We start from the raw sequence: 71723 nt of genomic DNA, 5'->3' as shown, positions 1-71723 counted from the left end.
TGAAGGAGCCCTGGCCAAGCTCTGGCCCTGGGGGCACAGGGATGCTGCTAGGGGGTCCCTGTCTCCCTGTTCCAACTGTGACGGCCCTGAGCCCCTGTCCCCGTGTCAGGCTCTGGGCTTGATCTCCTCGAACATCCTCAGCGGGAGGCTGCAGCGCCAGGGGCAGGGGGACCCAGAGGGACACGGGATGCCACCGGGCACGAGCAGCTTTGGACTTCTCTGGGAGGAACTGTGAGTGGGAGCTGGCTTGAAGTGACCTCCCCAGTAAGGTCACAGAGCCCCTGAGATGTCACACTGCCTCCTGGGATGTCACAGCCCACCCTGAGATCTCACAAATCCCCATTGTGATGTCACAGAGCCAGTGCTGCTCTATCACTCTGGGATGTCATACAGTTACGCTGTGATGGCACAGAAGACTCTGGCATCACAAAGTCAGCCCGTGTCACAATCCTTTAGTGCAAGCGGGAATCATGACAGTTCATTTTCCCCATCTCAGAATTAGCAGAAGTAGATAGGTTTATCATGAGAAACCGAATGTGATAAACATCTTAGAAATGCAAGGCTCCAAGTTATTAATTTTTAATTTAATAAAAGTTATTAAGTGTACCAAATATAAACTTTGAGAAAAATGAAAAAAAGCCACTATAAAAAAAGTTCAATGTGGAGCCCGGGATTGCCACCGGGTGAGACACAGGTTGGACAGCTGCAGCAGAGGGTCCTCTATGCTTCACACCGACCATCCTGTCTGACCCATTTTTATACGATTTTCCTTGCCTGAGCCAGAGTCCCCTTTCTTCCTTTTCAAAGTGCATGTATTCATGTGGAGTTCTTTTCTCTGTGGCAAGTTGAACAATACGTGTCCGGAGAGTGATGAACACCTGTGTTTGCAGTCCCGGAATTCGGATTTGAGATGTACCTCCCTGATGGCTCTGACTATCTCGGTCTCGGATATTTATCGTGTATTTATCGTCCGGGTGTTTCTCGGACAACCTTGATGCATGATCCCTCTCTGGGCTGGCCACTTTCGTTCGCTTGTAAATAAAGTCCTCCCTCTCTTGTCCAGGTGGCTTTCACATGGTGTTGCAGTCGCTGTTGCTGGCTTGTGCGATTTAAAAACTTCTTATAAGAGTATAATTTAACAGCACATAACTATAAAATAGACGACAATTTTATTTGCACGAATTATCCTATAGACATATAACAGTCCTAATGATTCCTTGAGGCCTTGCAGTGTCACAATGTTCTCCATGGTTCCACAGGCCCCACAGTGTCATGTGACTCCTCTGTTCCATGAGTCCTACAATGTCACAATGGACCTTTGGACCAATGGACCATGGGGCTTTGCAGTGTCACAACGCTCTCCTTTGGCTCCACAGGGTCACAATGGAGCACTGATTACAGGCAGCCTCTCTGTGTTACCCTGGAGCTTTGTTTCCGTGGGGTCTCGCAGTGTCCCAATGGAGCCTTGGCTGGATGGGGCCTCACAGTGTCACAATGATGCCTACATTCCACTGAGGCACACGGCGTCACTAGGGTCCCCTTGCTTCCATGAGGCCCAGCAATGTCACAGTGGTGTCCATGAATCCATGAGGACTCACAGTATCCCAATGGTCTCTTGATCTCACATGGTCCCACAGTGTCCCAATGGTCCCTTGGTCTCACAAGGCCCCACAGTGTCCCAATGGTCACTTCTTCTCACATGGCCCCACAGTGTAACAATGGTCCCTTGGTTCCATGGTTCCTGGTCTGGTGCATTCCCCTTTCCCCTTCTCAGGCCGCCCTGCCAGCTGAGAAATGCTCACTGGGCCAGGGCCTTGGCCAGCAGCCCCTGGGCTCAGCTCCTCTGGAGCTCATCACAGACACTGTCTGCTCCAGGCTCAACCCTTCATCCCCTGGGGAGATGCCAAAGTCTCCTCAGGGAACATTTCCCTTTGCTCAGGGGAATTTCTCACAGGTGCCTTGTAGTGACTCTTTGTGTCTGTGTGCACACAGGAGTGCCTGTGCTCAGGGAAATGTGGCAGAAATGCTGCTCTCTGAGGGCTTTGATTGCCTTGGATAGCTGAGCCAGTCAGGCCTGGAAGTAAGGTTAAGTCATGTCACCCTGATTCTTAAGATTTTCTAAAGCCTTCTGAGTTTCCATTCTGTTGGAGAACCTTCCCACACAATTTCTGTCAACAACATATTGTTTACAATCTTTTATGGGGCTGGACAAACTTGATGTACTAGTGCTTTGTCCAATGTCTTTGGACAGGTGGCCCATTCACTCTCCAATCCAATGTCACCTTTGGGAAAGTATAAAAGTTGGAGTCAGAGAATAAACTTTTCTCTTTACCTTGAAAATAGCAGGTGGCTCGCGTCGTGCTTTCACGTGTCTTATAGCGACAAAGTCACAAGCTGTAAGCAAAGTTAAATGCTGCTAAGAGTTGTTCTTTTGCTAATTTGTGAAGCTTAATAGAAGTTATAAGCGAAGTTGAATATTGTTAAGTGTTATTCCACAGCTCTGTTTAGCTTTTAGACTGTATTCCTTTTATCCTTGCCCTCACTGTCCTTTCGTCAAACACACACACACACACACACACACACACACACACACACACACACACACAAACACACAGAGACACACAGACACCGGGACAGTTCTTGACTCCTTTTTGGTTTCATTGCCTGGATTTTGTTTGGTTTTGTTGTTGCTTTGTTTCCTTGGTGTGCCTGAAGTGTCCAGTCAGGAGCAGAGTGACTCTTGCCAAGGAACTCTGTGGTGCTGTCACTTAATCTTAAAGCTGTTTTATGCTACTCCCCTGCTGGGGATTTTTAAAGTGCTCTCAAGCCCTCCTTCATAAGAGGGTGAAGGAGCCCTGGCCAAGCTCTGGCCCTGGGGGCACAGGGATGCTGCTAGGGGGTCCCTGTCTCCCTGTTCCAACTGTGACGGCCCTGAGCCCCTGTCCCCATGTCAGGCTCTGGGCTTGATCTCCTCGAACATCCTCAGCGGGAGGCTGCAGCGCCAGGGGCAGGGGGACCCAGAGGGACACGGGATGCCACCGGGCACGAGCAGCTTTGGACTTCTCTGGGAGGAACTGTGAGTGGGAGCTGGCTTGAAGTGACCTCCCCAGTAAGGTCACAGAGCCCCTGAGATGTCACACTGCCTCCTGGGATGTCACAGCCCACCCTGAGATCTCACAAATCCCCCTTGTGATGTCACAGAGCCAGTGCTGCTCTATCACTCTGGGATGTCATACAGTTGCGCTGTGATGGCACAGAAGACTCTGGCATCACAAAGTCAGCCCGTGTCACAATCCTTTAGTGCAAGCGGGAATCATGACAGTTCATTTTCCCCATCTCAGAATTAGCAGAAGTAGATAGGCTTATCATGAGAAACCGAATGTGATAAACATCTTAGAAATGCAAGGCTCCAAGTTATTAATTTTTAATTTAATAAAAGTTATTAAGTGTACCAAATATAAACTTTGAGAAAAATGAAAAAAAGCCACTATAAAAAAAAGTCAATGTGGAGCCCGGGATTGCCACCGGGTGAGACACAGGTTGGACAGCTGCAGCAGAGGGTCCTCTATGCTTCACACCGACCATCCTGTCTGACCCATTTTTATACGATTTTCCTTGCCTGAGCCAGAGTCCCCTTTCTTCCTTTTCAAAGTGCATGTATTCATGTGGAGTTCTTTTCTCTGTGGCAAGTTGAACAATACGTGTCCGGAGAGTGATGAACACCTGTGTTTGCAGTCCCGGAATTCGGATTTGAGATGTACCTCCCTGATGGCTCTGACTATCTCGGTCTCGGATATTTATCGTGTATTTATCGTCCGGGTGTTTCTCGGACAACCTTGATGCATGATCCCTCTCTGGCCTGGCCACTTTCGTTCGCTTGTAAATAAAGTCCTCCCTCTCTTGTCCAGGTGGCTTTCACATGGTGTTGCAGTCGCTGTTGCTGGCTTGTGCGATTTAAAAACTTCTTATAAGAGTATAATTTAACAGCACATAACTATAAAATAGACGACAATTTTATTTGCACGAATTATCCTATAGACATATAACAGTCCTAATGATTCCTTGAGGCCTTGCAGTGTCACAATGTTCTCCATGGTTCCACAGGCCCCACAGTGTCATGTGACTCCTCTGTTCCATGAGTCCTGCAATGTCACAATGGACCTTTGGACCAATGGACCATGGGGCTTTGCAGTGTCACAACGCTCTCCTTTGGCTCCACAGGGTCACAATGGAGCACTGATTACAGGCAGCCTCTCTGTGTTACCCTGGAGCTTTGTTTCCGTGGGGTCTCCCAGTGTCCCAATGGAGCCTTGGCTGGATGGGGCCTCACAGTGTCACAATGATGCCTACATTCCACTAAGGCACACGGCGTCACTAGGGTCCCCTTGCTTCCATGAGGCCCAGCAATGTCACAGTGGTGTCCATGAATCCATGAGGACTCACAGTATCCCAATGGTCTCTTGATCTCATATGGTCCCACAGTGTCCCAATGGTCCCTTGGTCTCACAAGGCCCCACAGTGTCCCAGTGGTCACTTCTTCTCACATGGCCCCACAGTGTAACAATGGTCCCTTGGTTCCATGGTTCCTGGTCTGGTGCATTCCCCTTTCCCCTTCTCAGGCCGCCCTGCCAGCTGAGAAATGCTCACTGGGCCAGGGCCTTGGCCAGCAGCCCCTGGGCTCAGCTCCTCTGGAGCTCATCACAGACACTGTCTGCTCCAGGCTCAACCCTTCATCCCCTGGGGAGATGCCAAAGTCTCCTCAGGGAACATTTCCCTTTGCTCAGGGGAATTTCTCACAGGTGCCTTGTAGTGACTCTTTGTGTCTGTGTGCACACAGGAGTGCCTGTGCTCAGGGAAAGGTGGCAGAAATGCTGCTCTCTGAGGGCTTTGATTGCCTTGGATAGCTGAGCCAGTCAGGCCTGGAAGTAAGGTTATGTCATGTCACCCTGATTCTTAAGATTTTCTAAAGCCTTCTGAGTTTCCATTCTGTTGGAGAACCTTCCCACACAATTTCTGTCAACAACATATTGTTTACAATCTTTTATGGGGCTGGACAAACTTGATGTACTAGTGCTTTGTCCAATGTCTTTGGACAGGTGGCCCATTCACTCTCCAATCCAATGTCACCTTTGGGAAAGTATAAAAGTTGGAGTCAGAGAATAAACTTTTCTCTTTACCTTGAAAATAGCAGGTGGCTCGCGTCGTGCTTTCACGTGTCTTATAGCGACAAAGTCACAAGCTGTAAGCAAAGTTAAATGCTGCTAAGAGTTGTTCTTTTGCTAATTTGTGAAGCTTAATAGAAGTTATAAGCGAAGTTGAATATTGTTAAGTGTTATTCCACAGCTCTGTTTAGCTTTTAGGCTGTATTCCTTTTATCCTTGCCCTCACTGTCTTTTCGTCACACACACACACACACACACACACACACACACACACACACACAAACACACAGAGACACACAGACACCGGGACAGTTCTTGACTCCTTTTTGGTTTGATTGCCTGGATTTTGTTTGGTTTTGTTGTTGCTTTGTTTCCTTGGTGTGCCTGAAGTGTCCAGTCAGGAGCAGAGTGACTCTTGCCAAGGAACTCTGTGGTGCTGTCACTTAATATTAAAGCTGTTTTATGCTACTCCCCTGCTGGGGATTTTTAAAGTGCTCTCAAGCCCTCCTTCATAAGAGGGTGAAGGAGCCCTGGCCAAGCTCTGGCCCTGGGGGCACAGGGATGCTGCTAGGGGGTCCCTGTCTCCCTGTTCCAACTGTGACGGCCCTGAGCCCCTGTCCCCGTGTCAGGCTCTGGGCTTGATCTCCTCGAACATCCTCAGCGGGAGGCTGCAGCGCCAGGGGCAGGGGGACCCAGAGGGACACGGGATGCCACCGGGCACGAGCAGCTTTGGACTTCTCTGGGAGGAACTGTGAGTGGGAGCTGGCTTGAAGTGACCTCCCCAGTAAGGTCACAGAGCCCCTGAGATGTCACACTGCCTCCTGGGATGTCACAGCCCACCCTGAGATCTCACAAATCCCCATTGTGATGTCACAGAGCCAGTGCTGCTCTATCACTCTGGGATGTCATACAGTTACGCTGTGATGGCACAGAAGACTCTGGCATCACAAAGTCAGCCCGTGTCACAATCCTTTAGTGCAAGCGGGAATCATGACAGTTCATTTTCCCCATCTCAGAATTAGCAGAAGTAGATAGGTTTATCATGAGAAACCGAATGTGATAAACATCTTAGAAATGCAAGGCTCCAAGTTATTAATTTTTAATTTAATAAAAGTTATTAAGTGTACCAAATATAAACTTTGAGAAAAATGAAAAAAAGCCACTATAAAAAAAGTTCAATGTGGAGCCCGGGATTGCCACCGGGTGAGACACAGGTTGGACAGCTGCAGCAGAGGGTCCTCTATGCTTCACACCGACCATCCTGTCTGACCCATTTTTATACGATTTTCCTTGCCTGAGCCAGAGTCCCCTTTCTTCCTTTTCAAAGTGCATGTATTCATGTGGAGTTCTTTTCTCTGTGGCAAGTTGAACAATACGTGTCCGGAGAGTGATGAACACCTGTGTTTGCAGTCCCGGAATTCGGATTTGAGATGTACCTCCCTGATGGCTCTGACTATCTCGGTCTCGGATATTTATCGTGTATTTATCGTCCGGGTGTTTCTCGGACAACCTTGATGCATGATCCCTCTCTGGGCTGGCCACTTTCGTTCGCTTGTAAATAAAGTCCTCCCTCTCTTGTCCAGGTGGCTTTCACATGGTGTTGCAGTCGCTGTTGCTGGCTTGTGCGATTTAAAAACTTCTTATAAGAGTATAATTTAACAGCACATAACTATAAAATAGACGACAATTTTATTTGCACGAATTATCCTATAGACATATAACAGTCCTAATGATTCCTTGAGGCCTTGCAGTGTCACAATGTTCTCCATGGTTCCACAGGCCCCACAGTGTCATGTGACTCCTCTGTTCCATGAGTCCTGCAATGTCACAATGGACCTTTGGACCAATGGACCATGGGGCTTTGCAGTGTCACAACGCTCTCCTTTGGCTCCACAGGGTCACAATGGAGCACTGATTACAGGCAGCCTCTCTGTGTTACCCTGGAGCTTTGTTTCCGTGGGGTCTCGCAGTGTCCCAATGGAGCCTTGGCTGGATGGGGCCTCACAGTGTCACAATGATGCCTACATTCCACTAAGGCACACGGCGTCACTAGGGTCCCCTTGCTTCCATGAGGCCCAGCAATGTCACAGTGGTGTCCATGAATCCATGAGGACTCACAGTATCCCAATGGTCTCTTGATCTCATATGGTCCCACAGTGTCCCAATGGTCCCTTGGTCTCACAAGGCCCCACAGTGTCCCAATGGTCCCTTGGTCTCACAAGGCCCCACAGTGTCCCAGTGGTCACTTCTTCTCACATGGCCCCACAGTGTAACAATGGTCCCTTGGTTCCATGGTTCCTGGTCTGGTGCATTCCCCTTTCCCCTTCTCAGGCCGCCCTGCCAGCTGAGAAATGCTCACTGGGCCAGGGCCTTGGCCAGCAGCCCCTGGGCTCAGCTCCTCTGGAGCTCATCACAGACACTGTCTGCTCCAGGCTCAACCCTTCATCCCCTGGGGAGATGCCAAAGTCTCCTCAGGGAACATTTCCCTTTGCTCAGGGGAATTTCTCACAGGTGCCTTGTAGTGACTCTTTGTGTCTGTGTGCACACAGGAGTGCCTGTGCTCAGGGAAAGGTGGCAGAAATGCTGCTCTCTGAGGGCTTTGATTGCCTTGGATAGCTGAGCCAGTCAGGCCTGGAAGTAAGGTTATGTCATGTCACCCTGATTCTTAAGATTTTCTAAAGCCTTCTGAGTTTCCATTCTGTTGGAGAACCTTCCCACACAATTTCTGTCAACAACATATTGTTTACAATCTTTTATGGGGCTGGACAAACTTGATGTACTAGTGCTTTGTCCAATGTCTTTGGACAGGTGGCCCATTCACTCTCCAATCCAATGTCACCTTTGGGAAAGTATAAAAGTTGGAGTCAGAGAATAAACTTTTCTCTTTACCTTGAAAATAGCAGGTGGCTCGCGTCGTGCTTTGACGTGTCTTATAGCGACATATTCACAAGCTGTAAGCAAAGTTAAATGCTGCTAAGAGTTGTTCTTTTGCTAATTTGTGAAGCTTAATAGAAGTTATAAGCGAAGTTGAATATTGTTAAGTGTTATTCCACAGCTCTGTTTAGCTTTTAGGCTGTATTCCTTTTATCCTTGCCCTCACTGTCCTTTCGTCACACACACACACACACACACACACACACACACACACACACACAAACACACAGAGACACACAGACACCGGGACAGTTCTTGACTCCTTTTTGGTTTGATTGCCTGGATTTTGTTTGGTTTTGTTGTTGCTTTGTTTCCTTGGTGTGCCTGAAGTGTCCAGTCAGGAGCAGAGTGACTCTTGCCAAGGAACTCTGTGGTGCTGTCACTTAATCTTAAAGCTGTTTTATGCTACTCCCCTGCTGGGGATTTTTAAAGTGCTCTCAAGCCCTCCTTCATAAGAGGGTGAAGGAGCCCTGGCCAAGCTCTGGCCCTGGGGGCACAGGGATGCTGCTAGGGGGTCCCTGTCTCCCTGTTCCAACTGTGACGGCCCTGAGCCCCTGTCCCCGTGTCAGGCTCTGGGCTTGATCTCCTTGAACATCCTCAGCGGGAGGCTGCAGCGCCAGGGGCAGGGGGACCCAGAGGGACACGGGATGCCACCGGGCACGAGCAGCTTTGGACTTCTCTGGGAGGAACTGTGAGTGGGAGCTGGCTTGAAGTGACCTCCCCAGTAAGGTCACAGAGCCCCTGAGATGTCACACTGCCTCCTGGGATGTCACAGCCCACCCTGAGATCTCACAAATCCCCCTTGTGATGTCACAGAGCCAGTGCTGCTCCATCACTCTGGGATGTCATACAGTTGCGCTGTGATGGCACAGAAGACTCTGGCATCACAAAGTCAGCCCGTGTCACAATCCTTTAGTGCAAGCGGGAATCATGACAGTTCATTTTCCCCATCTCAGAATTAGCAGAAGTAGATAGGCTTATCATGAGAAACCGAATGTGATAAACATCTTAGAAATGCAAGGCTCCAAGTTATTAATTTTTAATTTAATAAAAGTTATTAAGTGTACCAAATATAAACTTTGAGAAAAATGAAAAAAAGCCACTATAAAAAAAGTTCAATGTGGAGCCCGGGATTGCCACCGGGTGAGACACAGGTTTGACAGCTGCAGCAGAGGGTCCTCTATGCTTCACACCGACCATCCTGTCTGACCCATTTTTATACGATTTTCCTTGCCTGAGCCAGAGTCCCCTTTCTTCCTTTTCAAAGTGCATGTATTCATGTGGAGTTCTTTTCTCTGTGGCAAGTTGAACAATACGTGTCCGGAGAGTGATGAACACCTGTGTTTGCAGTCCCGGAATTCGGATTTGAGATGTACCTCCCTGATGGCTCTGACTATCTCGGTCTCGGATATTTATCGTGTATTTATCGTCCGGGTGTTTCTCGGACAACCTTGATGCATGATCCCTCTCTGGGCTGGCCACTTTCGTTCGCTTGTAAATAAAGTCCTCCCTCTCTTGTCCAGGTGGCTTTCACATGGTGTTGCAGTCGCTGTTGCTGGCTTGTGCGATTTAAAAACTTCTTATAAGAGTATAATTTAACAGCACATAACTATAAAATAGACGACAATTTTATTTGCACGAATTATCCTATAGACATATAACAGTCCTAATGATTCCTTGAGGCCTTGCAGTGTCACAATGTTCTCCATGGTTCCACAGGCCCCACAGTGTCATGTGACTCCTCTGTTCCATGAGTCCTGCAATGTCACAATGGACCTTTGGACCAATGGACCATGGGGCTTTGCAGTGTCACAACGCTCTCCTTTGGCTCCACAGGGTCACAATGGAGCACTGATTACAGGCAGCCTCTCTGTGTTACCCTGGAGCTTTGTTTCCGTGGGGTCTCCCAGTGTCCCAATGGAGCCTTGGCTGGATGGGGCCTCACAGTGTCACAATGATGCCTACATTCCACTAAGGCACACGGCGTCACTAGGGTCCCCTTGCTTCCATGAGGCCCAGCAATGTCACAGTGGTGTCCATGAATCCATGAGGACTCACAGTATCCCAATGGTCTCTTGATCTCATATGGTCCCACAGTGTCCCAATGGTCCCTTGGTCTCACAAGGCCCCACAGTGTCCCAGTGGTCACTTCTTCTCACATGGCCCCACAGTGTAACAATGGTCCCTTGGTTCCATGGTTCCTGGTCTGGTGCATTCCCCTTTCCCCTTCTCAGGCCGCCCTGCCAGCTGAGAAATGCTCACTGGGCCAGGGCCTTGGCCAGCAGCCCCTGGGCTCAGCTCCTCTGGAGCTCATCACAGACACTGTCTGCTCCAGGCTCAACCCTTCATCCCCTGGGGAGATGCCAAAGTCTCCTCAGGGAACATTTCCCTTTGCTCAGGGGAATTTCTCACAGGTGCCTTGTAGTGACTCTTTGTGTCTGTGTGCACACAGGAGTGCCTGTGCTCAGGGAAAGGTGGCAGAAATGCTGCTCTCTGAGGGCTTTGATTGCCTTGGATAGCTGAGCCAGTCAGGCCTGGAAGTAAGGTTATGTCATGTCACCCTGATTCTTAAGATTTTCTAAAGCCTTCTGAGTTTCCATTCTGTTGGAGAACCTTCCCACACAATTTCTGTCAACAACATATTGTTTACAATCTTTTATGGGGCTGGACAAACTTGATGTACTAGTGCTTTGTCCAATGTCTTTGGACAGGTGGCCCATTCACTCTCCAATCCAATGTCACCTTTGGGAAAGTATAAAAGTTGGAGTCAGAGAATAAACTTTTCTCTTTACCTTGAAAATAGCAGGTGGCTCGCGTCGTGCTTTCACGTGTCTTATAGCGACAAAGTCACAAGCTGTAAGCAAAGTTAAATGCTGCTAAGAGTTGTTCTTTTGCTAATTTGTGAAGCTTAATAGAAGTTATAAGCGAAGTTGAATATTGTTAAGTGTTATTCCACAGCTCTGTTTAGCTTTTAGGCTGTATTCCTTTTATCCTTGCCCTCACTGTCTTTTCGTCACACACACACACACACACACACACACACACACACACACACACAAACACACAGAGACACACAGACACCGGGACAGTTCTTGACTCCTTTTTGGTTTGATTGCCTGGATTTTGTTTGGTTTTGTTGTTGCTTTGTTTCCTTGGTGTGCCTGAAGTGTCCAGTCAGGAGCAGAGTGACTCTTGCCAAGGAACTCTGTGGTGCTGTCACTTAATATTAAAGCTGTTTTATGCTACTCCCCTGCTGGGGATTTTTAAAGTGCTCTCAAGCCCTCCTTCATAAGAGGGTGAAGGAGCCCTGGCCAAGCTCTGGCCCTGGGGGCACAGGGATGCTGCTAGGGGGTCCCTGTCTCCCTGTTCCAACTGTGACGGCCCTGAGCCCCTGTCCCCGTGTCAGGCTCTGGGCTTGATCTCCTCGAACATCCTCAGCGGGAGGCTGCAGCGCCAGGGGCAGGGGGACCCAGAGGGACACGGGATGCCACCGGGCACGAGCAGCTTTGGACTTCTCTGGGAGGAACTGTGAGTGGGAGCTGGCTTGAAGTGACCTCCCCAGTAAGGTCACAGAGCCCCTGAGATGTCACACTGCCTCCTGGGATGTCACAGCCCACCCTGAGATCTCACAAATCCCCATTGTGATGTCACAGAGCCAGTGCTGCTCTATCACTCTGGGATGTCATACAGTTACGCTGTGATGGCACAGAAGACTCTGGCATCACAAAGTCAGCCCGTGTCACAATCCTTTAGTGCAAGCGGGAATCATGACAGTTCATTTTCCCCATCTCAGAATTAGCAGAAGTAGATAGGTTTATCATGAGAAACCGAATGTGATAAACATCTTAGAAATGCAAGGCTCCAAGTTATTAATTTTTAATTTAATAAAAGTTATTAAGTGTACCAAATATAAACTTTGAGAAAAATGAAAAAAAGCCACTATAAAAAAAGTTCAATGTGGAGCCCGGGATTGCCACCGGGTGAGACACAGGTTGGACAGCTGCAGCAGAGGGTCCTCTATGCTTCACACCGACCATCCTGTCTGACCCATTTTTATACGATTTTCCTTGCCTGAGCCAGAGTCCCCTTTCTTCCTTTTCAAAGTGCATGTATTCATGTGGAGTTCTTTTCTCTGTGGCAAGTTGAACAATACGTGTCCGGAGAGTGATGAACACCTGTGTTTGCAGTCCCGGAATTCGGATTTGAGATGTACCTCCCTGATGGCTCTGACTATCTCGGTCTCGGATATTTATCGTGTATTTATCGTCCGGGTGTTTCTCGGACAACCTTGATGCATGATCCCTCTCTGGGCTGGCCACTTTCGTTCGCTTGTAAATAAAGTCCTCCCTCTCTTGTCCAGGTGGCTTTCACATGGTGTTGCAGTCGCTGTTGCTGGCTTGTGCGATTTAAAAACTTCTTATAAGAGTATAATTTAACAGCACATAACTATAAAATAGACGACAATTTTATTTGCACGAATTATCCTATAGACATATAACAGTCCTAATGATTCCTTGAGGCCTTGCAGTGTCACAATGTTCTCCATGGTTCCACAGGCCCCACAGTGTCATGTGACTCCTCTGTTCCATGAGTCCTGCAATGTCACAATGGACCTTTGGACCAATGGACCATGGGGCTTTGCAGTGTCACAACGCTCTCCTTTGGCTCCACAGGGTCACAATGGAGCACTGATTACAGGCAGCCTCTCTGTGTTACCCTGGAGCTTTGTTTCCGTGGGGTCTCGCAGTGTCCCAATGGAGCCTTGGCTGGATGGGGCCTCACAGTGTCACAATGATGCCTACATTCCACTAAGGCACACGGCGTCACTAGGGTCCCCTTGCTTCCATGAGGCCCAGCAATGTCACAGTGGTGTCCATGAATCCATGAGGACTCACAGTATCCCAATGGTCTCTTGATCTCATATGGTCCCACAGTGTCCCAATGGTCCCTTGGTCTCACAAGGCCCCACAGTGTCCCAATGGTCCCTTGGTCTCACAAGGCCCCACAGTGTCCCAGTGGTCACTTCTTCTCACATGGCCCCACAGTGTAACAATGGTCCCTTGGTTCCATGGTTCCTGGTCTGGTGCATTCCCCTTTCCCCTTCTCAGGCCGCCCTGCCAGCTGAGAAATGCTCACTGGGCCAGGGCCTTGGCCAGCAGCCCCTGGGCTCAGCTCCTCTGGAGCTCATCACAGACACTGTCTGCTCCAGGCTCAACCCTTCATCCCCTGGGGAGATGCCAAAGTCTCCTCAGGGAACATTTCCCTTTGCTCAGGGGAATTTCTCACAGGTGCCTTGTAGTGACTCTTTGTGTCTGTGTGCACACAGGAGTGCCTGTGCTCAGGGAAAGGTGGCAGAAATGCTGCTCTCTGAGGGCTTTGATTGCCTTGGATAGCTGAGCCAGTCAGGCCTGGAAGTAAGGTTATGTCATGTCACCCTGATTCTTAAGATTTTCTAAAGCCTTCTGAGTTTCCATTCTGTTGGAGAACCTTCCCACACAATTTCTGTCAACAACATATTGTTTACAATCTTTTATGGGGCTGGACAAACTTGATGTACTAGTGCTTTGTCCAATGTCTTTGGACAGGTGGCCCATTCACTCTCCAATCCAATGTCACCTTTGGGAAAGTATAAAAGTTGGAGTCAGAGAATAAACTTTTCTCTTTACCTTGAAAATAGCAGGTGGCTCGCGTCGTGCTTTGACGTGTCTTATAGCGACATATTCACAAGCTGTAAGCAAAGTTAAATGCTGCTAAGAGTTGTTCTTTTGCTAATTTGTGAAGCTTAATAGAAGTTATAAGCGAAGTTGAATATTGTTAAGTGTTATTCCACAGCTCTGTTTAGCTTTTAGGCTGTATTCCTTTTATCCTTGCCCTCACTGTCCTTTCGTCACACACACACACACACACACACACACACACACACACACACACAAACACACAGAGACACACAGACACCGGGACAGTTCTTGACTCCTTTTTGGTTTGATTGCCTGGATTTTGTTTGGTTTTGTTGTTGCTTTGTTTCCTTGGTGTGCCTGAAGTGTCCAGTCAGGAGCAGAGTGACTCTTGCCAAGGAACTCTGTGGTGCTGTCACTTAATCTTAAAGCTGTTTTATGCTACTCCCCTGCTGGGGATTTTTAAAGTGCTCTCAAGCCCTCCTTCATAAGAGGGTGAAGGAGCCCTGGCCAAGCTCTGGCCCTGGGGGCACAGGGATGCTGCTAGGGGGTCCCTGTCTCCCTGTTCCAACTGTGACGGCCCTGAGCCCCTGTCCCCGTGTCAGGCTCTGGGCTTGATCTCCTTGAACATCCTCAGCGGGAGGCTGCAGCGCCAGGGGCAGGGGGACCCAGAGGGACACGGGATGCCACCGGGCACGAGCAGCTTTGGACTTCTCTGGGAGGAACTGTGAGTGGGAGCTGGCTTGAAGTGACCTCCCCAGTAAGGTCACAGAGCCCCTGAGATGTCACACTGCCTCCTGGGATGTCACAGCCCACCCTGAGATCTCACAAATCCCCCTTGTGATGTCACAGAGCCAGTGCTGCTCCATCACTCTGGGATGTCATACAGTTGCGCTGTGATGGCACAGAAGACTCTGGCATCACAAAGTCAGCCCGTGTCACAATCCTTTAGTGCAAGCGGGAATCATGACAGTTCATTTTCCCCATCTCAGAATTAGCAGAAGTAGATAGGCTTATCATGAGAAACCGAATGTGATAAACATCTTAGAAATGCAAGGCTCCAAGTTATTAATTTTTAATTTAATAAAAGTTATTAAGTGTACCAAATATAAACTTTGAGAAAAATGAAAAAAAGCCACTATAAAAAAAGTTCAATGTGGAGCCCGGGATTGCCACCGGGTGAGACACAGGTTTGACAGCTGCAGCAGAGGGTCCTCTATGCTTCACACCGACCATCCTGTCTGACCCATTTTTATACGATTTTCCTTGCCTGAGCCAGAGTCCCCTTTCTTCCTTTTCAAAGTGCATGTATTCATGTGGAGTTCTTTTCTCTGTGGCAAGTTGAACAATACGTGTCCGGAGAGTGATGAACACCTGTGTTTGCAGTCCCGGAATTCGGATTTGAGATGTACCTCCCTGATGGCTCTGACTATCTCGGTCTCAGATATTTATCGTGTATTTATCGTCCGGGTGTTTCTCGGACAACCTTGATGCATGATCCCTCTCTGGGCTGGCCACTTTCGTTCGCTTGTAAATAAAGTCCTCCCTCTCTTGTCCAGGTGGCTTTCACATGGTGTTGCAGTCGCTGTTGCTGGCTTGTGCGATTTAAAAACTTCTTATAAGAGTATAATTTAACAGCACATAACTATAAAATAGACGACAATTTTATTTGCACGAATTATCCTATAGACATATAACAGTCCTAATGATTCCTTGAGGCCTTGCAGTGTCACAATGTTCTCCATGGTTCCACAGGCCCCACAGTGTCATGTGACTCCTCTGTTCCATGAGTCCTGCAATGTCACAATGGACCTTTGGACCAATGGACCATGGGGCTTTGCAGTGTCACAACGCTCTCCTTTGGCTCCACAGGGTCACAATGGAGCACTGATTACAGGCAGCCTCTCTGTGTTACCCTGGAGCTTTGTTTCCGTGGGGTCTCGCAGTGTCCCAATGGAGCCTTGGCTGGATGGGGCCTCACAGTGTCACAATGATGCCTACATTCCACTGAGGCACACGGCGTCACTAGGGTCCCCTTGCTTCCATGAGGCCCAGCAATGTCACAGTGGTGTCCATGAATCCATGAGGACTCACAGTGTCCCAATGGTCTCTTGATCTCACATGGTCCCACAGTGTCCCAATGGTCCCTTGGTCTCACAAGGCCCCACAGTGTCCCAATGGTCACTTCTTCTCACATGGCCCCACAGTGTAACAATGGTCCCTTGGTTCCATGGTTCCTGGTCTGGTGCATTCCCCTCTCCCCTTCTCAGGCCGCCCTGCCAGCTGAGAAATGCTCACTGGGCCAGGGCCTTGGCCAGCAGCCCCTGGGCTCAGCTCCTCTGGAGCTCATCACAGACACTGTCTGCTCCAGGCTCAACCCTTCATCCCCTGGGGAGATGCCAAAGTCTCCTCAGGGAACATTTCCCTTTGCTCAGGGGAATTTCTCACAGGTGCCTTGTAGTGACTCTTTGTGTCTGTGTGCACACAGGAGTGCCTGTGCTCAGGGAAATGTGGCAGAAATGCTGCTCTCTGAGGGCTTTGATTGCCTTGGATAGCTGAGCCAGTCAGGCCTGGAAGTAAGGTTAAGTCATGTCACCCTGATTCTTAAGATTTTCTAAAGCCTTCTGCGTTTCCATTCTGTTGGAGAACCTTCCCACACAATTTCTGTCAACAACATATTGTTTACAATCTTTTATGGGGCTGGACAAACTTGATGTACTAGTGCTTTGTCCAATGTCTTTGGACAGGTGGCCCATTCACTCTCCAATCCAATGTCACCTTTGGGAAAGTATAAAAGTTGGAGTCAGAGAATAAACTTTTCTCTTTACCTTGAAAATAGCAGGTGGCTCGCGTCGTGCTTTCACGTGTCTTATAGCGACAAAGTCACAAGCTGTAAGCAAAGTTAAATGCTGCTAAGAGTTGTTCTTTTGCTAATTTGTGAAGCTTAATAGAAGTTATAAGCGAAGTTGAATATTGTTAAGTGTTATTCCACAGCTCTGTTTAGCTTTTAGGTTGTATTCCTTTTATCCTTGCCCTCACTGTCCTTTCGTCACACACACACACACACACACACACACACAAACACACAGAACACACAGAGACACACAGACACCGGGACAGTTCTTGACTCCTTTTTGGTTTGATTGCCTGGATTTTGTTTGGTTTTGTTGTTGCTTTGTTTCCTTGGTGTGCCTGAAGTGTCCAGTCAGGAGCAGAGTGACTCTTGCCAAGGAACTCTGTGGTGCTGTCACTTAATATTAAAGCTGTTTTATGCTACTCCCCTGCTGGGGATTTTTAAAGTGCTCTCAAGCCCTCCTTCATAAGAGGGTGAAGGAGCCCTGGCCAAGCTCTGGCCCTGGGGGCACAGGGATGCTGCTAGGGGGTCCCTGTCTCCCTGTTCCAACTGTGACGGCCCTGAGCCCCTGTCCCCGTGTCAGGCTCTGGGCTTGATCTCCTCGAACATCCTCAGCGGGAGGCTGCAGCGCCAGGGGCAGGGGGACCCAGAGGGACACGGGATGCCACCGGGCACGAGCAGCTTTGGACTTCTCTGGGAGGAACTGTGAGTGGGAGCTGGCTTGAAGTGACCTCCCCAGTAAGGTCACAGAGCCCCTGAGATGTCACACTGCCTCCTGGGATGTCACAGCCCACCCTGAGATCTCACAAATCCCCCTTGTGATGTCACAGAGCCAGTGCTGCTCTAGCACTCTGGGATGTCATACAGTTGCGCTGTGATGGCACAGAAGACTCTGGCATCACAAAGTCAGCCCGTGTCACAATCCTTTAGTGCAAGCGGGAATCATGACAGTTCATTTTCCCCATCTCAGAATTAGCAGAAGTTGATAGGCTTATCATGAGAAACCGAATGTGATAAACATCTTAGAAATGCAAGGCTCCAAGTTATTAATTTTTAATTTAATAAAAGTTATTAAGTGTACCAAATATAAACTTTGAGAAAAATGAAAAAAAGCCACTATAAAAAAAAGTCAATGTGGAGCCCGGGATTGCCACCGGGTGAGACACAGGTTTGACAGCTGCAGCAGAGGGTCCTCTATGCTTCACACCGACCGTCCTGTCTGACCCATTTTTATACGATTTTCCTTGCCTGAGCCAGAGTCCCCTTTCTTCCTTTTCAAAGTGCATGTATTCATGTGGAGTTCTTTTCTCTGTGGCAAGTTGAACAATACGTGTCCGGAGAGTGATGAACACCTGTGTTTGCAGTCCCGGAATTCGGATTTGAGATGTACCTCCCTGATGGCTCTGACTATCTCGGTCTCGGATATTTATCGTGTATTTATCGTCCGGGTGTTTCTCGGACAACCTTGATGCATGATCCCTCTCTGGGCTGGCCACTTTCGTTCGCTTGTAAATAAAGTCCTCCCTCTCTTGTCCAGGTGGCTTTCACATGGTGTTGCAGTCGCTGTTGCTGGCTTGTGCGATTTAAAAACTTCTTATAAGAGTATAATTTAACAGCACATAACTATAAAATAGATGACAATTTTATTTGCACGAATTATCCTATAGACATATAACAGTCCTAATGATTCCTTGAGGCCTTGCAGTGTCACAATGTTCTCCATGGTTCCACAGGCCCCACAGTGTCATGTGACTCCTCTGTTCCATGAGTCCTGCAATGTCACAATGGACCTTTGGACCAATGGAGCATGGGGCTTTGCAGTGTCACAACGCTCTCCTTTGGCTCCACAGGGTCACAATGGAGCACTGATTACAGGCAGCCTCTCTGTGTTACCCTGGAGCTTTGTTTCCGTGGGGTCTCGCAGTGTCCCAATGGAGCCTTGGCTGGATGGGGCCTCACAGTGTCACAATGATGCCTACATTCCACTGAGGCACACGGCGTCACTAGGGTCCCCTTGCTTCCATGAGGCCCAGCAATGTCACAGTGGTGTCCATGAATCCATGAGGACTCACAGTATCCCAATGGTCTCTTGATCTCACATGGTCCCACAGTGTCCCAATGGTCCCTTGGTCTCACAAGGCCCCACAGTGTCCCAGTGGTCACTTCTTCTCACATGGCCCCACAGTGTAACAATGGTCCCTTGGTTCCATGGTTCCTGGTCTGGTGCATTCCCCTCTCCCCTTCTCAGGCCGCCCTGCCAGCTGAGAAATGCTCACTGGGCCAGGGCCTTGGCCAGCAGCCCCTGGGCTCAGCTCCTCTGGAGCTCATCACAGACACTGTCTGCTCCAGGCTCAACCCTTCATCCCCTGGGGAGATGCCAAAGTCTCCTCAGGGAACATTTCCCTTTGCTCAGGGGAATTTCTCACAGGTGCCTTGTAGTGACTCTTTGTGTCTGTGTGCACACAGGAGTGCCTGTGCTCAGGGAAATGTGGCAGAAATGCTGCTCTCTGAGGGCTTTGATTGCCTTGGATAGCTGAGCCAGTCAGGCCTGGAAGTAAGGTTATGTCATGTCACCCTGATTCTTAAGATTTTCTAAAGCCTTCTGAGTTTCCATTCTGTTGGAGAACCTTCCCACACAATTTCTGTCAACAACATATTGTTTACAATCTTTTATGGGGCTGGACAAACTTGATGTACTAGTGCTTTGTCCAATGTCTTTGGACAGGTGGCCCATTCACTCTCCAATCCAATGTCACCTTTGGGAAAGTATAAAAGTTGGAGTCAGAGAATAAACTTTTCTCTTTACCTTGAAAATAGCAGGTGGCTCGCGTCGTGCTTTGACGTGTCTTATAGCGACATATTCACAAGCTGTAAGCAAAGTTAAATGCTGCTAAGAGTTGTTCTTTTGCTAATTTGTGAAGCTTAATAGAAGTTATAAGCGAAGTTGAATATTGTTAAGTGTTATTCCACAGCTCTGTTTAGCTTTTAGGCTGTATTCCTTTTATCCTTGCCCTCACTGTCCTTTCGTCACACACACACACACACACACACACACACACACACACACAAACACACAGAGACACACAGACACCGGGACAGTTCTTGACTCCTTTTTGGTTTGATTGCCTGGATTTTGTTTGGTTTTGTTGTTGCTTTGTTTCCTTGGTGTGCCTGAAGTGTCCAGTCAGGAGCAGAGTGACTCTTGCCAAGGAACTCTGTGGTGCTGTCACTTAATCTTAAAGCTGTTTTATGCTACTCCCCTGCTGGGGATTTTTAAAGTGCTCTCAAGCCCTCCTTCATAAGAGGGTGAAGGAGCCCTGGCCAAGCTCTGGCCCTGGGGGCACAGGGATGCTGCTAGGGGGTCCCTGTCTCCCTGTTCCAACTGTGACGGCCCTGAGCCCCTGTCCCCGTGTCAGGCTCTGGGCTTGATCTCCTCGAACATCCTCAGCGGGAGGCTGCAGCGCCAGGGGCAGGGGGACCCAGAGGGACACGGGATGCCACCGGGCACGAGCAGCTTTGGACTTCTCTGGGAGGAACTGTGAGTGGGAGCTGGCTTGAAGTGACCTCCCCAGTAAGGTCACAGAGCCCCTGAGATGTCACACTGCCTCCTGGGATGTCACAGCCCACCCTGAGATCTCACAAATCCCCCTTGTGATGTCACAGAGCCAGTGCTGCTCCATCACTCTGGGATGTCATACAGTTGCGCTGTGATGGCACAGAAGACTCTGGCATCACAAAGTCAGCCCGTGTCACAATCCTTTAGTGCAAGCGGGAATCATGACAGTTCATTTTCCCCATCTCAGAATTAGCAGAAGTAGATAGGCTTATCATGAGAAACCGAATGTGATAAACATCTTAGAAATGCAAGGCTCCAAGTTATTAATTTTTAATTTAATAAAACTTATTAAGTGTACCAAATATAAACTTTGAGAAAAATGAAAAAAAGCCACTATAAAAAAAGTTCAATGTGGAGCCCGGGATTGCCACCGGGTGAGACACAGGTTTGACAGCTGCAGCAGAGGGTCCTCTATGCTTCACACCGACCATCCTGTCTGACCCATTTTTATACGATTTTCCTTGCTTGAGCCAGAGTCCCCTTTCTTCCTTTTCAAAGTGCATGTATTCATGTGGAGTTCTTTTCTCTGTGGCAAGTTGAACAATACGTGTCCGGAGAGTGATGAACACCTGTGTTTGCAGTCCCGGAATTCGGATTTGAGATGTACCTCCCTGATGGCTCTGACTATCTCGGTCTTGGATATTTATCGTGTATTTATCGTCCGGGTGTTTCTCGGACAACCTTGATGCATGATCCCTCTCTGGGCTGGCCACTTTCGTTCGCTTGTAAATAAAGTCCTCCCTCTCTTGTCCAGGTGGCTTTCACATGGTGTTGCAGTCGCTGTTGCTGGCTTGTGCGATTTAAAAACTTCTTATAAGAGTATAATTTAACAGCACATAACTATAAAATAGACGACAATTTTATTTGCACGAATTATCCTATAGACATATAACAGTCCTAATGATTCCTTGAGGCCTTGCAGTGTCACAATGTTCTCCATGGTTCCACAGGCCCCACAGTGTCATGTGACTCCTCTGTTCCATGAGTCCTGCAATGTCACAATGGACCTTTGGACCAATGGAGCATGGGGCTTTGCAGTGTCACAACGCTCTCCTTTGGCTCCACAGGGTCACAATGGAGCACTGATTACAGGCAGCCTCTCTGTGTTACCCTGGAGCTTTGTTTCCGTGGGGTCTCGCAGTGTCCCAATGGAGCCTTGGCTGGATGGGGCCTCACAGTGTCACAATGATGCCTACATTCCACTGAGGCACACGGCGTCACTAGGGTCCCCTTGCTTCCATGAGGCCCAGCAATGTCACAGTGGTGTCCATGAATCCATGAGGACTCACAGTATCCCAATGGTCCCTTGATCTCACATGGTCCCACAGTGTCCCAATGGTCCCTTGGTCTCACAAGGCCCCACAGTGTCCCAATGGTCACTTCTTCTCACATGGCCCCACAGTGTAACAATGGTCCCTTGGTTCCATGGTTCCTGGTCTGGTGCATTCCCCTCTCCCCTTCTCAGGCCGCCCTGCCAGCTGAGAAATGCTCACTGGGCCAGGGCCTTGGCCAGCAGCCCCTGGGCTCAGCTCCTCTGGAGCTCATCACAGACACTGTCTGCTCCAGGCTCAACCCTTCATCCCCTGGGGAGATGCCAAAGTCTCCTCAGGGAACATTTCCCTTTGCTCAGGGGAATTTCTCACAGGTGCCTTGTAGTGACTCTTTGTGTCTGTGTGCACACAGGAGTGCCTGTGCTCAGGGAAAGGTGGCAGAAATGCTGCTCTCTGAGGGCTTTGATTGCCTTGGATAGCTGAGCCAGTCAGGCCTGGAAGTAAGGTTATGTCATGTCACCCTGATTCTTAAGATTTTCTAAAGCCTTCTGAGTTTCCATTCTGTTGGAGAACCTTCCCACACAATTTCTGTCAACAACATATTGTTTACAATCTTTTATGGGGCTGGACAAACTTGATGTACTAGTGCTTTGTCCAATGTCTTTGGACAGGTGGCCCATTCACTCTCCAATCCAATGTCACCTTTGGGAAAGTATAAAAGTTGGAGTCAGAGAATAAACTTTTCTCTTTACCTTGAAAATAGCAGGTGGCTCGCGTCGTGCTTTGACGTGTCTTATAGCGACATATTCACAAGCTGTAAGCAAAGTTAAATGCTGCTAAGAGTTGTTCTTTTGCTAATTTGTGAAGCTTAATAGAAGTTATAAGCGAAGTTGAATATTGTTAAGTGTTATTCCACAGCTCTGTTTAGCTTTTAGGCTGTATTCCTTTTATCCTTGCCCTCACTGTCCTTTCGTCACACACACACACACACACACACACACACACACACACACACACAAACACACAGAGACACACAGACACCGGGACAGTTCTTGACTCCTTTTTGGTTTGATTGCCTGGATTTTGTTTGGTTTTGTTGTTGCTTTGTTTCCTTGGTGTGCCTGAAGTGTCCAGTCAGGAGCAGAGTGACTCTTGCCAAGGAACTCTGTGGTGCTGTCACTTAATCTTAAAGCTGTTTTATGCTACTCCCCTGCTGGGGATTTTTAAAGTGCTCTCAAGCCCTCCTTCATAAGAGGGTGAAGGAGCCCTGGCCAAGCTCTGGCCCTGGGGGCACAGGGATGCTGCTAGGGGGTCCCTGTCTCCCTGTTCCAACTGTGACGGCCCTGAGCCCCTGTCCCCGTGTCAGGCTCTGGGCTTGATCTCCTTGAACATCCTCAGCGGGAGGCTGCAGCGCCAGGGGCAGGGGGACCCAGAGGGACACGGGATGCCACCGGGCACGAGCAGCTTTGGACTTCTCTGGGAGGAACTGTGAGTGGGAGCTGGCTTGAAGTGACCTCCCCAGTAAGGTCACAGAGCCCCTGAGATGTCACACTGCCTCCTGGGATGTCACAGCCCACCCTGAGATCTCACAAATCCCCCTTGTGATGTCACAGAGCCAGTGCTGCTCCATCACTCTGGGATGTCATACAGTTGCGCTGTGATGGCACAGAAGACTCTGGCATCACAAAGTCAGCCCGTGTCACAATCCTTTAGTGCAAGCGGGAATCATGACAGTTCATTTTCCCCATCTCAGAATTAGCAGAAGTAGATAGGCTTATCATGAGAAACCGAATGTGATAAACATCTTAGAAATGCAAGGCTCCAAGTTATTAATTTTTAATTTAATAAAAGTTATTAAGTGTACCAAATATAAACTTTGAGAAAAATGAAAAAAAGCCACTATAAAAAAAGTTCAATGTGGAGCCCGGGATTGCCACCGGGTGAGACACAGGTTGGACAGCTGCAGCAGAGGGTCCTCTATGCTTCACACCGACCATCCTGTCTGACCCATTTTTATACGATTTTCCTTGCCTGAGCCAGAGTCCCCTTTCTTCCTTTTCAAAGTGCATGTATTCATGTGGAGTTCTTTTCTCTGTGGCAAGTTGAACAATACGTGTCCGGAGAGTGATGAACACCTGTGTTTGCAGTCCCGGAATTCGGATTTGAGATGTACCTCCCTGATGGCTCTGACTATCTCGGTCTCGGATATTTATCGTGTATTTATCGTCCGGGTGTTTCTCGGACAACCTTGATGCATGATCCCTCTCTGGGCTGGCCACTTTCGTTCGCTTGTAAATAAAGTCCTCCCTCTCTTGTCCAGGTGGCTTTCACATGGTGTTGCAGTCGCTGTTGCTGGCTTGTGCGATTTAAAAACTTCTTATAAGAGTATAATTTAACAGCACATAACTATAAAATAGACGACAATTTTATTTGCACGAATTATCCTATAGACATATCACAGTCCTAATGATTCCTTGAGGCCTTGCAGTGTCACAATGTTCTCCATGGTTCCACAGGCCCCACAGTGTCATGTGACTCCTCTGTTCCATGAGTCCTGCAATGTCACAATGGACCTTTGGACCAATGGAGCATGGGGCTTTGCAGAGTCACAACGCTCTCCTTTGGCTCCACAGGGTCACAATGGAGCACTGATTACAGGCAGCCTCTCTGTGTTACCCTGGAGCTTTGTTTCCGTGGGGTCTCGCAGTGTCCCAATGGAGCCTTGGCTGGATGGGGCCTCACAGTGTCACAATGATGCCTACATTCCACTGAGGCACACGGCGTCACTAGGGTCCCCTTGCTTCCATGAGGCCCAGCAATGTCACAGTGGTGTCCATGAATCCATGAGGACTCACAGTATCCCAATGGTCTCTTGATCTCACATGGTCCCACAGTGTCCCAATGGTCCCTTGGTCTCACAAGGCCCCACAGTGTCCCAGTGGTCACTTCTTCTCACATGGCCCCACAGTGTAACAATGGTCCCTTGGTTCCATGGTTCCTGGTCTGGTGCATTCCCCTCTCCCCTTCTCAGGCCGCCCTGCCAGCTGAGAAATGCTCACTGGGCCAGGGCCTTGGCCAGCAGCCCCTGGGCTCAGCTCCTCTGGAGCTCATCACAGACACTGTCTGCTCCAGGCTCAACCCTTCATCCCCTGGGGAGATGCCAAAGTCTCCTCAGGGAACATTTCCCTTTGCTCAGGGGAATTTCTCACAGGTGCCTTGTAGTGACTCTTTGTGTCTGTGTGCACACAGGAGTGCCTGTGCTCAGGGAAATGTGGCAGAAATGCTGCTCTCTGAGGGCTTTGATTGCCTTGGATAGCTGAGCCAGTCAGGCCTGGAAGTAAGGTTAAGTCATGTCACCCTGATTCTTAAGATTTTCTAAAGCCTTCTGCGTTTCCATTCTGTTGGAGAACCTTCCCACACAATTTCTGTCAACAACATATTGTTTACAATCTTTTATGGGGCTGGACAAACTTGATGTACTAGTGCTTTGTCCAATGTCTTTGGACAGGTGGCCCATTCACTCTCCAATCCAATGTCACCTTTGGGAAAGTATAAAAGTTGGAGTCAGAGAATAAACTTTTCTCTTTACCTTGAAAATAGCAGGTGGCTCGCGTCGTGCTTTCACGTGTCTTATAGCGACAAAGTCACAAGCTGTAAGCAAAGTTAAATGCTGCTAAGAGTTGTTCTTTTGCTAATTTGTGAAGCTTAATAGAAGTTATAAGCGAAGTTGAATATTGTTAAGTGTTATTCCACAGCTCTGTTTAGCTTTTAGGTTGTATTCCTTTTATCCTTGCCCTCACTGTCCTTTCGTCACACACACACACACACACACACACACACAAACACACAGAACACACAGAGACACACAGACACCGGGACAGTTCTTGACTCCTTTTTGGTTTGATTGCCTGGATTTTGTTTGGTTTTGTTGTTGCTTTGTTTCCTTGGTGTGCCTGAAGTGTCCAGTCAGGAGCAGAGTGACTCTTGCCAAGGAACTCTGTGGTGCTGTCACTTAATATTAAAGCTGTTTTATGCTACTCCCCTGCTGGGGATTTTTAAAGTGCTCTCAAGCCCTCCTTCATAAGAGGGTGAAGGAGCCCTGGCCAAGCTCTGGCCCTGGGGGCACAGGGATGCTGCTAGGGGGTCCCTGTCTCCCTGTTCCAACTGTGACGGCCCTGAGCCCCTGTCCCCGTGTCAGGCTCTGGGCTTGATCTCCTCGAACATCCTCAGCGGGAGGCTGCAGCGCCAGGGGCAGGGGGACCCAGAGGGACACGGGATGCCACCGGGCACGAGCAGCTTTGGACTTCTCTGGGAGGAACTGTGAGTGGGAGCTGGCTTGAAGTGACCTCCCCAGTAAGGTCACAGAGCCCCTGAGATGTCACACTGCCTCCTGGGATGTCACAGCCCACCCTGAGATCTCACAAATCCCCCTTGTGATGTCACAGAGCCAGTGCTGCTCTATCACTCTGGGATGTCATACAGTTGCGCTGTGATGGCACAGAAGACTCTGGCATCACAAAGTCAGCCCGTGTCACAATCCTTTAGTGCAAGCGGGAATCATGACAGTTCATTTTCCCCATCTCAGAATTAGCAGAAGTTGATAGGCTTATCATGAGAAACCGAATGTGATAAACATCTTAGAAATGCAAGGCTCCAAGTTATTAATTTTTAATTTAATAAAAGTTATTAAGTGTACCAAATATAAACTTTGAGAAAAATGAAAAAAAGCCACTATAAAAAAAAGTCAATGTGGAGCCCGGGATTGCCACCGGGTGAGACACAGGTTTGACAGCTGCAGCAGAGGGTCCTCTATGCTTCACACCGACCGTCCTGTCTGACCCATTTTTATACGATTTTCCTTGCCTGAGCCAGAGTCCCCTTTCTTCCTTTTCAAAGTGCATGTATTCATGTGGAGTTCTTTTCTCTGTGGCAAGTTGAACAATACGTGTCCGGAGAGTGATGAACACCTGTGTTTGCAGTCCCGGAATTCGGATTTGAGATGTACCTCCCTGATGGCTCTGACTATCTCGGTCTCGGATATTTATCGTGTATTTATCGTCCGGGTGTTTCTCGGACAACCTTGATGCATGATCCCTCTCTGGGCTGGCCACTTTCGTTCGCTTGTAAATAAAGTCCTCCCTCTCTTGTCCAGGTGGCTTTCACATGGTGTTGCAGTCGCTGTTGCTGGCTTGTGCGATTTAAAAACTTCTTATAAGAGTATAATTTAACAGCACATAACTATAAAATAGACGACAATTTTATTTGCACGAATTATCCTATAGACATATAACAGTCCTAATGATTCCTTGAGGCCTTGCAGTGTCACAATGTTCTCCATGGTTCCACAGGCCCCACAGTGTCATGTGACTCCTCTGTTCCATGAGTCCTGCAATGTCACAATGGACCTTTGGACCAATGGAGCATGGGGCTTTGCAGTGTCACAACGCTCTCCTTTGGCTCCACAGGGTCACAATGGAGCACTGATTACAGGCAGCCTCTCTGTGTTACCCTGGAGCTTTGTTTCCGTGGGGTCTCGCAGTGTCCCAATGGAGCCTTGGCTGGATGGGGCCTCACAGTGTCACAATGATGCCTACATTCCACTGAGGCACACGGCGTCACTAGGGTCCCCTTGCTTCCATGAGGCCCAGCAATGTCACAGTGGTGTCCATGAATCCATGAGGACTCACAGTATCCCAATGGTCTCTTGATCTCACATGGTCCCACAGTGTCCCAATGGTCCCTTGGTCTCACAAGGCCCCACAGTGTCCCAGTGGTCACTTCTTCTCACATGGCCCCACAGTGTAACAATGGTCCCTTGGTTCCATGGTTCCTGGTCTGGTGCATTCCCCTTTCCCCTTCTCAGGCCGCCCTGCCAGCTGAGAAATGCTCACTGGGCCAGGGCCTTGGCCAGCAGCCCCTGGGCTCAGCTCCTCTGGAGCTCATCACAGACACTGTCTGCTCCAGGCTCAACCCTTCATCCCCTGGGGAGATGCCAAAGTCTCCTCAGGGAACATTTCCCTTTGCTCAGGGGAATTTCTCACAGGTGCCTTGTAGTGACTCTTTGTGTCTGTGTGCACACAGGAGTGCCTGTGCTCAGGGAAATGTGGCAGAAATGCTGCTCTCTGAGGGCTTTGATTGCCTTGGATAGCTGAGCCAGTCAGGCCTGGAAGTAAGGTTATGTCATGTCACCCTGATTCTTAAGATTTTCTAAAGCCTTCTGAGTTTCCATTCTGTTGGAGAACCTTCCCACACAATTTCTGTCAACAACATATTGTTTACAATCTTTTATGGGGCTGGACAAACTTGATGTACTAGTGCTTTGTCCAATGTCTTTGGACAGGTGGCCCATTCACTCTCCAATCCAATGTCACCTTTGGGAAAGTATAAAAGTTGGAGTCAGAGAATAAACTTTTCTCTTTACCTTGAAAATAGCAGGTGGCTCGCGTCGTGCTTTCACGTGTCTTATAGCGACAAAGTCACAAGCTGTAAGCAAAGTTAAATGCTGCTAAGAGTTGTTCTTTTGCTAATTTGTGAAGCTTAATAGAAGTTATAAGCGAAGTTGAATATTGTTAAGTGTTATTCCACAGCTCTGTTTAGCTTTTAGGCTGTATTCCTTTTATCCTTGCCCTCACTGTCCTTTCGTCACACACACACACACACACACACACACACACACACACACAAACACACAGAGACACACAGACACCGGGACAGTTCTTGACTCCTTTTTGGTTTGATTGCCTGGATTTTGTTTGGTTTTGTTGTTGCTTTGTTTCCTTGGTGTGCCTGAAGTGTCCAGTCAGGAGCAGAGTGACTCTTGCCAAGGAACTCTGTGGTGCTGTCACTTAATCTTAAAGCTGTTTTATGCTACTCCCCTGCTGGGGATTTTTAAAGTGCTCTCAAGCCCTCCTTCATAAGAGGGTGAAGGAGCCCTGGCCAAGCTCTGGCCCTGGGGGCACAGGGATGCTGCTAGGGGGTCCCTGTCTCCCTGTTCCAACTGTGACGGCCCTGAGCCCCTGTCCCCGTGTCAGGCTCTGGGCTTGATCTCCTCGAACATCCTCAGCGGGAGGCTGCAGCGCCAGGGGCAGGGGGACCCAGAGGGACACGGGATGCCACCGGGCACGAGCAGCTTTGGACTTCTCTGGGAGGAACTGTGAGTGGGAGCTGGCTTGAAGTGACCTCCCCAGTAAGGTCACAGAGCCCCTGAGATGTCACACTGCCTCCTGGGATGTCACAGCCCACCCTGAGATCTCACAAATCCCCCTTGTGATGTCACAGAGCCAGTGCTGCTCCATCACTCTGGGATGTCATACAGTTGCGCTGTGATGGCACAGAAGACTCTGGCATCACAAAGTCAGCCCGTGTCACAATCCTTTAGTGCAAGCGGGAATCATGACAGTTCATTTTCCCCATCTCAGAATTAGCAGAAGTAGATAGGCTTATCATGAGAAACCGAATGTGATAAACATCTTAGAAATGCAAGGCTCCAAGTTATTAATTTTTAATTTAATAAAAGTTATTAAGTGTACCAAATATAAACTTTGAGAAAAATGAAAAAAAGCCACTATAAAAAAAGTTCAATGTGGAGCCCGGGATTGCCACCGGGTGAGACACAGGTTTGACAGCTGCAGCAGAGGGTCCTCTATGCTTCACACCGACCATCCTGTCTGACCCATTTTTATACGATTTTCCTTGCTTGAGCCAGAGTCCCCTTTCTTCCTTTTCAAAGTGCATGTATTCATGTGGAGTTCTTTTCTCTGTGGCAAGTTGAACAATACGTGTCCGGAGAGTGATGAACACCTGTGTTTGCAGTCCCGGAATTCGGATTTGAGATGTACCTCCCTGATGGCTCTGACTATCTCGGTCTCGGATATTTATCGTGTATTTATCGTCCGGGTGTTTCTCGGACAACCTTGATGCATGATCCCTCTCTGGGCTGGCCACTTTCGTTCGCTTGTAAATAAAGTCCTCCCTCTCTTGTCCAGGTGGCTTTCACATGGTGTTGCAGTCGCTGTTGCTGGCTTGTGCGATTTAAAAACTTCTTATAAGAGTATAATTTAACAGCACATAACTATAAAATAGACGACAATTTTATTTGCACGAATTATCCTATAGACATATAACAGTCCTAATGATTCCTTGAGGCCTTGCAGTGTCACAATGTTCTCCATGGTTCCACAGGCCCCACAGTGTCATGTGACTCCTCTGTTCCATGAGTCCTGCAATGTCACAATGGACCTTTGGACCAATGGAGCATGGGGCTTTGCAGTGTCACAACGCTCTCCTTTGGCTCCACAGGGTCACAATGGAGCACTGATTACAGGCAGCCTCTCTGTGTTACCCTGGAGCTTTGTTTCCGTGGGGTCTCGCAGTGTCCCAATGGAGCCTTGGCTGGATGGGGCCTCACAGTGTCACAATGATGCCTACATTCCACTGAGGCACACGGCGTCACTAGGGTCCCCTTGCTTCCATGAGGCCCAGCAATGTCACAGTGGTGTCCATGAATCCATGAGGACTCACAGTATCCCAATGGTCTCTTGATCTCACATGGTCCCACAGTGTCCCAATGGTCCCTTGGTCTCACAAGGCCCCACAGTGTCCCAGTGGTCACTTCTTCTCACATGGCCCCACAGTGTAACAATGGTCCCTTGGTTCCATGGTTCCTGGTCTGGTGCATTCCCCTTTCCCCTTCTCAGGCCGCCCTGCCAGCTGAGAAATGCTCACTGGGCCAGGGCCTTGGCCAGCAGCCCCTGGGCTCAGCTCCTCTGGAGCTCATCACAGACACTGTCTGCTCCAGGCTCAACCCTTCATCCCCTGGGGAGATGCCAAAGTCTCCTCAGGGAACATTTCCCTTTGCTCAGGGGAATTTCTCACAGGTGCCTTGTAGTGACTCTTTGTGTCTGTGTGCACACAGGAGTGCCTGTGCTCAGGGAAAGGTGGCAGAAATGCTGCTCTCTGAGGGCTTTGATTGCCTTGGATAGCTGAGCCAGTCAGGCCTGGAAGTAAGGTTATGTCATGTCACCCTGATTCTTAAGATTTTCTAAAGCCTTCTGAGTTTCCATTCTGTTGGAGAACCTTCCCACACAATTTCTGTCAACAACATATTGTTTACAATCTTTTATGGGGCTGGACAAACTTGATGTACTAGTGCTTTGTCCAATGTCTTTGGACAGGTGGCCCATTCACTCTCCAATCCAATGTCACCTTTGGGAAAGTATAAAAGTTGGAGTCAGAGAATAAACTTTTCTCTTTACCTTGAAAATAGCAGGTGGCTCGCGTCGTGCTTTCACGTGTCTTATAGCGACAAAGTCACAAGCTGTAAGCAAAGTTAAATGCTGCTAAGAGTTGTTCTTTTGCTAATTTGTGAAGCTTAATAGAAGTTATAAGCGAAGTTGAATATTGTTAAGTGTTATTCCACAGCTCTGTTTAGCTTTTAGGCTGTATTCCTTTTATCCTTGCCCTCACTGTCCTTTCGTCACACACACACACACACACACACACACACACACACACACAAACACACAGAGACACACAGACACCGGGACAGTTCTTGACTCCTTTTTGGTTTGATTGCCTGGATTTTGTTTGGTTTTGTTGTTGCTTTGTTTCCTTGGTGTGCCTGAAGTGTCCAGTCAGGAGCAGAGTGACTCTTGCCAAGGAACTCTGTGGTGCTGTCACTTAATCTTAAAGCTGTTTTATGCTACTCCCCTGCTGGGGATTTTTAAAGTGCTCTCAAGCCCTCCTTCATAAGAGGGTGAAGGAGCCCTGGCCAAGCTCTGGCCCTGGGGGCACAGGGATGCTGCTAGGGGGTCCCTGTCTCCCTGTTCCAACTGTGACGGCCCTGAGCCCCTGTCCCCGTGTCAGGCTCTGGGCTTGATCTCCTCGAACATCCTCAGCGGGAGGCTGCAGCGCCAGGGGCAGGGGGACCCAGAGGGACACGGGATGCCACCGGGCACGAGCAGCTTTGGACTTCTCTGGGAGGAACTGTGAGTGGGAGCTGGCTTGAAGTGACCTCCCCAGTAAGGTCACAGAGCCCCTGAGATGTCACACTGCCTCCTGGGATGTCACAGCCCACCCTGAGATCTCACAAATCCCCCTTGTGATGTCACAGAGCCAGTGCTGCTCCATCACTCTGGGATGTCATACAGTTGCGCTGTGATGGCACAGAAGACTCTGGCATCACAAAGTCAGCCCGTGTCACAATCCTTTAGTGCAAGCGGGAATCATGACAGTTCATTTTCCCCATCTCAGAATTAGCAGAAGTAGATAGGCTTATCATGAGAAACCGAATGTGATAAACATCTTAGAAATGCAAGGCTCCAAGTTATTAATTTTTAATTTAATAAAAGTTATTAAGTGTACCAAATATAAACTTTGAGAAAAATGAAAAAAAGCCACTATAAAAAAAGTTCAATGTGGAGCCCGGGATTGCCACCGGGTGAGACACAGGTTTGACAGCTGCAGCAGAGGGTCCTCTATGCTTCACACCGACCATCCTGTCTGACCCATTTTTATACGATTTTCCTTGCTTGAGCCAGAGTCCCCTTTCTTCCTTTTCAAAGTGCATGTATTCATGTGGAGTTCTTTTCTCTGTGGCAAGTTGAACAATACGTGTCCGGAGAGTGATGAACACCTGTGTTTGCAGTCCCGGAATTCGGATTTGAGATGTACCTCCCTGATGGCTCTGACTATCTCGGTCTTGGATATTTATCGTGTATTTATCGTCCGGGTGTTTCTCGGACAACCTTGATGCATGATCCCTCTCTGGGCTGGCCACTTTCGTTCGCTTGTAAATAAAGTCCTCCCTCTCTTGTCCAGGTGGCTTTCACATGGTGTTGCAGTCGCTGTTGCTGGCTTGTGCGATTTAAAAACTTCTTATAAGAGTATAATTTAACAGCACATAACTATAAAATAGACGACAATTTTATTTGCACGAATTATCCTATAGACATATAACAGTCCTAATGATTCCTTGAGGCCTTGCAGTGTCACAATGTTCTCCATGGTTCCACAGGCCCCACAGTGTCATGTGACTCCTCTGTTCCATGAGTCCTGCAATGTCACAATGGACCTTTGGACCAATGGAGCATGGGGCTTTGCAGTGTCACAACGCTCTCCTTTGGCTCCACAGGGTCACAATGGAGCACTGATTACAGGCAGCCTCTCTGTGTTACCCTGGAGCTTTGTTTCCGTGGGGTCTCGCAGTGTCCCAATGGAGCCTTGGCTGGATGGGGCCTCACAGTGTCACAATGATGCCTACATTCCACTGAGGCACACGGCGTCACTAGGGTCCCCTTGCTTCCATGAGGCCCAGCAATGTCACAGTGGTGTCCATGAATCCATGAGGACTCACAGTATCCCAATGGTCTCTTGATCTCACATGGTCCCACAGTGTCCCAATGGTCCCTTGGTCTCACAAGGCCCCACAGTGTCCCAGTGGTCACTTCTTCTCACATGGCCCCACAGTGTAACAATGGTCCCTTGGTTCCATGGTTCCTGGTCTGGTGCATTCCCCTCTCCCCTTCTCAGGCCGCCCTGCCAGCTGAGAAATGCTCACTGGGCCAGGGCCTTGGCCAGCAGCCCCTGGGCTCAGCTCCTCTGGAGCTCATCACAGACACTGTCTGCTCCAGGCTCAACCCTTCATCCCCTGGGGAGATGCCAAAGTCTCCTCAGGGAACATTTCCCTTTGCTCAGGGGAATTTCTCACAGGTGCCTTGTAGTGACTCTTTGTGTCTGTGTGCACACAGGAGTGCCTGTGCTCAGGGAAATGTGGCAGAAATGCTGCTCTCTGAGGGCTTTGATTGCCTTGGATAGCTGAGCCAGTCAGGCCTGGAAGTAAGGTTAAGTCATGTCACCCTGATTCTTAAGATTTTCTAAAGCCTTCTGCGTTTCCATTCTGTTGGAGAACCTTCCCACACAATTTCTGTCAACAACATATTGTTTACAATCTTTTATGGGGCTGGACAAACTTGATGTACTAGTGCTTTGTCCAATGTCTTTGGACAGGTGGCCCATTCACTCTCCAATCCAATGTCACCTTTGGGAAAGTATAAAAGTTGGAGTCAGAGAATAAACTTTTCTCTTTACCTTGAAAATAGCAGGTGGCTCGCGTCGTGCTTTCACGTGTCTTATAGCGACAAAGTCACAAGCTGTAAGCAAAGTTAAATGCTGCTAAGAGTTGTTCTTTTGCTAATTTGTGAAGCTTAATAGAAGTTATAAGCGAAGTTGAATATTGTTAAGTGTTATTCCACAGCTCTGTTTAGCTTTTAGGTTGTATTCCTTTTATCCTTGCCCTCACTGTCCTTTCGTCACACACACACACACACACACACACACACAAACACACAGAACACACAGAGACACACAGACACCGGGACAGTTCTTGACTCCTTTTTGGTTTGATTGCCTGGATTTTGTTTGGTTTTGTTGTTGCTTTGTTTCCTTGGTGTGCCTGAAGTGTCCAGTCAGGAGCAGAGTGACTCTTGCCAAGGAACTCTGTGGTGCTGTCACTTAATATTAAAGCTGTTTTATGCTACTCCCCTGCTGGGGATTTTTAAAGTGCTCTCAAGCCCTCCTTCATAAGAGGGTGAAGGAGCCCTGGCCAAGCTCTGGCCCTGGGGGCACAGGGATGCTGCTAGGGGGTCCCTGTCTCCCTGTTCCAACTGTGACGGCCCTGAGCCCCTGTCCCCGTGTCAGGCTCTGGCCTTGATCTCCTCGAACATCCTCAGCAGGAGGCTGCAGCGCCAGGGGCAGGGGGACCCAGAGGGACACGGGATGCCACCGGGCACGAGCAGCTTTGGACTTCTCTGGGAGGAACTGTGAGTGGGAGCTGGCTTGAAGTGACCTCCCCAGTAAGGTCACAGAGCCCCTGAGATGTCACACTGCCTCCTGGGATGTCACAGCCCACCCTGAGATCTCACAAATCCCCCTTGTGATGTCACAGAGCCAGTGCTGCTCTAGCACTCTGGGATGTCATACAGTTGCGCTGTGATGGCACAGAAGACTCTGGCATCACAAAGTCAGCCCGTGTCACAATCCTTTAGTGCAAGCGGGAATCATGACAGTTCATTTTCCCCATCTCAGAATTAGCAGAAGTAGATAGGCTTATCATGAGAAACCGAATGTGATAAACATCTTAGAAATGCAAGGCTCCAAGTTATTAATTTTTAATTTAATAAAAGTTATTAAGTGTACCAAATATAAACTTTGAGAAAAATGAAAAAAAGCCACTATAAAAAAAAGTCAATGTGGAGCCCGGGATTGCCACCGGGTGAGACACAGGTTGGACAGCTGCAGCAGAGGGTCCTCTATGCTTCACACCGACCGTCCTGTCTGACCCATTTTTATACGATTTTCCTTGCCTGAGCCAGAGTCCCCTTTCTTCCTTTTCAAAGTGCATGTATTCATGTGGAGTTCTTTTCTCTGTGGCAAGTTGAACAATACGTGTCCGGAGAGTGATGAACACCTGTGTTTGCAGTCCCGGAATTCGGATTTGAGATGTACCTCCCTGATGGCTCTGACTATCTCGGTCTCGGATATTTATCGTGTATTTATCGTCCGGGTGTTTCTCGGACAACCTTGATGCATGATCCCTCTCTGGGCTGGCCACTTTCGTTCGCTTGTAAATAAAGTCCTCCCTCTCTTGTCCAGGTGGCTTTGACATGGTGTTCCAGTCGCTGTTGCTGGCTTGTGCGATTTAAAAACTTCTTATAAGAGTATAATTTAACAGCACATGACTATAAAATAGACGACAATTTTATTTGCACGAATTATCCTATAGACATATAACAGTCCTAATGATTCCTTGAGGCCTTGCAGTGTCACAATGTTCTCCATGGTTCCACAGGCCCCACAGTGTCATGTGACTCCTCTGTTCCATGAGTCCTGCAATGTCACAATGGACCTTTGGACCAATGGACCATGGGGCTTTGCAGTGTCACAACGCTCTCCTTTGGCTCCACAGGGTCACAATGGAGCACTGATTACAGGCAGCCTCTCTGTGTTACCCTGGAGCTTTGTTTCCGTGGGGTCTCGCAGTGTCCCAATGGAGCCTTGGCTGGATGGGGCCTCACAGTGTCACAATGATGCCTACATTCCACTGAGGCACACGGCGTCACTAGGGTCCCCTTGCTTCCATGAGGCCCAGCAATGTCACAGTGGTGTCCATGAATCCATGAGGACTCACAGTGTCCCAATGGTCTCTTGATCTCACATGGTCCCACAGTGTCCCAATGGTCCCTTGGTCTCACAAGGCCCCACAGTGTCCCAGTGGTCACTTCTTCTCACATGGCCCCACAGTGTAACAATGGTCCCTTGGTTCCATGGTTCCTGGTCTGGTGCATTCCCCTTTCCCCTTCTCAGGCCGCCCTGCCAGCTGAGAAATGCTCACTGGGCCTGGGCCTTGGCCAGCAGCCCCTGGGCTCAGCTCCTCTGGAGCTCATCACAGACACTGTCTGCTCCAGGCTCAACCCTTCATCCCCTGGGGAGATGCCAAAGCCGGAATGGGAACAGGAGAGTGGTTATGTCAGTCTCGGGGGGTACGACAGTGGCTCTGAATCAGAGGCGTTGTGGGGCAGAGCGAGGCCGAAGCATAGCCGGGGTTGGAGCAGAAGCGTTCACTCCCCCGTGATGATGCAGGCACGGACGGGGCGTGGCCAGGATGTAAAAATTCCTCAGGGCACGGTTCCGTCATCATTCCCATGGCAACAGCTAGCCCAAACCCAGGGCTAATCCCTGTCAGCTTCAGACATGGCCAAATTAAAACAATTATTGCAACAAGAGTCAGTTTCTCCGATTGCAGGGATCGCAAACGTGAATCAGTTGTTAGGAGAAATGCTCAAAGGTTTATCAGGAATTATTGCGGGATTTGCAAATGTAAATCAATTGTCAGAAGAAATGCTCAAATGTTTATCGGAAGTGCAGATTGAAGAGCAGAGTGCGGTTCCCACCTCAGCTGGTCAGGCGGCAGCGCCATCTAGCGGCGGAACCACAACATTGCAACAGGCGTCGCAGAACTTGTCCGGTCAAGGCACTGCGCCACCCAGTGGTGGGACTGTGACATTGCAGGACTTTTTTCCAGTTTCTTATAAGAAAAACTCCAGGGTGAAAAAGGTCACATCTGCACGGCAGCAGGAACCTCCACTGACACCGGAACAGTGCGGGACTCAGGACACTTCTGCTGAGGCGCAGCAACGGGATGAAACGATACGCATCACTGCTTCGGAGGGTGTCCCAGCTTGGACAATTCCAAAATCAAGGTCTGACAAAATTTCGGGGCCGGGAGAGTCAATTTTAATATCAAAGGGGGTTGTTGAATTTATTTTACAATATTTAAGCACAGCCTTGGAGTCAGAGCCAGAACTGTTGGTTCATCTTCCAAAAATTTTCCAAATAATGCAGGGCAGTCGTGTGTTCTTATCCACAGCAGATGCTTCACTTTTCTCCAGAGACTCTCAGCCTTCATCTTCGCAGATGCTGCAGACGCCGTTGGTATCGGTGAGTGCTGCTGCACCAGAGGTGCAGCCACAACAGATGACTCCACTCTACAGGCAAGTACCCACTGAATTTACAGCTTTGCAGAGTGCAAAATTGGACTGGCAGGACATTCGAGCAGAGTTGGCTCGGGAAATATAATGATGGCCGTGAACTATGACGCTTAGGGCCAAGACCCGAGATGGGAACGCCTGGACCGTGGAGCAATCAAAGATTTAGCTAAGGCCATTCGGGACAATGGGTTGTCATCACCATATTTCAAGCAGATGTTAAAAAGTATTTTTAGCATGTATGACTTAACACCATATGATCTTAAATATCTTGCAACATCAGTTCTTACAGACACCCAAGCTCTCATGTGGCAGAAGGCATGGAGGAGATCCCTGGAGGAGCTGAGAGCCAGATACCAGGGCGGGCCAAATGCAAACCTCACCATGGTGCAGCTTGCTGGTGATTCTCCTGAGGACGATCCAACTCAACAGGCGGTGAGGCTCCCGCATCACGTGCTCAGCGACATCAAAGAGGCAGCACGGAGGGCAATTCTTCAAATTGCTCCAGTGGGGGTCCAGGACAACATCTACACTGAGATCAAACAGGGTCCTTCAGAGCCGTTTTCTTCATTCGTGGATCGTCTTTCTCAGGCAGTGGAGCGGCAGGTGAGCGAGGAGGAAGCGAAACCACACCTGGTCAAAAGCCTTGCGTTCTCCAATGCCAATCCGGAGTGCAGATGGATCATCAGCATGATGCCGTACCAGGCCACCTTGGCAGACATGATCGAGGCGTGCAGCAAGGTGGGGACACCACATGTTGCTTCCATCATGGAGGAACACTTGGGGGATCGAATTGAAAAACGTGTTAGGGAAGTTCTTGCAAATTATACAAAGGGCAACTCTAGGCAAAGAGACGGTGCTTTGGGTGTGGGACACAAGGACATATTAAAAGGAACTGCCCACAACTTGCAAAGACCAACAAGCCACCAGACCTTTGCCCTCGATGCAGGAGAGGGAAACATCTCACAAGTGAGTGTCACTCACAGACAGATGTGGATGGGAAACTTCTTCCGATTCTGGGAAACAGGAAAAAGAGCGCAAATCAACACCAGCGCGCTCAGGCAAAAATCCTGGCGGTGACACAGAACCAACAGGAACAATCCTCGGGGAGAAATGAACAGAGCCCCTCAGCAGAACAATCTCCAAAATCCCCAGCGACCCAGACTTGGTACCACCTGGATTCCAATGTGTCTTGGCAACCTCCAAATTGACGTGTCTTTTGGACAATAGCCATGCAGTGATACCTACAGGTGTCACAGGGACTTCTTGGAAAAGGCAGGACTTTTTAATAATGGCCAGGGACAGAAGTACTATCCTTGGACTTGTTGTTTATCCATCTTTGATTTCAGCAAACCATAATGAGGAGTTGATGGTCACGGCAAAAGCCTTGCGACCACCTCTGACAATTCCACAAAACACACTGATTGCTCGAGCTATGGCTCTGCCATCTCATCCAGAAAGGCAAGCCATGCCGGTGTTCAACAAACGGGACTCTTTTCCTGGTGATCAAGCAGACGTGCATGCATCTTGGGTGAAACATTTGAGCCGGGATCGACCCATCGTTACTTGTCAGTTGACTTGTAACAAAAAGACAATTGCTATTACAGGGATGCTTGACACAGGAGTGGATGTTACAGTTATTTCATACATTTTTTGGCCTCGGGAATGGGACTTGGTTGCAGCTTTGGGTTCTCTCACAGGCATAGGGGGGAGTTCCCTGTGCATGCAGAGTGAGAATGCAATTGTTGTCACAGGCCCGGGAAAAAAGACAGCAGTTATCCGTCCTTTCATCGTGCAAAAGCCCATCACAGTATGGGGAAGGGACCTTTTGGCACAATGGGGACTGAAATTAGAATTGGATTTTTAACAGGGGTCACTGTGGCACTCAAACTCTGAAACTGACCTGGAAAACAAATGGTCCTCTTTGGGTGGATCAGTGGCCCCTGGAGTGGAGAAAATTGAGTGCATTGAAAAAGTTGGTCCAGGAACAGCTGCAGAAGGGACACATCAAACCAACAGACAGCCCATGGAACTCCCCAGTGTTCGTCATTTGCAAGAAAACTTCAGGGTCTTGGAGAGTGCTTCATGATCTCAGGAAAATCAACGAGGTCATCAGGACATGGGGCCACTGCAGCTTGGGCTTCCATCTCTCTCGATGATCCCAAGGGACTGGTCGCTTGTGATCATTGATCTCAAGGCCTATTTTTTCAGCATTCCACTTCATCCAGATGATGCTCCATGCTTTGCATTTTCTGTCCCAAGCATCAACAGAGAAGAACCTCTGCAAAGACACCACTGGACGGTTCTTCCTCAGGGGCTCAAAAATTCTCCAAGTATTTGCCAATGGTACGTGGCCCAAGCTTTGCATCCAGCATGAGAGAAACATCCAAAAAAATATTATCCATTATATGGACAATTTGCTCTTTGCAGCACCAACAAAACAGGAGGTGCAAGAGGTTCGTGACTGTGTGATTGCGCAGGTGCAAAAAGCAGGACTGGAAAATAGTACACCAAAAATACAGGAAATTGCACCTTGGAAATACTTGGGATGGAAGATCACAAAGCAAACGATAAGGCCACAGAAACTGGAAATCAACACAAAGGTCACCAATCTCCAGGACTTGTAACAGCTTTTGGGGGAGATCAACTGGATGAGACCGATCCTGGGAATCACCAATGATGACATCTCGTCATTGCTCGATCTTTTGAGAGGGGACAACAACATCAAATCTCCCAGAACTCTGACGCCTGAAGCAAAAAGAAACCTTGAAAAGATCACAGACATGATTCAGCAGAGACAAGCACATCGCTTTGTAGAATCATTGCCTTTTCATTTAGCAGTGTTGGGGGAAACAGCACAGTTATATGGGTTGATTTTTCAGTGGGATTTGTCTCAAGTGGACCCTCTTTTCTTGATAGAGTGGGATTTTTTAGCTTACAGGCCCTCAAAAACAATTCTCACAGATCTAGAAATGGTAGCACAGATTATTATCAAGGTGAGAAACAGGTTGCTGACAATGTCAGGCAGAGATTTCTCAGTTATTCATGTTCCTTTGAAAAATGCGTATTTTGAATGGGCGATGCAGAAATCACAGGATTTTGTAGTTGCTTTGTTAGGATATCTGGGAATTTGTACAATTCATTTTCCAGCTCACAGGATGCTGAATGCAAAAGTAAGTTTCAGGGAAAAACCAAAAATAAGCCAGGAACCAGTGGAAGGGGTGACAGTGTTCACTGATGGTTCGGGAAAAACACACAAATCAGTAGTTACATGGCAAAACCCAAAAACAGGGGAGTGGGAATCAGACATTAAAATGGTACAGGATTCACCACAAATTGTGGAATTGGCAGCAGTGGTCAGGGTTTGTCAATTGTTTCAGGAACCTCTCAGTCTGATCACAGATTCAGCATATGTTGCGAATGTGGTCAAACGGTTAGAGGAATCACTTTTGAAACACACTGACAATGAAATTTTATATTCATATTTGTCATGCATGAGGACAATTCTAGAAGGTAGAGAACACAAATATTTTGTTGTACGTATCAGGGCACATTCATCACTCCCAGGGTTCTTAGCAGAAGGAAATGCTCACACAGACAAGCTCAAAATGACCATATCTCAGACATTGCCAGATATTTTTGAGCAGGCAAAATTGAGCCATGCATTTTTCCATCAAAATGCACAGCCATTGATGGAATCCTTTCGCCTTTCTAAAAGTCAGGCAAAGGAGATCATCAGTGCTTGTCCAGACTGTCAGCTTGTGCAGCCTCCTGCATCTACAGGAGCTGTCTATCCAAGGGGATTGCAGAGTCTTCAGCTCTGGCAAGCTGATGTCACAAAATACCCATCCTTTGGGAGGCTCAAAAATATCCATGTTTCAGTAGACACATTTTCAGGGGCGATTTTTGCATCATTACATACAGGGGAGACCGCAGAACATGCCTGCAGACACTTTCTACAAGCATTTGCATCACTCGGGGTGCCACAAGAAATAAAAACAGATAATGGTCCAACTTATACAGGCAAGGTGCTTGACAAATTTCTGAAAAAATGGGGAGTGAAACACACTTTTGGTATTCCTTATTCTCCCTCAGGTCAAGCAATCATTGAAAGAACACATCACACCCTGAAATCCCTTTTGGATAAACAGAAAAGGGGAGAGGCAGGCACAACACCTTATATGTGGCTGAACAAAGCTCTGTATGTGTTGAATTTTTTTAAATGGTTCATTCTCAGAGCCCACACCACCAATTGTCAGGCATTTTACAAACAGTGCACAAGCAAAGTTAAGGGAAAATCCTTTGGTTTTGATCAGAAATCCAGAATCAGGACAAATTGAAGGTCCATTTACATTAATAACTTGGGGCAAGGGTTTCTCTTGTGTTTCCACAGAGCGAGGACCGAAGTGGGTGTCGGCGAGGCATGTGAAACCTTTTCGGGTGCAGACACAGGTGGACGCAGACCCGAGGAGCAAAGAAGAGAGCACGCAGACGGAGGCAGACAACGACGCTGCAGACGTCTCGTCAGACAACGATTGATTACCCAGAGACTTAGTGGTTTTTTGGGGAAATTAAGTGTTATTTGAGTGTTGGTGTATTGCAGGGATTTTCACAGAGGTTGGGGACATGGACATGGAGTTTAGACAGGCAGTGTTCATGCATCTCATTCTCTTGCCTGTTGCTTTGGGCAATGAGACAGACTTTCCCATGAAACAACTGAGGGAAAATGTGTGGGAAATTTTGGCAAAGGCAGCGGGTCTGGACAGTATTTGTCTGACTCATTCAAAGCCAGGGAAACCATTTTCAACATGTTTGGTAGGTGTGCCAGTGAAGGAGTGGCCAATTCCAAAAAATATCCCTCCAAAGGTTTTGAAAACTTTTTCAGATCCTATGGAAGGATGGCATGTTTGAACGCAGTACCTCCCTGTGCCTCACCTGGAACCCCCAGAGTTGGACATTTTTGGGTCAACAAAAATGAAATACTGCATCAAATTTAATCCAGTGGGAGTGGCAAAGACAGATAATCATACAATAGATGTCACTCCAAATCAGCCTTTTTATAAAAATGCATCATCCTGGTGCAATTACACCAAGGTGACGAGCAAATCATCCCTTCAACACCCAGCCACTTTACCGAAGGGAGTGTTTCTGATTTGCGGGGACAGAGTTTGTCCTGCTATCCCTGCAAAAGTCAAGGGCAGTCCATGCAGCATTGGGGAGCTGTCATTGATAACACCTGATTTGAAAACTTTAAAGGAGCAGACATGCAAAGAGAAAAAGATCCTTTGATCAATAGAGTCCGAATTGTGATGATGATGTTTATACCTGGGACAAGGCTCGGAGAATTGCAGTTGCAATTTTCTCGCCCCAAACAGCATCAGGGGTGGCCTTGACACAATTGGACCACATTGCTTGCTGGTTGAGCAAACACAGTCATGCCATTTCGTCTGCACTGAGTGACATGTTAACAGATATCAGCAGTGCAAGACAGGCAGTGCTTCAAAACAGGGCAGCAATTGACTATTTGTTGCTGTCACATGGGCATGGATGTGAAGAATTTGAGGGGATGTGCTGAATGAACTTGTCAGATCATTCAAAAACCATTCATGAAAATATAAAACAGTTAGAAAGTAGTATCACCAAGTTGAAAAAAGTAACAGGATCCTGGTGGGATGATTTCTTTAACCTTTTTGATCTCTCACCAGTGTGGAAAGAAATTTAAAAAATAATATTTTACATTCTTATAGGGCTTGTAGTTCTTCTGCTTGTTATGCCATGCATTTTCATGTGTATTCTAAGGGCCTTGAACAAAGTGGCAAAGCAGGTGTTTTTGGTTCAAACAGGGAGGGGAGATGTGGGAACTCAAAATGTCTCTCAGACATTTTTAAAGGTTCCAGGCCTTGGTCAGAGGCATTCTAGACCCCGGCAGGGAGCTGGAAACAGCTGTGATTTTGAGTTTGAACCATGGAATGAATTACCAAATTTGAAGGTGAAACAAGCAGTCATAAAGGGTTAGATAGTATAGTAAAAGTAGTTACAAAGTAGAGGGGAAATTTTTTTAGTATTGTACAGGGGGGTTTTAGCATATATACAAGGGGTTTTTTACTTTGTACATGGGGGTCAGAAGTTCTAAGATGGAGGAAAGTGGGCTGTTCCTGTCTTTCCTCTTTCTTCTTCCTTACCTCCATGTTCTTGGTGACGTTGGCATTTGCAGATTGGTTTAGAGTAGAAAATCACTTGGTAATATAGGTAGTAGGTATTGGGGAATAATTGTAAACATGTTATACGTAATATATCTTATAAAAGATAGCAGCAGCCCTGGGCGGGGAGGGAGAAGAAGAAGACACCGGACAGTCAGGGTGTCAGGAGTGTGTGCGTCTCTGCCCGGGCCGCTGATCAAACAGCTGCAGCCCGAGAACATAATCTGTTACATAACTAACAATAAATCATCTTGAGACCGAACAACAAGAGACTGTGGAGTTTTTCTTTGGAAGCACGGGTTGGAAGACAGACTTTACCACCACTCGAGACCCCAAACCAAACCCAGGGTTCTCACAACTTGCAAATCCAATTAAGGGTAAGGACCATCCCACGAGATAAAAAGATAATAGTTCAAGTCATGAATTGACCCACTGGAGAATCCAAGGTTTGTGCGACCACATTTTATGGGAAAATTTATGTATTGGAGTGTATGACCTGGCAAAGGCAGTCACAAGAGGATGTGCGATTTGCCTGAAAACTGACCAATAGGTAATGAGAAAAACAGCACATGGGGGAGGAAAACTTGCTTTAAGACCTTTCCAAAACATACAAGTAGATTTCAGTAAAATGCCCTCTGTGCAGAGGTACAAACATTTACTAGTGATCGTAGATCATCTCACTCACTGGGCAGAGGCTTTCCCTACCAAAAAGGAAACCGCACAAGAAGTTGCAAAAATAATCTTAGAAAATATCATACCTCCATACGGGCTAGTCAACAACATTGACTCGCACTGAGGTCCGCATTTTGTCGCTTGAACTTTGCATCAAGTAACAAAACCCCTGGAGATAAGGTAGAGATTGCACACCCCATGGCATCCTCAAAACTCGAGAAGGGCAGAAAGGATGACTAGAACTCTTAAAAATGTAACAACCAAATTAATTAAAGAGACAAAAATTAATTAGCTCAAATATTTACCTCTTACTCTCTTGTGCATCAGAACAAGACCTCGGTCCGACATAGGGGCTTCTCCTTATGAAAAAATGTTTAGACTCCCTCTTCTAATCACCCTTTTCAGTACTGCAGATTATTTAAAAGGGGAGGCAGCAACTCAAAAATATTTAAAAATCATAAGAAAATCCCTAGAAGGCCTCAGAAAGAAGGGCTATCTCCCCAAAACCTCCCCTCTGGATACCAATGCCCACATCAGTCCTGAGGACTGGGTGTTAATAAAATCCTAGAACACCACCACTCCACTAACCCTCAAATTTGAAGGACCTTTCCAGGTATTCAAGAAAAAGGCTGAATCAATATCACCAGAGTAAAAGGACCAGTGCCACCCCCAGACACCAGACCACACCCAACAGGGTCACCCACCTCCTCTTGTATATGGACGGTAATTAGGGGACCCGAAGACTTTAATTTAAAAAAAACTTGCTAGAAGCTGATATACAGTAAGGTAGTAGTAACCGTTTCTGAGTTAAAGTACCACAGTAAAAGTTTAAACACTTTGTAATTCTTTAATAAGTGTCCTTTAGCCAAGGAAGTCAACTGAAGAAAGTTTTAGTTAGAATATTATTAAGTCTCACTTAGTTGCTAGGAATTAAGAGAATTACCCAAAGAAGCTAACCCTCAAAAGCCAGAGACTGTAAGTTGATGCAGGCTTAAGCCCGATCAAAGAAATAGTGGAGGGATTTATTATGAACAAAACAGCCTTGCTGAGACACTTCGGTTTGGGCTAAGTACTGACATTGAAATATTAATTAGCGAATTGCTCCTGGGAATCACCTACACCCCCACCCACACTACCATTCTAGGACTGGGATGCAAAATAGAGAGACCAGTGGAATCACGGGAGGGGGTTTTGGGGATGAAAACACCCCTAAGTGGAAGGCTGGGCACAGTGGAGGGGGCTGGATGGGTGCGCTGCTTGGGGAAAAGGGAACCACATCCCTGGTCTGTGTCTGACCTGTCACCATAGCCTGCAGGGGACCAGACTGGACTGGGCTGTGGGAAGCAGGAACAAAGGAACAACTCTTCCTGGTGTTCCCAGGAGGGAAGGACAGGGGACAGCTGCTGCTGCACTTTGGCAGCAGGCTCTGCACATGCCCTCACCCTTCGGCTACCAGGACTTCAGACACAGACTGCACACCTCTTCACCTCCGGCTACCAGTGTGCCACGGAGACTCCAGGGAGTGACTCTGCAGCCTTCTCGCCCTTTGGCTACTGGGAAAAAGCTACAAAAGCGGGGGCAAGCTCCGTCTTGAGCTCCCTGCCCAGCTGATCTTTTTAATAAAGAACTGAACATTAATAAAGGCATGAGCCCTGTTTACTACATGAAGGCCCCCAAAATTCCACTAAAAAGCCCCAAAATCCCCTAAAAATCACCGCTGTTGTGCCCCCGTCCCCCGAATCCCCCATACCCCATTCAGGGTGGGCCTGGGACTGCCTGGGACCCCCAGATCTCCATAGGACCCCCTCCAGGAACCCCAAATCTTCCCCAGAGCCCCACCCCCAAAGTTGGCCCAGGACCCCCTGAGAACCCCCAGACCCCAATTGCACCCAGCCCAGGATGCCCCCTGAGACCCCCCCAGACCCTTCCCAAGACCCCACCCAGGACCCTTCCAGGACCCTCCAGACCCCGCCCCAAACCCAACCTGGGACCCGCCTGCCTCTCCCCAGATCCCTCCTAGACCTCTCCCAAAAACCCCTAACTCCCCCCAGACCCTCTCTGGGCCCCTTCCAGATCCCCCAAAGCCCCTCCCCAAAACCTCCAAAACCTCCTAGGACGCCACCAGGACCCCCCAAACCGCTCCCCAAACTCCGCCCAGACACTCCCAAGACCCCCCCTCCAGGCCCCTCTCAGGACCCATCCCCACCCCCCAGGTCCCCCCACAATGCTCCAAGACCCCTCCCCAGACTCTCCCTGACACCTCCAGGACCCCTCAGGATCCCCCACCCAAGAGCCCTCCAGGACGCCCAGACTGCCCCGAGGACTCCTCCATGAGCCATCCAGGACCCCCCAGAGCCCTCCCTAAACTCCCCCCGGATCCCTCCCCAAAGGCCCCCGATCCCCCCAGGACCCCTCCCCAGCCCCCCCAGCCCCTCCCAGCCCCCGGCCCCTGTGCGGAGCCCCCTCCCCAGCGTTGCGGCCCCCGCGGCTCCCGCGGCTCCCGCCTCTCCCAGCGCCTCCCCCGCTCTGGCAGCGCCGCCCGCAGGGCCCGCCCGAGCCCGGGGGGCGGGGCCGCCGGGGGAGGGGCGCCGCTCCCGGCTCCCTCTGATTGGCTGCAGCCGCGCGCTGATTGGTTGGTTCGGCACGGGGCGCGCCGCTATTGGCTGGAGGAGCCCGCGCGCGCGGTGCAGGCGGGAAATTGTCAGGGGAGCGCGGCTGAGGAGGGGCTGAGGTGGGGCCGGGGAAACTGAACGGGGGGTTTGGGGCGGCTCGGGGAGAAACTGGGGATTTCTGGGGGAACTGACAGGAAATAGGGGTGTGTCTGCTGGGTTTGGGGGAATGAGGGGGCTTTAGGGAGCTTTGGGGGGAGCTTGAGAGCTTCTGGAGCGTTCTCCGTTGGGTTTAGGGGGATCTGAGGGTAATTGCGGGGGTCCGAGGGGACTTTGGCGGAGTTGTGAGAGGAACTGGAGGGATCTGGGGGTTCTGAGGTGGCTCTGGGGTCAATTTTGGGGTAAAGTGGGGGGATCTGAGGGTAATTTGGGGGCTTTAGGTGGGTCTGGGGTGGATTTGGGGCTCTGGGGACACCTAAAGGGGTGCCAGGGGGTGAAGGGGTCGCAGCCCCCCAGACGCCCCCTGAAGCCCCCCTGTCCCCACAGAGGGGTCCCGGCCCTGGCGGTGCAGGACCCCCGGCCCCAGCCCAGCATCTCCATCAACCACCTGAACCGGGACACCAAGGAGGACGGGGATGGCTGGGGGGTCCTGGGGGCTCTGAGAGTGTCCGTGCCTGTCCCCAGGGGCTCAGGCTGTCCCCTGGGTGTCCCCGAGCTGGAGAAGTCCCTCTGCGCCGTTTCCTCGCCGTTTGGGCAGATTTTGGACATTTTGGTGCGGCGCAGTCTCGGCCTGCGGGGCCAGGCCTTCCTCACCTTCAGGGAGATGAGCAGCGCCACCAACGCCCTGCGCTCCCTGCAGGGCTTCCCCTCCTGCGGCCAACCCGTGGGGAGACAGCGACTGGGGGAGTTCTGGCACTGGGGAAAGAACTGCAATGCTGGGGAAAAACCGCCAAACTCTGGCCTCAGATACCCCCAAAGTCCAACTTGGAATCCCACCAAATTCATTCACCCTGAGCACCCCAAAGCTTCCCTTTCTATGACAAGCCCATGGTAAGACAGAAATGCTGGGTGAAATCCTGGAATTCTCATGGAAAAAACCCAAAATCCTGAGGAAAAAAACCAAACCCAACCAGGATTCCCCCCAAAATTCCATCAAGAATCCCTGAAATTGAGTTGGAAACACCCCTAAATCCAACCAGGAACCCCCCAAAGCTTCCCCTTCTATGACAAGTCCATGGTGAGACCCAAATCCTTGGGAAAATCCTGACATTTTGGGAAAAAATCCTGAAATTCTGGGAGAAATCCTGAATTCCTGGGGGAAAAACTCAAAATGCAGCCTCAAATATCCCCAAAATCCAACCAGGAACTGCCCCAAAGCTTCCCCTTCTACCAAATGTCCATGGTAAGAGACAAATCAGAGTAGAAGTCCTGGGATTTTGGGAACAATCCTGAAATTCTGGGAAAAACTCCAAAATCCTTGGGAAAAAACCCAAATCCAGCCTCAGTTATCCCTAAAATTCACCCTAACGCCCCCCCCCCCCCCCCTCACCCACCAAAGCTTCCCCTTCCGGGACAAACCAGTGGTAATAGCAGAATCTTCAGGCAAATAGCCAAATTTTGGGAAAAATCCTGTAATTCTGGGACAAAAGCACAAAATTCAATTGGGAACCCACCCAAAATCCGTCCAGGAGCCCCCAAGAATTCACCCTGAATCTCCTAAACCTTCCCCTTCTACCCCACAGTGAGACCCAAATTCAGGGAAAAATCCACAGATTCTTGAAAAAACAGGAAATCTTGGGAAAAAGCCTGAAATCTGGGGAAGAAACGGAAATCTCACCAGAAATCCACCCCCCAATCCCCTGGGAATGACCCCAAATCCCTGCTGGAACCTCCCCAATTCCTCTGAATTACCCCAAAATCCTGCTGAAATTCCCTGAATTCCTTCTAGGACTTGCCAAAATCCCTCAAAAACGTCCCTGATTGCTTCTGGAACTGCCCCAGATCCATTCTGGAGCATCCCCAAATCCCTCCGAACTTCTGAAAATCCCTTGGAAGACCCCAAAATCCCTCTTGAAACTCTCCCAGATCCCCTCAGAATTCCCCCAGATCCCTCAGAAAGCCCCAGATCCCCTCTGGAGCCTCTTCCAGATCCCCCCAAAATCCTCGGGAACAACCCCAAACCCCCCGAGCCGTCCCCAGCTCCCCCCGGAGTGATCCCAAATCCCCCCGGAGCCAGCCCAGGTCCCCTCTGGAAGCTCCCCGAGTCCCTCGGGAAGCCGCAGATCCCCGGGAGCCGCCGGGCAGCGCCGGGAAAGCCCAAAGCCCCGCGGCAGTGCCGCATCCCGGCCGGAGCTGCCCCGGGAGCCCCGCGGGGCCGGGGCCGGGGCCGGGATGCGCCGTCCCAGCGGATCCAGCGCGCCCGGCCGGGCTCGGCCAGCGCGGCCCAGGGCAGGGAGCGCTGGTGGGGCGGGAGCGGGAGCGGAGCGCGAACGGGACCAGCGCAGAGCCAAGGGGGGAGAGGCCCCGGCCCCACAGAGAGCGGGGCCGGAGCGCGGGGCCGGGCGGGGATGGCTCGGCGATTGTTCCGGGCGATTCGGGCACTCGCAGCGATCTCTGCGGGATTCTTGGGCTGCTCCTGGGAGGTTTGGCTGGGATTTTGAGGGAAGTTTTCGTGGGGATTTTTGGGGTGGATTTCCTCGCACTTCGGGTGGGATGTGATAGGACTTGGGGGCATTTTTTGGGGAATTTGAGAGGGGTTTGGTGGGATTTCGGCGCGGATTTTTTGAGTGTATTTGGTGTGGATTTTGGGGGGGTTTAGGGAAATTTTGGTCGGATATTTTGGGTGATTTGGTGGGATTTTTTGTGTGGATTTTGTGTGATTGGGGGATTTTTGGCTGCATTTTTGTACAAATTTTTCTCTGTGGATTCTGTGGGATTTTCATGGGGATTTAGTGGGACTTTTTGTGGGATTTTTGTGTGGCATTTAAGGGGATTTTGGGGGCGATTTTTATGGGGATTTTGAGGGATTTCTGTGAGCCTTGGGGTGATTTTTTGTGGATTTTTTTGGGTGAGTTTTGTGGGCTTTTGGGTGGAATTTTTGTGGAGATTTACCTGGGATTTTGTGTGGTTTTTCTGGCATTTTCAAGGAATCTACAGTGGAATTTTTGTGGGAATTTTATGGTATTTTTGGTGGGATTTTTTGTGAGGATTTTGAGTCGATTTCTATTGGATTTTGGGGAGTTTTGGGGGATTTTTTAGGAAGATTTTAGTTGGGTTTTGGGTGTTTTGGGGGGGATTTTTATGGGATTTTGATGATATTTTTGTGAGGACTTTTGGTGATATTTTTGTGAGGGTGAGTGGTGCCTTTGGTTCCAACCAACTTTCCTCCCCGAGCCAACGTTACCCACTCCCTCACACGTCCCCCCGTGCCTTCCCACTGCCTTGTCCTGTCAGGGCTTCCACAGCCCCTCATCCCTTCGTGGCCCCGTCCCCTCAGGGTCTCCCCCAGCCTGGCCAACCTGCCCCATCAAGAGGCACCTGGGAGCCCTCAGCATTCCAGGCAGCAACACACGGGCAGGAGGACACGGATGGCGCTTCCTGCCTGGGACAGGGCTTGTGGCCATCTCCAGGCACCGCTCTCACAGAGATCCCCACAGCTCCAGCCCCTGCCCATCTGCTCTGTGGGCAGCACAGAGGCTTCAGCAGAACCACCAAAGGCCAAGGGGCTTCTGGCCATTTTCCCTGCAACCCTGCATGCCTGGGCAGCTTGCTGAGCCCAGGAACCCTTTTCTCCCTCTTCCCCTAGGCCCTGCAGAGCCTGGGCAGCAAAAGAAAGATCCGGGGGGTCTGTCTATTACAACACATCCTATATTTCTATGCTAAAGAAAAACAAAAAGAAGAAAAGAACAATCCTAAAGAAACGAAACATTCCTGCTGGCTCGAGTGGCCCCAGCAGACAGAGCCTCTGGGATCAGCTCTCTGCAGAGCTGCAGCAGCGCAGCCAGCCGAGCCCCGACAGACGAGGCCGTCTCCTCCATGCCCTGCAGAGCCGATCATGCAGGCTGTGGAAGCGGGAATATCGAGCTCTCTCTATTCCCTGGAGGACAGACAATGTTTGAACTGCCAGGCTCGCAACGGCGACACTGATGTCATTGGCCGTGTCTTCTAGGGCTGAAAGAGAGAGGAACAGCGCCATGGTCAGTTCCCGCATCTGAGGGGACCCGAGGAGATCCCTGTGCCAGGGCCATCCCAGCCGGCTCTGGCTATGGCCAGCAGGGAGCAGGGACCAGCCGGATCAGCCCAAAGCTGCTAGCCACGAATCCCCCAGGTGCCCTGAAAGCTCTGTGTGCTCTGTCCACGCTGCCCCTGGTCTGCACAGGGAGCAGAGCCCTCCGCAGCCGGGGCAGGGCTCGCAGCTCCCCCGCCAGCCCTCGCGTGCAGCCCGCTGCCCTCACTCACCCTCACAGATGAGATGGAGCTCTTCCTTCCTCCCCCTCAGGTACCGCCCGGCCGTCCCTGGGAACACAGAGCCTGTCAGGCCCAGCGGCACAGCTCCCTGCCAGCGGCTCTGCCAACCCTGTGCCCACACGCCCTCCTGGCCCGGCTCGTGGCTCACCCATGAACCTGACGGCCGCCTCTCGCAGGGGCTCCTGTGGGCTCTGCAGGTAGGGCAGGGCCTGGCGCAGGTGCTCGGCCACGCTGCTGCTGTCCTCTGCCAGCTGGAGAGAGCGACAGGAGGGAAGGGTTGGCCCCGCAGCCCCCCGGGCCGGGGCTCCATGGGCACCCGGCTCGGGCCGCAGGAGCCTGGAGCAGAGCCCGCGCGGCCTCGGGCTGCAGCAGCGGGCAGGGGCACAGCTGCCAGCCCGCACACCGAGCACCGCGCTCAGGGGCTGCTCCAGGCTGGGGCTGCAGCTTCCCGGCCCTCCTTACCAGGATCTCAATGAACCTCCACAGTTTCTCCTTCTTTACAGGTTTTTCAAGATCTCTCCTGTTCAGGAATTTGGCCACACAAAGCAGGGTTTCCCAAGAAGCCTGGAGAGCAGTAGAGACACGGAAATGGCCCTGCAGCCCAGGATCAGCATCCCTGTGCCAGGGCCAGGAGGAGGATGCAGCCTGCCAGGCGCCAGGGCAGGAGGCAGCCAAGCCCCCTCCCAGGGCGACAGCAGCAGCCCGTGAGTCCTCACCTCTGCCACACTCTGATTCTCATCATGGCAGTGGAAGAAGAGTGGGAGCAGGCTGTGACACACTTGTGTCATCAGGAGCTTTTTCTCTTCTTCCACTACAGTAGACAGCAAGGCTCGAAATACAAACATGGAGATCCACTGCACATGCCAGTCATCCTGTGTAACAGGAAGGAAACAAGACCTTGGCATCAGCTGATTCTGGCCCACCTTGGCGCAGGCCTGCATCTCCACAGGGCACCAAGTGTCTGGGCAGCAGCCAGTGGCCGTGGCTGAGGGCACAGAGCCTTACGTGTTCAAAGAGTGGCAGGAGCACCTTAGCCAGCTGCAGGGCGATGGGGCTGGGTATTGGGGTGTCATTATCCAAGAAGAAATCACTAAGTAGAACAATGCTCATCCTGACCACATCACTATCATTTTCCTGCAGGAGCTCCCCGAGGCTTTCGGTCAGGCTCCGCATTCTTTTGGCCTGTGCGGAACAAAAGTGTGTGAAAGGCCACCCTGCTGCCACAGGGCCCAGAGGCCAAAGGCCTGTCCCGCAGCCCTCGGGCAGCTGAAGTGGGAGGCAGGAGAGCTGGGAGCGGCTGACCCAGTGCCTGAAGACCAGCAACTGCGTTCCCCAGCACCACGCTGCCTGCACGGCTTCAGCTGCTGCCCCCTCCTTACCAGCGAGGGATTATCCCTGACCAAGAGGAGGGCTCTCAGAACCTGGCGGCGCATCTCTGTGTGCTCACTCAGCAAGTGCCTCGACAAGAGATCCATGATGCTGTCACTGCATGCACTCAAGTCCAGGCAATGCAGGACCTGAAAGGCACAGGGCAGTGACAGGGGACCCGGCCGGCAGGAGCCCAGAACCGCACAGGGCGGGGACCAGGCAGCAGCGCAGGGCGTGGGCACCATCCCAGGCAGCTGCGGCTACGAGAGGGCAGAGAGCTGGGAGGCAGCGCCGGCCTTCAGACTCACCTCCACAAGGAATGCCAGGGCAGGGAAGTGCCAGTATGGCATCTCTTTGCGGAGCAACTGAAGGAGATAGTCTAAGATGCTTTTACACTCATCGATGGATTCTTTGCCCATCTCCCTGGAAGGCAGAAAATGGCACTAAGATGTGGCAGCAGCTCTCTGGCCTCAGAGAGAAACAAACAACTTTCCCAGGCATCGCCTGAGAAAGTCTGAGAAGATCAGAGGAAAGAATGAAAAAACATTCTTATCTTAACATGCTGCACCTGGCATTGTGAACATTCGGAATATGTTACAGAGATTTGTCTACCAAAATGTGCTTTCTTAAGTAACTAATGGTATAGTGTTTAGACTAGAAAACACATTAAATCAACCTATATCATAACTATCTATAAGAACAATGGGTTTCTTAATAATAATTATTATTGATCGGACCTCTGAAATACATGGAGTCAGTGATAATTACTGGCCGGGGGCCCGCTCCTACGACACTAAGACCCTGAGTCGGGGGGGGAAGCCCCTCCCAGGACAGACTGATGCAGTTCTTGTCTTTACCCCCCACCCTGCAGGGGGACCTGGGCCCTTTGAGATGTGGCTGCTGCTGGGCACCCTCCTCTCCCAGCCTTTCCCAGTCTGCTTGGCTGTCCCTCGTCCCTCTGGCCCATGGCCATGGGGACTGAGTGGGATATCCCAGCCACAGAGCACAAATGCCGGGAGCAATGGGGAGAAGGGGGTCTCACCTGGCCAGCAGACCCACGGCATAAATGTGGGTGTCAGCACAGAGCAGCGTGTCCCAGCCACGCTTGCGCTCCATTGACAACACCACATCCTCATAGTCCATTTGGCACAGCAGGGACTTCAGGGTCCTCACTGCAAACCTGAGTGCAGAGCAAAGCCCGGGTCACACTGGGAGCACTGGCTCCTGCCCTGGCCATGTGGCAGGGACAGAAGGATTGGGATAGAGCACCTGTTAGGGCTGCTGGCAAGGCCATGTTCTTCCTGGCATCCCTTCCAGAAGGTATCCACCTCCTCTGGCATCTCTTTGGTGCTGAAGAACACTTGGAAGAGCAGATGCACAAATAACTGCGGGAAATGCTCATCCACTATATCTGGGACACAGCGCTCCTGGAGGATCTTCCATATCACCACAGTTGCCTGCAAAGGACGAAGCCCCCCGAGGCAGCGTTCAGTGCCAAGGTGTCCGTGTGACAGGGCCCGAGCGTGGCAGGGAGAGGCCCAGAGAGACACAGGGGGAGCAGCGGGCCTGGTGGCCCTGCAGCTGTCCCTAGGCCAGCTTTCAGGCCAGTGCCTGAGGCAGGGAGATGCAGTGGGGAAAGGAGGATGGAGAGCTGCTGGACAGGTGGCCTTGGGGCCAGCAAAGTCCACTGGCAGAAACTCACAGCCAGGGCAAAGACAGTCATTCTGTTCCCATCGCAGGTGCTCATGCTGTGCTCTGGCCAGCTCCCCAGCACATCCAGGAGTATCTGCTGTGCCAGCTCTGCAGTCCAGGGTGTGCACATGATGGTCTTCCACATGGCCATGGCAGCTCTGCGGGGTTAGAGCTCTGTCTCAGGGCATCTCAGACACAGCACCGTGGTCTGGGCATCTCTAGAGGCCCGGGTTGACTGCCGGCTCTGCCTTTGCCCACTGCCCCTCTCCAGCAGCAGCCAGGCAGCCCAGCCCTGTGGGGACAGGCCCCTGTGGGACAACGAGGGAGCATGGCAGCAGGCTTGGGGCTGACATGCCAGGGCCTGGAAAGGGAGCAGCCAGAGGGCCCTGGGACTCTCTGTTGGTCAGAAACCTGGCCCAGGCTGTACAGGGCGATGGGTTGGGGTGAGCCCTGAGCCCTCTGGGCAGATGGGCCCCATACCTGTCACAGGATGGGGCCACACGCAGGAGTGTCATTACTGCCTCATTTGGCTGCGCTTCTGTGAGATACAGCAGGGCGTTGTCCAGCCTGTGCTCAGCAGAATCATTGGCCATGAGCCACTGGTGGATGTATCTCACCATGCCGGGCACCTGGAGAAGGCACAGGGAGACTTGGAAAGCTGCCAGAGGGATCAGCGTTCCCAGGGTCCCCAGAGAAGTGCTTCCCTTCCCGCCGCACTGCGATGGCCTCAAAGGCTCACAGGGGCCAGCACTAGTGGCTTGGGAAGCCATGTGACTCATAGGGCAATTGAAGCCTGGCCACATCTGCTTACTTGCTCTGCTCTGGGAACACCACTCTGCACAAGCAAATCCAGCAGGGCGGCACTGGTCTCATGTCCGAGGAGCTCTGAGTATGCTCTGAGCCCAGGGCTCATGACACTGGTCTCTTCCTGCCGAATTCTCTTGATGAATTTGCAAACAAGCTGTAGGAGAAGAGCAAGAAGCCATGGAGTGCTGCAGGTGTGCTGCTGGGCTGAGCAGTGACAGCAGGCCCAGCCCAGGTGGGGATGGCTGCAGGTACCTGTGCTGTTCTGTGGAAGCGGCCATGGGCGGGTTCCTGCTCTTGTGTCTGGTCCAGGGCTGCATCTGGGAAAGAGCGAGCGCAGCCAGGGCTGAGGGTCTGCGGGAGAGGCCGGAGAACACAGCCCAGCCCTGCGCTGCCCAGGCAGGGACAGCCCCGCAACGGCCCAGAGCATGGAGCACGGCTGTGGGGTGTCTGCCCGGCCCCTATTCCATCCTGACCATGGGCATGGCCCCAGGGGATGGGATGGCATGGCATGGCATGGCATGGCATGGCATGGCATGGCATGGCATGGGGCCAAGCTGGCTGCAGGCACCAGCCCTGTGGCCCAGCTCTGCCACTCACCCTTCTGCCATGGCTGGAACTGCTCCAGCTCTTCAGGCTGCTGTGCTGGGGCAGCTCCAGGGCCTTCTTTCTCCTCCTTCCCCCAGGCCAGCTTGGGCACGCTCGCAGGTCTGTGCTCTACGACACTGCCTGGATTCATGGCTGCTTGCAGAAGGTGAAAAGGAAAAGGTCCAAGTCAGCAAGTGCTGCAGTCGTGCCTTGAGGGCACCTGCAAGTGTGAAGACTTGGCAAGGCTACAGGACAGCAAGTCCTGCACTCTGCTCTTGGGGCTCCAGCCACAAGGACAGGAGACTCCTGTCAAGGACAGTGAAAAGCAAATGCCACAGTCTGCCCTCGAGGGCAGCTGCAGAAGATTTGCCTTGGGAAGGCCAGGGGTCACCAAGTGCTCTGCTCTGGCCACGAGCTCACCTGCAGGAGTAATACCTCGGGAAAGCTCTGGGACAGCAAGGAACGAGTGGCTGTGCGAGGGCTCCTCACAGCACCGCTCTCTCGCGTCCTCTCTCGTCGTGTGCACCGAGCACTGTGGAGTGTAACTGTAACTTGTAACTGCCAACACCTCTGCCAGAGCGTGTCACCAAGGGCCCTTGGAATCCCTGTCCCGTTCCATTCCATGGTGACCATGCTGCACGGTGTCACCAAGGGCCCTTGGAATCCCTGTCCCGTTCCATTCCATAGTGACCATGCTGCACCGTGTCACAAAGGGCCCTTGCACGCACTGCCACCTGCCCTGGGGCCACCCCGTGCCCACCCAAAGTGGCCCAGGTTGGAAGGAATCCCTGGCCCCAAGTGTCTGAGACAGCCCGACGGGATCTTTAGGAATGACTCAGACCATCAGCCAACGCTGCCCTGCTCTGCAGGCTCAGGGCAGCAGAAGGAGCCCCCACGGGCTCTGCAGGAGCTGGCAGAGGCTGCCCAGCAGGGAGGCCATGGGGCACAGAGCCCCAAGGCTGCCCAGGGCCCCACGGCACAGGGGCCGTTCCCAGCCCCAATGCTCCTGTCCTGGCCTGGGCTGCACAGGGGCTGTGGCACCATGGCTGGGCCAGCACAGGGCCACAAAGGGGCCCCGCAGCCGCTGCCGGGGCTGGCAGCAAGTCCGGGCACAGACAAGGAATTGCTGAGCATGGCCTGCGCTGGCCAGGGCTGACTGTGCCAAAGGCAGAGCTCAGCTGCTCTTGATGCCTGCAGGAAAAGTCAAGAGGCCAAAGAGCCTCCATGGCTGTGCTGGGGACAGAGGCTGGAGGAGGGAAATGCAGGGAAGCTGTGGCATGGGGAGGACATGCAATTCCAGCAGACACCTCAGCCTGCAAGGTGCTCTGCTCTACCTCAGCTCCTCTCTTAGATATGCCAATCCCAGCTCAGCACCTCAGGGTACTGGGGCCCAACAAGTAGAACATGCCTGTTCATGGAAAGGGGAGCAGGTTTCAATATCTCTCTGTTCCATAACATACAAGCAAATCTTTATTATCTGGCTCACTGGAGAACTTTGAAGAAATGGTAATGTTTTCCCACCCAGAACAGCAATTTCCTGGCTCTACTGCTTTCTTCTACTGATGGCAGGAGAAGAAATACTCATCTTCCCCTCTACCTCTGCCACCAACATTCAGTATAATATTTCATGACGCGCTTCCTTTGGGTGTTTCCAGGACTCCTGGTTAAATGGCCCTATCTAAGGACATCTCTTCATTTAGAGCAGCTGCATGTATGTCCTTCCCATTGCTCCCAGATTTCCTCCTGCAGCTGTTCTCTGGTCATTCCAATGCATCTCCTTTAAATGGCTTCATGCTTTGAGCTTTTGGGAGTTTCCCAATTTTTCAGAAGTTTAAATAACTCCTTACTCAGCATCTTATTGTAAGTTTTACCTATCACCTCTTCTTATGCCTTTGTCTAAAATCCTGCCTTTATGGCAATGCCTTGTAGATGGTGGACATGTCAGATGCTGCTGGGATGTCACAAGGAGCAGAGGGAAGGGTTTTGCTTGATTCAATTTATCATATTCACATTTTTTGATGTTGGCCATGAAGAGAAAGTTTTCAGTACCCTCCTACCCCTGCCTCTGTGCGAACTGGCCAAGGAGAGACCGGGCGGGGGCGGCAAAAGTCTGCAGGCGGTGCCAAGGAATCTGATGGGGCAGGGCGGGGCGCTCCCAACCATGGCTGGGCGGGGGCCGCGACAGACAGGGGCAGGGGCAGGGGCAGGGGCAGGGGCAGGGGCAGGGGCAGGGGCAGGGGCAGGGGCAGGGGCAGGGCAGGGGCGGGGAGAGAGGGGATGCGAGAGTGTGCGGCCGTGCGAGCGGGAGCGGCGGGGGCGGTGGGGAGCGGTGGTGTCTGAGGAGCCGGGCGTGTGTCCCTGTGTCTGTCTCTCTCTCTGTGTCAACGAGGCCCGAGGGCGGGCGGCTTCGTGCCGGCCCCGGGCGCCTCGGCACCGAGCCCCCGCGGCCCCCCAGGCTCCTTCCGAGCACCGAAGACCTCTGCGGGCCCCGAAGGAACCGGCCCCAAAGCGGCCGCCCGCTTGCCGGCGGTGCTGCCGGCGGCGGGGCGGGCCGGGCCGAGTCGCACCGGGGCCGGCGGCTGCGAGCTGATTTCCGCCGCACGGACGGGCTTCTCTTCCCCGCTGGCCCCGCTGACATTCTCTTCTGCGGGGCAGGGCTGTGTCGGCTCCCGGACGGGCGGCGGGGGGCACTGGGGACGCCGTTTCCACAGTTCTGCACCTCAGGAGACCCGAGCACAGGGCACGGGCTGCCCGTCGGCTCGCCTGCGGGTGCTCTGCATAATAAAGGAAACTGAACAAAATCTGCCAAGAAAATTTCTTTTTCGGCTAAGTTTCTCATACCAGGCAAATAGAAGAGCCATTCTTTCAAGAAAGGAGAAAATGGGGGGGAATAAAACCCTAAAGACAAACTGAATAAAACCCCAAACCAAAAAAATCTCAAAACAAAACACAAAACCCAAAGGAAAAAAACCCAAAAAATCCAAAACAAAACCAGAAAACCCAAAACAAAAGCCCTGCACCTCACCTGCCCTCCAAAAAACCACCCCAAAAAACGAAATACAACCCAGAAAAATACAAAAATATGTGTTGGTCTTGAAAGTGGGCGGTTTATGGGCTGGGATGGGGCTGCTAGAGCTGTCCGGCTCTGGGCTGTAAGGAGGCTGTGAGCTTCCCCTGGCTCCAGGGCCGCCGGTGCTGGGTCGGCACCCTTGCGGCAAGCGTTGTCAGGGGGCAGCAGGTCTACTCTTGCTCCAGGCAAGCCTGGGGCAATCAGGTCTACCCGTCTCCGGAGCCATCAGGTCTACCAGGATCTGGGGACTCCCGGCTCTTGGCGGTGCCCGTGCCACGGGCAGTGACGGGTGACATCAGGTCATCCCCAACTCCGCGCCGGCCCAGGGTTATCAGGTCTACCCAGCTCCAGGGTCACCTGCTTCGTGGCAGGACCTTCATGGCCAGGGTCAACAGGTCTACCCCGATGCTGAGTGACCGTAAGGTGTTGTGGCCAGGACAACAGGTCTACCCTGGCTCCGGGGCTGCTGGGTTCATTGCAGTGCCCTGGATGTGAGCGGTGGCGGGGGACAAAAGGTCTACCCTGGCTCCGGGCCGGCCCGGGGCCATCAGGACTACCCCTCTCCACGGCCGCCGTGCTCGTGGTTGCGCTCAAGCTGCGGGTGGGATTGACAGCTAGCAGAACAGAATGGTTGGAAAAAGATCTGCCACCACCAGACACCAGACCACACCCAACAGGGTCACCCACCTCCTCTTGTATATGGACGGTAATTAGGGGACCCGAAGACTTAAAACTAATTTAAAAAAACTTGCTAGAAGCTGATATACAGTAAGGTAGTAATAACCATTTCTGAGTTAAAGTACCACAGTAAAAGTTTAAACACTTTGTAATTCTTTAATAAGTGTCCTTTAGCCAAGGAAGTCAACTGAAGAAAGTTTTAGTTAGAATATTATTAAGTCTCACTTAGTTGCTAGGAATTAAGAGAATTACCCAAAGAAGCTAACCCTCAAAAGCCAGAGACTGTAAGTTGATGCGGGCTTAAGCCCGATCAAAGAAATAGTGGAGGGATTTATTATGAACAAAACAGCCTTGCTGAGACATTTCGGTTTGGGCTAATGTCTTGGTTAGACAAGACAGGAGTCTGTGAAAGAGGGCAAAGCCTCCTGTGCAATGGAGAACGGCAAACCCCCCTCCCTCTGAATTACGAGGATCTTTAAATTAAAAGGCTCTCAGGCAAAGATATGGGAGTGGGAGTAACAATTCTTTACTAGGAGAAAACTAGACAACAATTTAAAAAGGAAAATGCAATCGGTACAAACAAAACTAGTGAAAGAAAAAAGTCTAGAACCTGAGGAATGCCAGTATCAGGTTTTGCTGGGACAATTGCTTTCCCTTGCAATAGTTGATGAGTTGCAGCTGAAGTGGTGATCTTTAGAAGGGTATAATTTTCCTCTGAAGATCTGGTGGCAGCGGGGGCCGGTCTTCCTCTGCGCCGGGGTTGCCTCTGAGCTCCGCTGCCGTCGCCTCTGCGCGCGCCGGCTGCTTCGCTGCGGGTGCCGCCGAAGAGAGAGCGAGAGAGAGAGCTGCTTTCCCCGGGAATCCCGCGAAGAGAGAGAGAGAGAGCTGCTTCTCTCGGAGTCCCGCAAAGAAGAGGGAGAGTTGCTTCTCTCGGAATCCCGCGAAGAGAGAGCGAGAGAGCTGCTTCTCTCGGAGTCCCGCGAAGAAGAGCGAGAGCTGCTTCCCCCCTCTGGGTGGGACCCCTCACGGCGTTACATTTTTTCAGCCTTTCATTGAATCAGTCAAAGGTGTATACACAAACCATTGTCTCTGAGAGAGATAACAAAAAACCTGTCCAACCGGTTCGCCTTCGACAGATGGCAAATGGAATACAAGCTTATCTTACAACCCAGGACAGCTAAGTACTGACATTGAAATATTAATTAGCGAATTGCTCCTGGGAATCACCTACACCCCCACCCACACTACCATTCTAGGACTGGGATGCAAAATAGAGAGACCAGTGGAATCACGGGAGGGGGTTTTGGGGATGAAAACACCCCTAAGTGGAAGGCTGGGCACAGTGGAGGGGGCTGGATGGGTGCGCTGCTTGGGGAAAAGGGAACCACATCCCTGGTCTGTGTCTGACCTGTCACCATAGCCTGCAGGGGACCAGACTGGACTGGGCTGTGGGAAGCAGGAACAAAGGAACAACTCTTCCTGGTGTTCCCAGGAGGGAAGGACAGGGGACAGCTGCTGCTGCACTTTGGCAGCAGGCTCTGCACATGCCCTCACCCTTCGGCTACCAGGACTTCAGACACAGACTGCACACCTCTTCACCTCCGGCTAACAGTGTGCCACGGAGACTCCAGGGACAGACTCTGCAGCCTTCTCGCCCTTTGGCTACTGGGAAAAAGCTACAACAGCGGGGGTGAGCTCTGTATTGAGCTCCCTTGCTCTGCTGATCTTTTGAATAAAGAGCTGAACATTAATAAAGGCACGAGCCCTGTTTACTACATGAAGGCCCCCAAAATTCCACTAAAAAGCCCCAAAATCCCCTAAAAATCACCGCTGTTGTGCCCCCGTCCCCCGAATCCCCCATACCCCATTCAGGGTGAGCCTGGGACTGCCTGGGACCCCCAGATCTCCATAGGACCCCCTCCAGGAACCCCAAATCTTCCCCAGAGCCCCCCCCCAAAGTTGGCCCAGGACCCCCTGAGAGCCCCCAGACCCCAATTGCACCCAGCCCAGGATGCCCCCTGAGACCCCCTGAGACCCTTCCCAAGACCCCACCCAGGACCCTTCCAGGACCCTCCAGACCCCGCCCCAAACCCAACTCTGGACCCCCCAGCCTCTCCCCAGATCCCTCCAGGACCTCTCCCAAAAACCTCCAACCCCCCCCAGACCCTCTCTGGGACCCTTCCAGATCCCCCAAAGCCCCTCCCCAAAACCTCCAAAACCTCCTAGGACGCCACCAGGACCCCCCAAACCGCTCCCCCAACTCCGCCCACACCCTCCCAAGACCCCCCCTCCAGGCCCCTCTCAGGACCCATCCCCACCCCCCAGGTCCCCCCACAATGCTCCAAGACCCCTCCCCAGACTCTCCCTGACACCTCCAGGACCCCTCAGGATCCCCCACCCAAGAGCCCTCCAGGACGCCCAGACTGCCCCGAGGACTCCTCCATGAGCCATCCAGGACCCCCCAGAGCCCTCCCTAAACTCCCCCCGGCTCCCTCCCCAAAGGCCCCCGATCCCCCCAGGACCCCTCCCCAGCCCCCCCAGCCCCTCCCAGCCCCCGGCCCCTGTGCGGAGCCCCCTCCCCAGCGTTGCGGCCCCCGCGGCTCCCGCGGCTCCCGCCTCTCCCAGCGCCTCCCCCGCTCTGGCAGCGCCGCCCGCAGGGCCCGCCCGAGCCCGGGGGGCGGGGCCGCCGGGGGAGGGGCGCCGCTCCCGGCTCCCTCTGATTGGCTGCAGCCGCGCGCTGATTGGTTGGTTCGGCACGGGGCGCGCCGCTATTGGCTGGAGGAGCCCGCGCGCGCGGTGCAGGCGGGAAATTGTCAGGGGAGCGCGGCTGAGGAGGGGCTGAGGTGGGGCCGGGGAAACTGAACGGGGGGTTTGGGGCGGCTCGGGGAGAAACTGGGGATTTCTGGGGAACTGACAGGAAATAGGGGTGTGTCTGCTGGGTTTGGGGGAATGAGGGGGCTTTAGGGAGCTTTGGGGGGAGCTTGAGAGCTTCTGGAGCGTTCTCCGTTGGGTTTAGGGGGATCTGAGGGTAATTGCGGGGGTCCGAGGGGACTTTGGCGGAGTTGTGAGATGAACTGGAGGGATCTGGGGGTTCTGAGGTGGCTCTGGGGTCAATTTTGGGGTAAAGTGGGGGGATCTGAGGGTAATTTGGGGGCTTTAGGTGGGTCTGGGGTGGATTTGGGGCTCTGGGGACACCTAAAGGGGTGCCAGGGGGTGAAGGGGTCGCAGCCCCCCAGACGCCCCCTGAAGCCCCCCTGTCCCCACAGAGGGGTCCCGGCCCTGGCGGTGCAGGACCCCCGGCCCCAGCCCAGCATCTCCATCAACCACCTGAACCGGGACACCAAGGAGGACGGGGATGGCTGGGGGGTCCTGGGGGCTCTGAGAGTGTCCGTGCCTGTCCCCAGGGGCTCAGGCTGTCCCCTGGGTGTCCCCGAGCTGGAGAAGTCCTTCTGCGCCGTTTCCTCGCCGTTTGGGCGGATTTTGGACATTTTGGTGCGGCGCAGTCTCGGCCTGCGGGGCCAGGCCTTCCTCACCTTCAGGGAGATGAGCAGCGCCACCAACGCCCTGCGCTCCCTGCAGGGCTTCCCCTCCTGCGGCCAACCCGTGGGGAGACAGCGACTGGGGGAGTTCTGGCACTGGGGAAAGAACTGCAATGCTGGGGAAAAACCGCCAAACTCTGGCCTCAGATATCCCCAAAGTCCAACTTGGCATCCCACCAAATTCATTCACCCTGAGCACCCCAAAGCTTCCCTTTCTATGACAAGCCCATGGTAAGACAGAAATGCTGGGTGAAATCCTGGAATTCTCATGGAAAAAACCCAAAATCCTGAGGAAAAAAACCAAACCCAACCAGGATTCCCCCCAAAATTCCATCAAGAATCCCTGAAATTGAGTTGGAAACACCCCTAAATCCAACCAGGAACCCCCCAAAGCTTCCCCTTCTATGACAAGTCCATGGTGAGACCCAAATCCTTGGGAAAATCCTGACATTTTGGGAAAAAATCCTGAAATTCTGGGAGAAATCCTGAATTCCTGGGGGAAAAACTCAAAATGCAGCCTCAAATATCCCCAAAATCCAACCAGGAACTGCCCCAAAGCTTCCCCTTCTACCAAATGTCCATGGTAAGAGACAAATCAGAGTAGAAGTCCTGGGATTTTGGGAACAATCCTGAAATTCTGGGAAAAACTCCAAAATCCTTGGGAAAAAACCCAAATCCAGCCTCAGTTATCCCTAAAATTCACCCTAACGCCCCCCCCCCCCCCCCCCCCTCACCCGCCAAAGCTTCCCCTTCCGGGACAAACCAGTGGTAATAGCAGAATCTTCAGGCAAATACCCAAATTTTGGGAAAAATCCTGTAATTCTGGGACAAAAGCACAAAATTCAATTGGGAACCCACCCAAAATCCGTCCAGGAGCCCCCAAGAATTCACCCTGAATCTCCTAAACCTTCCCCTTCTACCCCACAGTGAGACCCAAATTCAGGGAAAAATCCACAGATTCTTGAAAAAACAGGAAATCTTGGGAAAAAGCCTGAAATCTGGGGAAGAAACGGAAATCTCACCAGAAATCCACCCCCCAATCCCCTGGGAATGACCCCAAATCCCTGCTGGAACCTCCCCAATTCCTCTGAATTACCCCAAAATCCTGCTGAAATTCCCTGAATTCCTTCTAGGACTTGCCAAAATCCCTCAAAAACGTCCCTGATTGCTTCTGGAACTGCCCCAGATCCATTCTGGAGCATCCCCAAATCCCTCCGAACTTCTGAAAATCCCTTGGAAGACCCCAAAATCCCTCTTGAAACTCTCCCAGATCCCCTCTGAATTCCCCCAGATCCCTCAGAAAGCCCCAGATCCCCTCTGGAGCCTCTTCCAGATCCCCCCAAAATCCTCGGGAACAACCCCAAACCCCCCGAGCCGTCCCCAGCTCCCCCCGGAGTGATCCCAAATCCCCCCGGAGCCAGCCCAGGTCCCCTCTGGAAGCTCCCCGAGTCCCTCGGGAAGCCGCAGATCCCCGGGAGCCGCCGGGCAGCGCCGGGAAAGCCCAAAGCCCCGCGGCAGTGCCGCATCCCGGCCGGAGCTGCCCCGGGAGCCCCGCGGGGCCGGGGCCGGGGCCGGGATGCGCCGTCCCAGCGGATCCAGCGCGCCCGGCCGGGCTCGGCCAGCGCGGCCCAGGGCAGGGAGCGCTGGTGGGGCGGGAGCGGGAGCGGAGCGCGAACGGGACCAGCGCAGAGCCAAGGGGGGAGAGGCCCCGGCCCCACAGAGAGCGGGGCCGGAGCGCGGGGCCGGGCGGGGATGGCTCGGCGATTGTTCCGGGCGATTCGGGCACTCGCAGCGATCTCTGCGGGATTCTTGGGCTGCTCCTGGGAGGTTTGGCTGGGATTTTGAGGGAAGTTTTCGTGGGGATTTTTTGGGTGGATTTCCTCGCACTTCGGGTGGGATGTGATAGGACTTGGGGGCATTTTTTGGGGAATTTGAGAGGGGTTTGGTGGGATTTCGGCGCGGATTTTTTGAGTGTATTTGGTGTGGATTTTGGGGGGGTTTAGGGAAATTTTGGTCGGATATTTTGGGTGATTTGGTGGGATTTTTTGTGTGGATTTTGTGTGATTGGGGGATTTTTGGCTGCATTTTTGTACAAATTTTTCTCTGTGGATTCTGTGGGATTTTCATGGGGATTTAGTGGGACTTTTTGTGGGATTTTTGTGTGGCATTTAAGGGGATTTTGGGGGCGATTTTTATGGGGATTTTGAGGGATTTCTGTGAGCCTTGGGGTGATTTTTTGTGGATTTTTTTGGGTGAGTTTTGTGGGCTTTTGGGTGGAATTTTTGTGGAGATTTACCTGGGATTTTGTGTGGTTTTTCTGGCATTTTCAAGGAATCTACAGTGGAATTTTTGTGGGAATTTTATGGTATTTTTGGTGGGATTTTTTGTGAGGATTTTGAGTCGATTTCTATTGGATTTTGGGGAGTTTTGGGGGATTTTTTAGGAAGATTTTAGTTGGGTTTTGGGTGTTTTGGGGGGGATTTTTATGGGATTTTGATGATATTTTTGTGAGGACTTTTGGTGATATTTTTGTGAGGGTGAGTGGTGCCTTTGGTTCCAACCCACTTTCCTCCCCGAGCCAACGTTACCCACTCCCTCACACGTCCCCCCCGTGCCTTCCCACTGCCTTGTCCTGTCAGGGCTTCCACAGCCCCTCATCCCTTCGTGGCCCCGTCCCCTCAGGGTCTCCCCCAGCCTGGCCAACCTGCCCCATCAAGAGGCACCTGGGAGCCCTCAGCATTCCAGGCAGCAACACACGGGCAGGAGGACACGGATGGCGCTTCCTGCCTGGGACAGGGCTTGTGGCCATCTCCAGGCACCGCTCTCACAGAGATCCCCACAGCTCCAGCCCCTGCCCATCTGCTCTGTGGGCAGCACAAAGGCTTCAGCAGAACCACCAAAGGCCAAGGGGCTTCTGGCCATTTTCCCTGCAACCCTGCATGCCTGGGCAGCTTGCTGAGCCCAGGAACCCTTTTCTCCCTCTTCCCCTAGGCCCTGCAGAGCCTGGGCAGCAAAAGAAAGATCCTGGGAGTCTGTCTATTACAACACATCCTATATTTCTATGCTAAAGAAAAACAAAAAGAAGAAAAGAACAATCCTAAAGAAACGAAACATTCCTGCTGGCTCGAGTGGCCCCAGCAGACAGAGCCTCTGGGATCAGCTCTCTGCAGAGCTGCAGCAGCGCAGCCAGCCGAGCCCCGACAGACGAGGCCGTCTCCTCCATGCCCTGCAGAGCCGATCATGCAGGCTGTGGAAGCGGGAATATCGAGCTCTCTCTATTCCCTGGAGGACAGACAATGTTTGAACTGCCAGGCTCGCAACGGCAACACTGATGTCATTGGCCGTGTCTTCTAGGGCTGAAAGAGAGAGGAACAGCGCCATGGTCAGTTCCCGCATCTGAGGGGACCCGAGGAGATCCCTGTGCCAGGGCCATCCCAGCCGGCTCTGGCTATGGCCAGCAGGGAGCAGGGACCAGCTGGATCAGCCCAAAGCTGCTGGCCACGAATCCCCCAGGTGCCCTGAAAGCTCTGTGTGCTCTGTCCACGCTGCCCCTGGTCCGCACAGGGAGCAGAGCCCTCCACAGCCGGGGCAGGGCTCGCAGCTCCCCCGCCAGCCCTCGCGTGCAGCCCGCTGCCCTCACTCACCCTCACAGATGAGATGGAGCTCTTCCTTCCTCCCCCTCAGGTACCGCCCGGCCGTCCCTGGGAACACAGAGCCTGTCAGGCCCAGCGGCACAGCTCCCTGCCAGCGGCGCCGCCAGCCCTGTGCCCACACGCCCTCCTGGCCCGGCTCGTGGCTCACCCATGAACCTGACGGCCGCCTCTCGCAGGGGCTCCTGTGGGCTCTGCAGGTAGGGCAGGGCCCGGCGCAGGTGCTCGGCCACGCTGCTGCTGTCCTCTGCCAGCTGGAGAGAGCGACAGGAGGGAAGGGTTGGCCCCGCAGCCCCCCGGGCCGGGGCTCCATGGGCACCCGGCTCGGGCCGCAGGAGCCTGGAGCAGAGCCCGCGCGGCCTCGGGCTGCAGCAGCGGGCAGGGGCACAGCTGCCAGCCCGCACACCGAGCACCGCGCTCAGGGGCTGCTCCAGGCTGGGGCTGCGGCTTCCCGGCCCTCCTTACCAGGATCTCAATGAACCTCCACAGTTTCTCCTTCTTTACAGGTTTTTCAAGATCTCTCCTGTTCAGGAATTTGGCCACACAAAGCAGGGTTTCCCAAGAAGCCTGGAGAGCAGTAGAGACACGGAAATGGCCCCGCAGCCCAGGATCAGCATCCCTGTGCCAGGGCCAGGAGGAGGATGCAGCCTGCCAGGCGCCAGGGCAGGAGGCAGCCAAGCCCCCTCCCAGGGCGACAGCAGCAGCCCGTGAGTCCTCACCTCTGCCACACTCTGATTCTCATCATGGCAGTGGAAGAAGAGTGGGAGCAGGCTGTGACACACTTGTGTCATCAGGAGCTTTTTCTCTTCTTCCACTACAGTAGACAGCAAGGCTCGAAATACAAACATGGAGATCCACTGCACATGCCAGTCATCCTGTGTAACAGGAAGGAAACAAGACCTTGGCATCAGCTGATTCTGGCCCACCTTGGCGCAGGCCTTCATCTCCACAGGGCACCAAGTGTCTGGGCAGCAGCCAGTGGCCGTGGCTGAGGGCACAGAGCCTTACGTGTTCAAAGAGTGGCAGGAGCACCTTAGCCAGCTGCAGGGCGATGGGGCTGGGTATTGGGGTGTCATTATCCAAGAAGAAATCACTAAGTAGAACAATGCTCATCCTGACCACATCACTATCATTTTCCTGCAGGAGCTCCCCGAGGCTTTCGGTCAGGCTCCGCATTCTTTTGGCCTGTGCGGAACAAAAGTGTGTGAAAGGCCACCCTGCTGCCACAGGGCCCAGAGGCCAAAGGCCTGTCCCGCAGCCCTCGGGCAGCTGAAGTGGGAGGCAGGAGAGCTGGGAGCGGCTGACCCAGTGCCTGAAGACCAGCAACTGCGTTCCCCAGCACCACGCTGCCTGCACGGCTTCAGCTGCTGCCCCCTCCTTACCAGCGAGGGATTATCCCTGACCAAGAGGAGGGCTCTCAGAACCTGGCGGCGCATCTCTGTGTGCTCACTCAGCAAGTGCCTCGACAAGAGATCCATGATGCTGTCACTGCATGCACTCAAGTCCAGGCAATGCAGGACCTGAAAGGCACAGGGCAGTGACAGGGGACCCGGCCGGCAGGAGCCCAGAACCGCACAGGGCGGGGACCAGGCAGCAGCGCAGGGCGTGGGCACCATCCCAGGCAGCTGCGGCTACGAGAGGGCAGAGAGCTGGGAGGCAGCGCCGGCCTTCAGACTCACCTCCACAAGGAATGCCAGGGCAGGGAAGTGCCAGTATGGCATCTCTTTGCGGAGCAACTGAAGGAGATAGTCTAAGATGCTTTTACACTCATCGATGGATTCTTTGCCCATCTCCCTGGAAGGCAGAAAATGGCACTAAGATGTGGCAGCAGCTCTCTGGCCTCAGAGAGAAACAAACAACTTTCCCAGGCATCGCCTGAGAAAGTCTGAGAAGATCAGAGGAAAGAATGAAAAAACATTCTTATCTTAACATGCTGCACCTGGCATTGTGAACATTCGGAATATGTTACAGAGATTTGTCTACCAAAATGTGCTTTCTTAAGTAACTAATGGTATAGTGTTTAGACTAGAAAACACATTAAATCAACCTATATCATAACTATCTATAAGAACAATGGGTTTCTTAATAATAATTATTATTGATCGGACCTCTGAAATACATGGAGTCAGTGATAATTACTGGCCGGGGGCCCGCTCCTACGACACTAAGACCCTGAGTCGGGGGGGGAAGCCCCTCCCAGGACAGACTGATGCAGTTCTTGTCTTTACCCCCCACCCTGCAGGGGGACCTGGGCCCTTTGAGATGTGGCTGCTGCTGGGCACCCTCCTCTCCCAGCCTTTCCCAGTCTGCTTGGCTGTCCCTCGTCCCTCTGGCCCATGGCCATGGGGACTGAGTGGGATATCCCAGCCACAGAGCACAAATGCCGGGAGCAATGGGGAGAAGGGGGTCTCACCTGGCCAGCAGACCCACGGCATAAATGTGGGTGTCAGCACAGAGCAGCGTGTCCCAGCCACGCTTGCGCTCCATTGACAACACCACATCCTCATAGTCCATTTGGCACAGCAGGGACTTCAGGGTCCTCACTGCAAACCTGAGTGCAGAGCAAAGCCCGGGTCACACTGGGAGCACTGGCTCCTGCCCTGGCCATGTGGCAGGGACAGAAGGATTGGGATAGAGCACCTGTTGGGGCTGCTGGCAAGGCCATGTTCTTCCTGGCATCCCTTCCAGAAGGTATCCACCTCCTCTGGCATCTCTTTGGTGCTGAAGAACACTTGGAAGAGCAGATGCACAAATAACTGCGGGAAATGCTCATCCACTATATCTGGGACACAGCGCTCCTGAAGGATCTTCCATATCACCACAGTTGCCTGCAAAGGACGAAGCCCCCCGAGGCAGCGTTCAGTGCCAAGGTGTCCGTGGGACAGGGCCCGAGCGTGGCAGGGAGAGGCCCAGAGAGCCACAGGGGGAGCAGCGGGCCTGGTGGCCCTGCAGCTGTCCCTAGGCCAGCTTTCAGGCCAGTGCCTGAGGCAGGGAGATGCAGTGGGGAAAGGAGGATGGAGAGCTGCTGGACAGGTGGCCTTGGGGCCAGCAAAGTCCACTGGCAGAAACTCACAGCCAGGGCAAAGACAGTCATTCTGTTCCCATCGCAGGTGCTCATGCTGTGCTCTGGCCAGCTCCCCAGCACATCCAGTAGTATCTGCTGTGCCAGCTCTGCAGTCCAGGGTGTGCACATGATGGTCTTCCACATGGCCATGGCAGCTCTGCAGGGTTAGAGCTCTGTCTCAGGGCATCTCAGACACAGCACCGTGGTCTGGGCATCTCTAGAGGCCCGGGTTGACTGCCGGCTCTGCCTTTGCCCACTGCCCCTCTCCAGCAGCAGCCAGGCAGCCCAGCCCTGTGGGGACAGGCCCCTGTGGGACAACGAGGGAGCATGGCAGCAGGCTTGGGGCTGACATGCCAGGGCCTGGAAAGGGAGCAGCCAGAGGGCCCTGGGACTCTCTGTTGGTCAGAAACCTGGCCCAGGCTGTACAGGGCGATGGGTTGGGGTGAGCCCTGAGCCCTCTGGGCAGACGGGCCCCATACCTGTCACAGGATGGGGCCACACGCAGGAGTGTCATTACTGCCTCATTTGGCTGCGCTTCTGTGAGATACAGCAGGGCGTTGTCCAGCCTGTGCTCAGCAGAATCATTGGCCATGAGCCACTGGTGGATGTATCTCACCATGCCGGGCACCTGGAGAAGGCACAGGGAGACTTGGAAAGCTGCCAGAGGGAACAGGGTTCCCAGGGTCCCCAGAGAAGTGCTTCCCTTCCCGCCGCACTGCGATGGCCTCAAAGGCTCACAGGGGCCAGCACTAGTGGCTTGGAAAGCTATGTGACTCATGGGGCAATTGAAGCCTGGCCACATCTGCTTACTTGCTCTGCTCTGGGAACACCACTCTGCACAAGCAAATCCAGCAGGGCGGCACTGGTCTCATGTCCGAGGAGCTCTGAGTATGCTCTGAGCCCAGGGCTCATGACACTGGTCTCTTCCTGCCGAATTCTCTTGATGAATTTGCAAACGAGCTGTAGGAGAAGAGCAAGAAGCCATGGGGTGCTGCAGGTGTGCTGCTGGGCTGAGCAGTGACAGCAGGCCCAGCCCAGGTGGGGATGGCTGCAGGTACCTGTGCTGTTCTGTGGAAGCGGCCATGGGCGGGTTCCTGCTCTTGTGTCTGGTCCAGGGCTGCATCTGGGAAAGAGCGAGCGCAGCCCGAGCTGAGGGTCTGCCGGAGAGGCCGGAGAACACAGCCCAGCCCTGCGCTGCCCAGGCAGGGACAGCCCCGCGACGGCCCAGAGCATGGAGCACGGCTGTGGGGTGTCTGCCCGGCCCCTATTCCATCCTGACCATGGGCATGGCCCCAGGGGATGGGATGGCATGGCATGGCATGGCATGGCATGGCATGGCATGGCATGGCATGGCATGGCATGGCATGGCATGGGGCCAAGCTGGCTGCAGGCACCAGCCCTGTGGCCCAGCTCTGCCACTCACCCTTCTGCCGTGGCTGGAACTGCTCCAGCTCTTCAGGCTGCTGTGCTGGGGCAGCTCCAGGGCCTTCTTTCTCCTCCTTCCCCCAGGCCAGCTTGGGCACGCTCGCAGGTCTGTGCTCTACGACACTGCCTGGATTCATGGCTGCTTGCAGAAGGTGAAAAGGAAAAGGTCCAAGTCAGCAAGTGCTGCAGTCGTGCCTTGAGGGCACCTGCAAGTGTGAAGACTTGGCAAGGCTACAGGACAGCAAGTCCTGCACTCTGCTCTTGGGGCTCCAGCCACAAGGACAGGAGACTCCTGTCAAGGACAGTGAAAAGCAAATGCCACAGTCTGCCCTCGAGGGCAGCTGCAGAAGATTTGCCTTGGGAAGGCCAGGGGTCACCAAGTGCTCTGGTCTGGCCACGAGCTCACCTGCAGGAGTAATACCTCGGGAAAGCTCTGGGTCAGCAAGGAACGAGTGGCTGTGCGAGGGCTCCTCACAGCACCGCTCTCTCGCGTCCTCTCTCGTCGTGTGCACCGAGCACTGTGGAGTGTAACTGTAACTTGTAACTGCCAACACCTCTGCCAGAGCGTGTCACCAAGGGCCCTTGGAATCCCTGCCCCGTTCCATTCCACGGTGACCATGCTGCACCGTGTCACCAAGGGCCCTTGGAATCCCTGTCCCGTTCCATTCCACGGTGACCATGCTGCACCCTGTCACCAAGGGCCCTTGCACGCACTGCCACCTGCCCTGGGGCCACCCCGTGCCCACCCAAAGTGGCCCAGGTTGGAAGGAATCCCTGGCCCCAAGTGTCTGAGACAGCCCGACGGGATCTTTAGGAATGACTCAGACCATCAGCCAACGCTGC

The sequence above is a fragment of the Lonchura striata genome, chromosome 37, assembly GCF_050655825.1.
Source record: "Lonchura striata isolate lonStrDom1 chromosome 37, ASM5065582v1, whole genome shotgun sequence".
Taxonomy (NCBI): Eukaryota; Metazoa; Chordata; class Aves; order Passeriformes; family Estrildidae; genus Lonchura; species Lonchura striata.
This window is presented reverse-complemented; position numbering follows the sequence as displayed.